Genomic DNA, 63,508 nt, shown 5'->3' on the forward strand with positions numbered 1-63,508 from the left:
ACGACACACTTAGTTTATTTTCAACAGAAGCTTTACATTCAAATTGTGTCGAGCATCACTCTCATTAATTAACTGGGGTGACAATTGTTTTGAATTGGAGCCATTCAGAGTGTGTAAGAGTTGTCATATTAAATAGTATCATGCAATAGACGTGTCTTGTATGCCATCAAATAATGTATACTATGTATGTTAGATATGGAAAAAGATTGTGACACTAATATATACTATATATTTAACGAGAAAACAGCATTATCACATTATAACTTTGTTTGTTCTTATACATGTGAACATAAACCACGAAAAGAGTATTATAAAGCCTTAAGAAGAGGTAGGCTCTTGGGCTGCTTCATGTCATCAGACAAATCCCCTGATTAAATGTGAAATTAATACATACAAAAGCCCCTTCTCTGGAACAAATAACTCAGTCAGTGAACATATTTCAGATTTTATGTCATACACACGTTATTTTACTAATGGGATTAGAATCTTTAAAATAAACATCAGTTTCCTCTATGTTTCTATCTTTAAATAATGAAAGATAACCAAAGCATGCCTGTCTAAAAGGTTCCTGTCCTTGGTGTAAACATTTGTTTAATTAGGTGTAAGATTTATTTATCTTTAAATAGAAAGAAGGTAAATGAAATTCAATGCTCTCTTATTATATCAATTCCTGTCTTCAAAGGAGAAAATTGTTTTTGAGTCAACTGAAGAAAAGGTTATTCAAACTGGAAAAAGGTAACACCAAGCATCACCATGTGAAAGTTCAATGTCCTTGGTGTAACCTTTTTTATAAAGAAAACTATTTCATTTACAAAACATCCTTACATGCATTATAGAAGAGTTGCACTTGTAATGACTGTTGCCGGCTACTGTACAGGGAGCAGTCAGTTGTATTTTTATTTCATATTGAATGCAAATATGTCTTGGGTATAACTGTCCTTGGTGTAACCTTAATCATGACAAAATGTCCTTGGTGTAATTTAATATGTCCTTGGTGTTACCACAAGTCAGCAATTATCAACTTAGAATTGGCAATGGTTAGACATGTCTTGTGACATTGAAATTACAACTCTTTAATCATATTAACACTTAAATTGGTATTATTATAAAAAAAAAATTCTAACTTAGGGTTAGATGAAGCTAAATGTTTTTGGTGTTACTTATTATGTCCTTGGCGTTATCACAAGTCAGCAAGTGATAACTGTGAAGATAGGGTTAATGGGTAAAACATGTCTTGTGCCATTGTAATTACAACTCTAACTCACATAAACACTTACATTTATGAAAACACCCGAACTTAGGTCCCTTGAAATCACTTAATGTTTAAAACGTGGTGATATTAAACTGAGATTCTTTTTCTTTTCTAAGCAGAAGTGAATATTAGTTTTACAATAATACACCGAAAGAAATATTGTATCTATTTTTTATCTCTGGAAAAGATCGGTAACTATAATGGTTACACCAAGGATTCTCCAGTATATTTGAAATATTTCAAAATTATGTTTGTTTGTGTTGGCATAATTTTACCAAGTGTTTGTTAAGTTTAGATGTTTCTTGTTAAAGCAAGTTTTATTTATGTTTTTTCAACAGGACCCAAAGGGGTACAAATTTTCATGATAAGGTATATGTGTACCCTACGCAAACACAAAAGAGGCAAAGGTCAGCCGAAATTGCTAAGGCATTAGCTATATAGGCGACCTCTTAAGCACGTATAGCAACAACAACAACAACAAATGTTATGCGCAAGGTTCGTGGTCGTGATAAGATCATTTGAGGTGTTGGCTGAGGCTGGACATGCAGTATTCAGCATTTCCAGTGTATGTGGACGACGTGTCTTCGTTTCACTCGGTACTTAAAAACCTGGATATACGGGACTACGGCCACCACGATTGTTGGGAATGAACAAGACAATCCAAGGTGCATTTGCCATTTTAATGAAGTTCCCAGTATATTTATACCATTCTCAATGATTACTTGTTAACTGGTTTTGATGGATACTCGTAAAATCTTCAGTTGAGTTCACTCACAAACTGCTGTGAGCGTTTTAGGCAGAAACTGTTAGTCCCCTCCTTCAGTGTGTTTGCAAGGTGAGGACAAACATCTGTGAATAAAAATTGTTGTTTGACTGTCTGTGTCTTAGACGAGGATGCTTTGTTAGAATCAGCGTTTATCTGTGACAACTTATCGCTGAATTGACAAGTGATTATGAATTTTAATATTCCTGTAATTATTAGTTTGTCAAATTGTAAATATAACTGTATTATAAATTAAATATATATTCAGTGTGGGGAAATATCAGTGTGAGGTATTGTCCGAGCTGGGAATTGTCCTACTCTCTCGCCAAATATATACTGTCTGTGAGTAAGTTTAAATGTATATGTTCTAATAATACATGTGTTTGAATGCCTCAGTAGTTCATTAGCAACTAGAATTTTTATTGTGTAAACAAATCAGTTAAGCTTACAACACGAGATGCATATGCTGATAAATTTGGACCGCAGTATAATGAATGTCACCGATTAACAACTAAATACAACTACATACAGTGAGTATATGACCAAAGTCATGTTTTTGTTGAGACGACTGATCATGACAGAACGTTGGAGTAAATGGCAGTAACTAATTTAAACATTCCCCAGTAATATTATCAAGGGGCACGGGTGGCCCAGTCTTCTAAGGCGCAGCGATTCGCTGTGCAGAGTTGCGTCCCTTGGGCACGCCAGAAACCTATGATTGTGGGTTCGAATCCCGGTTCGCCCCGATTATGTTTCTAGGTTTGTCAGCACCATACCCGTGTTCGTGGGTTTCACCGAAGTGGTAAACGTCTGAGACCTGCATCACTTCGGGCTTTCCTCCCACATCAAGCTGACACACCGTGATATAACTCGAATACTGTTAAAAGCGGCGTTAAATTCAACTCACTCACTCACTCACAAATATTTTCAAATACATCATCACCCATAACCGTCCGAGAGATAGCTCTCATTTTTATCTTGTAGGGCCAATCGCTTCTAACATGTCTAAGAATAAACTCACCTGAAGGCACTTAGTAAGTCAAAACTGGCCGCCCTGATTATGTTTTTGGGTTTGACAGCACCAAACCTATGCTCGTGGAAATTTAGCAATAGATATGATTTCTTACCTAGATATCATCATAATAAGCCAAATGTCTTCAAATTCTAGTTTGTTAGATTGTACAAAAACAAGTGTGTTAAAAATCTATCTACGTTTTTTTAACACAATATATGCACTGTATTGCTGTAAAGTTTTGTAAATAGTCTACTCTGTTGCCATGTAACTTAAATATACTTATCTATGATCTTCACAAGCAACTAGTCATGTGTTATGACCCCAATAATGCCTGCGGACGCTATCATAATGTTCAATTTCAATCTGCCACACCAAGGGTGAATAAGCGTTATACATGTGTTGATAAACGCATTTAAGTAAATACATAGAATTTATCACGCGAGTGTGTTTGGGGATGGTAAATATCCTCAAACACACAAGCGTGATAACCTCTTTATCATATAATGTCATTCTTTAATCGCTCTCCCTCTCTCACAAACATTACCTTAACATTGCGAGTTTTCCTGGAATGCGCGTATTAATATTTACTACGTCACAGGGTAAGTGATGTGTCAGTCGGACAGTGACAGTAGCCAATATAATTCCAACTGAAATCTGTTTCTTATACAGTGGCGAAGCAACATATACGCAAAACAACAATTGTTTTTACTTGCATTTCGCGGCAATCCATCGGTCTGTCCGCTAGAGTAACTGCCCTTTGTCAAAGGGAAGCTACTCTCACCCTAGTCTATGAGACGTCATGACCACGTTCAGACGTTGTTGACTGTCGGCCTGTCCTATCAAAACGTTAAGAAGTGCAATCAGATGTACACACAGCGACAAAACGAAACAAGGTAACAATTCAAACATATTTCGGCCAAATCCAACTATTTTAATTTGTGGAAAAGGTTTCAAGCCGCAGAGGTCTACAAGCACAGATATGGCTACTGATCCCGCTTGGCTAGGCCTACAGCCCTCGCAAATGTTTTTCGAAATTTACATCTCCAAAGTTGCCCAAAATTATAAAATGCCTTAGCGACGTCACAGTTAGACACTGATTTTAAGTATATTAGACTGTTCTTTTGATAATGATGGCAATTATCTCTGTAGTTTATCCAGATTCCCGATGGTTAATTCTGACTCGATTGCCGAATGACAAGGGCGACGCCATGTTTGTTTATAAACATTGGAAGTAGTCCCTACTTGGCCTTTGATATTTGCATCTCTATCCGCATATGACCCCAACGGATATCGTTTTTATCCGTTGGCTTTATCCTGCCGAGAAACCTACCCATTATATGATATATATTTGTTATGGGTAAAAACCTTATTGTTTGATTTGCAAATACCTAGCCTGTATATATATTTTTTGTAGATGTGAAACATTCTAATTAATAGTGGATACACTGGGTACACTTACATAAAAAAACCGCATCATGACAGATGAATTGGTGTCTTGATATGAATCCTCTTTACTTCCAGGCCATCCTGATCATCGTTTACTTCTACTACATGTATGGTTGGAGGCAAGATCAAAGACGCCGCCCAGCATTTATTAGGCAAAAGACAGTGTTGTCCGTTTCGCTTTAAACCACAACCCCACCCTGTCGGTAGGAGTTATCTAATCTTTGCACATAACTGTTTCCAGTCTACCGCGGTGTCAGTTTGACTGATTTTGTGACAGATGGGGAAAAAGTCATTGGATATAATATATTTTTGTTATTAATAGTCATCTTATTTGCTGATGTTACTGTCAGTAAGTCAGGTAACTGGACTATGAACTTACTGCTACATATAGGCTAAACGGTCCTGTTTGGGAAATATGTACTTGTAACATGTATAAGACATGTTTGTGTATGAGATGGTGGTAGGGCTCTGAAATGTTATAATGCTAGATCACGAGGGCGAAACATTAAAGTGTTTTATGATACACGAGGGTTGGGGACACTGGATGAGTTACACCAAAACAAGCGGTTTGAAATCAGTCACTGACATGAGAAATGAGGTTAAGTAAACAACATAATAATGTATAAATAACTGTATAGAAGGTAATGGAGAAACAAATTGAATTAGCTTTTAATCGGGGCTGGTTGTACTCAACAGCCTTGCTGTGCGACTCTACATAGTTGTTTGACTTATTTCAGTTGTGGACTGACGAGTAACATGTGTTCTGCATCCTTTGGGTATGCTTCCATATACGTACAACAAGTTTAAATATATACTACCTGTGTTAAACATTATGAGTGAGTGAGTGAGTGAGTTAATAGTTAACGTCACATCGGCAATAATTCAGCCATATCGTGACGAGGTTAAACATTATGAACCTGATAACTGAGGAGACAAGTATTACTTGCATCCACACGTGGAAGCAAACTGCAGTAGACTTAATAATGAATGAGATTTGAAACGTTACATACTTTCTGCGTAGCTCCCGTGTAATTTGTGTGGAATATTTTCGCTTGGTAGTGTAATTAACAAAAGAAAAAGTGCCCGCATGGTATGTATAATGTTTTAAATAACTTCAACATATGTATATCAACAATAAGCTGATTATTAAGTCCATAAATAATGCTTTGGTGCACGTTCATTGTTTTATTCGCATTTTTACATTATATACTTTAACAGCGTAGGAGATTTTTTGAAATCGGATTCCGACAAGTTCGAAAATAGCAACTGTTCTTTATTCTACAGAGAGGTTTTTATGAAAAAACATTGACCACTAATTTCTTCTCTCACTTTCCAATTTAATTCAGTTGCTATTTTTTCAGTTCTTCGAAACTGTTAAGTATAACTTTAACATGATCACAAGGTTATGATCCTGTGAGATCTGTCACATTTAGTTATGAGAAAAAGCAAAACAATTGGATTCTATCTTAATCCCATCCCCCATGCACGCAAAATGTATAACATATACTTTTTGAGATAATGTTCATACATAAATATATTGATATGAAATTGACCCTCTATTCGTAGGGAATTGTAGGGAAATGTCTGTATAGGGTGGTGGCCGACGATTCCCCTGCTACTATTCAAAGTGAGTGAGTGAGTGAGTTGGGTTTAACGCCGCTTTTAACAGTATTCCAGTCATATCACGGCGTGTCAGCTTAATGTGGGAGGAAAGCCCGAAGTGATGCAGGTCTTAGACGTTTACCACTTCGGTGAAACCCACGAGCACGGGTATGGTGCTGACAAACCTAGAAACATAATCGGGGCGAACCGGGATTCGAACCCACAATCATAGGTTTCTGGCGTGCCCAAGGGACGCAACTCTGCACAGCGAATCGCTGCGCCTTAGACGACTGGGCCACCCGTGCCCCCTACTATTCAAAAAGCTGTGTGCTGACATCTCATATGGAACATTGATAAGCGACTAAAGTGAAACACTTTTGTATCATTTAATTCTATCAATAAGCACCCAGTCTTTTGCCATTTGCCACATCTCCAGCTATGCCGTATATTGCTTTCTCAAGTGCAAATGGATTCAGCTTTAAAGGGTTGCCATCCAAAGCAGAATCAGTAACAGGAGAGGTCAGTGGACTATCATCTACAGGATGGAACCAGTCATTCTTCTCCGCCTTGATTTTTACTGAAGGAGGGTGCTATTTTGTTTCTCTGAAAAGTTGGAAGTTTTTTAAAATGAAATGAGAGGGACTTAATCGGCACATGTTTTAACCAATCGCTTGTCACATCCTGAGACTTAGTCACGTTTCGTAATGCAGATAACCCAAGCAATTTGTTCATTTTGTTTTTAAAAGAGCTAAAATGTTTAGGGAAATGTATATTTCATTTCTCTAAAGTTAACCGGTCTATATTTTGTAAGAATAAACTTTAGCTTTTGGCGTAATATAGAGCTTTATCACGCACTGACCTTGCAATGTTGTACCTCAGATCTTATTCAAGCTGTATCACTGAGAGTGAGTGATTATCTCCCCTACCCGAACAGCGCTGTTGCGCACTACCTTTGCAATGTAAAGTATTGTATTCAGGCAGCCATCGAGAAAGGTTCCAGGGAGGAATTTAGGTCAAGCCCGTCTATGTCCCTTCACACTGCTATTGCAACTTATTGTTGAACACGATTAAATATCAGGCTTCTATAAGGTATGACTTCGTTCAATAAACAACAAATGTAAAACAACGGGTTTGATATGAGAAATTTGTAAAAAATTATTAGTTGTCTTTATAATCACATGTATGGCGCTTGCTGTACATGTGCATAGTTGAGCACGGTATTATTTCAAGTAGTTCACTGTATGTAATGTATGATTCATACCGTTTCATGCGGCGGTTTACAGTTATGCATGGTTTATTGCTTTAAAAGTTGTTTTTAACTCCCGGCAGAGATTATACATCCGTATATGTTCTTTGCTTCTGGATACATAGGAAATCAACAGGTTGGTCTGTAGTTTGCAGTTATTTTCCTAAAATATAACACGATTGCATGATATATTCACGGTATTTGGTTTGAACATAGTAACATTATTCTAAACATACTTCAAATCTAAACCGGAAGTTATCACAACACAAACCCAGTTATCCAATCGGAACCGTACACAAGAGTGAGTGAGGGAGTTGGATTTAACGCCGTTTTGAATAGTATTCTACTTATATCACGGCGAGTCAGCTTGATGTGGGAGGAAAGCTCGAAGTGATGCAGGTCTTAGATGTTCACTACGAGCACGGGGTTTGTGCTGACAACAAAATCGGGACGAACCGGGGTTCAAACACACTGTCATAGGTTTCTGTTGTGCCCAAAGGACAAAACTCTGCATAGCGAATTGCAGCGTACACAACTGTAAGACACTATCATACAACAAAGATGTTTGAGATGAAATATGTTTTCCACGAAGAAACAGTTGCAATATTGCACTATCACTACAAAAAATATGCACAATAAGTGATAATTAAAACACTCCGGTACATTAAACAAGGAGGTACAAGTGTATTATATTGATGTGGAATCAATATGAGAATTAAAATTTGTTTGGGTATTGTTGTACATAAAAGGATTTTGTAATTGTTTATATGATAACAGATCTTGGAAGTTGTTTCTGGATAATGTGTTGGTGTTGAGTGTACTTTATCATGCTTGAGGATTTTTTGTGATTCTCTTTCTTGGTTGTATTTTATATAAGTCAGAATATAATGTTGCTCATCTTCTGAGACATCATCACATGTTTCACAGAGATGTTGTTCCAGTGGGGTTGGTGTTTTGGTATATCTGCCAGTTTCAATGTTTAGTTTGTGATTACTTAAACGAAGTTTTGAGGAATGTGACCTATCAGCTTTGTTTTTACAACATGTAAGATAATTCTCAATAGTTATAGTGAGTGAGTTAATATTTAAAGTCACATCAGCAATATTTCAGCCATATCGTGACTTGAACAAGTTATAGCATATATAAAAAAACTGTCGTCAAAGGACAGTACAACAACTAGCAGTATATCACAGATAATAACGTTAAAACTAGTTTTAGAACAATAAAATGATTGGATTATGACAGACGACACATCATAAAAACAGGCTATTGATTACCAACAATAATTACCAAGTTAGGCCACCATACCAGGGACCATGGGGACTTACAGTACCTTTGCTACCTGCATGGACCCCGGCAGGATTTACACCATCCCTTCAGTTATTGGTGATTATTGAGAAATTTAGCCAAAATTAAAACAAACAATCATTCTACGATTAAAAATCTGGTAGAAAGGAATTACTTTGAATGAAGTGGGCTTACGCACCATCGCTGGGGGGACAATGATTTTACGCTACTTCAACCTCCATCAAGGGTACAACCACTAACAATCTCAGTTCATAATTATATAGTACCAATTAATAAAATATATAACCTTCTACATCAAAAAATATTAATCAATTCAATTTCTTTAAAAAAAACAATAATTAAATGAGAGTTGATGTTAAAAAGATCCTTGAGTGATGAAACTTTGAAATAATTATCCCTTGTGATGGAAAAATCAATACAGTCACAATATTTATAGATGACTTGTCAAACCTGTATGTTCTTAACTTGCTGTTAGATAAATGGGAATCCCTTAATGAATGCGTGAACATATTTTTACATTTGGACTGAAACTTTTGACCAGAAACCTTAATATTGTTGCCAAAAAATGACATTTGTTGTGTTTGATATAGGACTTGTAATCAATTATTTTTTTTATATTATTTGTACTAATAGTTGGTCTATATCAAGTTCTGACTGACAGGCCCAGTTATATGTTTTCTTGCTTTGGTTTTCCTTGTGCTGACCAATTAACGACACTGTTTCTTTTATTGTGCTTTTCAAAGATAACTACATTAATAACAACCAATTTACTGTACTTTACACCAATTCTCTCCTCCCATAGCTTACTTCCTACCTTTGCACAATGCATTATATGGCGGGGAACAATTGATGCACTGCAGATATCTCCCCTTGTGAGATTCATAGGAAGGTTTCTTCAAAGGGTGTTCCATGTTGGTATTGATTGTGTTTCATCCTCTTGGGTCCCCACCCACCAAGGAGTGTCAATCAACAAGGATGATGCCATATGCGTATGGGCCTCAGCCGGGCGACGCCAAGGATAATAAGAGGGTATACTCAAGAAAAATAGAACATGTTCTACCAGATTCCCTCATGAGCCACGGCTTTCTGGGCATTAAAGCTCTAGGCAAATATGACGACGTCCTATTAATTATTAACTTTTCCATAGTTTCAAAAGTCTACATACATGGGAGGAAAACATGACATTGTTCTGTGTGTCAAGTGACATCTGAATTTAAAAAAGTCAAAACCATGATATGTAGCCCAACAGTGTGCAAATGAAACTAAATTCACAGGCTTTTGCATGAGCAGCCGATTGATAAAACCTGGCCCACACTACCACCCGTCTAGGCAAAGTAAGGATCGATGTGGTGTATTGGGCAAAGGCACGCTATATAGTGTACAAGTTTATTGCATTGTGTTGGGTGTACAACTAGTTCAGAGCGGTCAACACTTTATTTCTCTCAGGCCGAGTGCATCGGCATATGAGGTACAAACAGTATTTTACATTGCGGTGGACCAAGGTTAACCGGAAGTTTTTAAAGTTTTCATGATGAAGTTAACAAATTAACAAAGTTTCTTTTGGACAGATATCTTATGTCAGATAAATAATTGCTGGAGTTTTATTAATCGGGTTTTGGATGTTCATGTCCCTTTGTTCACTGAAATATTTACATTAAAAAATATAGTGGAATTCATCTCCGACGTCAAATCTATTACAGAACTTGCATTAACGTTCATTCAACGGAGTTTTATTCCATCTTCCGATTTCTATTGACAGGCAGTGACAAGATGTCCGAGATAATAGCAATTTAAAGGATAAGTGTTGCAATCACATTACATAGCCATGTTGACATGACCCTATTGTCGTCCTAAGTCCCACTTTTCATATCATAAAGATGATGAATGGTCGTAATTTGTATTTCAAACGTCAAAATATGACAGTAATTATGCCATTATTAGTAATGTTTCCATTCCAAAATAGCTAATATATCATCATTTGTGTACGTACTAGGCCTTACATTCGAATGAACACATAAATGCATGCTCCTCCAACGAACCCTTTCCATTTCAGCTGACGCCAACTGAAGAATGTTAACGGTCCTTCGAATTCCTCCATGTTTTTAAGAAAAACATGTTAGCGTGGTCTCTTGTTCTATAAAAGAGAAGCAATATTCACAATTTGACAAAACAAAGTCTTGCCCTGAAACCGGTAAGTAATTAATGTTCTATTCATCACCATCATCACCTGAATCATCTAAATTAACATTTTATTCTATATTCTTTGATATCAATAATTGATCTACTGATTTCACAAATTCGCATTTCGATATCCCTAAATAATCACTATCAATCACAAATTCGAAATTTATTTATTGAGTTCTAAAATTCCTCCTGTACGTTGGTGAAAATAATAATGTCTCCCTTAATATCATACTGCATCAAAAAAACATTTCAGCATTTTGTCTGTCACATCTATGAAATTAAGTAAAGCGTCTTCCTGGTGATCCCCGACCGCGTTATAACGAAAGACGTTAAAAGATGGTACTTGTTGTTACCCCACAGAGCTCTCCGTATTAAGGGGATTAAATAAGTGCTAGTCGTTTCGGAGCCAGTATTCGGTATCTAAGTAGGGCATTTGTGTTAAAAGTGTGCCTTAGTATCTCAACCAGCACTGCAAAACTGGCACGCACACACGCACACAATCCGCACCCTCCCCTTTTTATTTCGATTTTTTTAATATTTTTATTTCTGTATAAATTACCACCAAGACAATAAATAGATCTTCATTGTGTACCCCCCCCCCCCCTTTTAAAAAAAGCTGTATCCGCCCATGTATTTGTACAGAGAAGACAGCAAATATTGCGATAAGGAGAATTAGTTATCTCACTAATTCGATTGATTCCAACATCAAGAGGGGCGGTGGGATAGCCAAAGGCCCTGGTTCGTTCACATCGGTACAATGTGTGAAGCCCATTACCTGTATCCCCCGCTATGATATTTGTGGAATGTTGCTAAAAGCGAAATGAACCCGCTCTCACTCACTCACTCACTCACTCCAACATAAGTAAATATCGTCCTGATATCAGTGATTTGTGATTTAGAAATATATCAATCATTCGTACAGACTTCTTTGAATAAGCCATCCGGGACTTTTATACAATTGAAGATCCATTCAGCGTTATCTGAAAATTTAAAACTATTATTAACAGAGAGGGTTCTGTTGTTTTATTGTGAATGTGAAATATACACATGTTGTTTATGTAACACTGAATGTTTGGTGACTATGGATCCCTTTCTCGGATCCTCCTCTCTCCAGCCAATTACCAACAAACTGCTTAACCACTGCATATGTGCCTTAACCAAGAAAGGTATACTGAACATTATCTTCTTGCTGAGAATAAGGCGGGCGTCTGATTGGTACCTCGTTCCTCACAAACAAAACAAATCTTTTCCTCGAAGTTTGTTTGTTTGTTGTTTAACGCCGCACTCAGCAATATTCCAGCTATATGACGGCGGTTTGTAATTAATCGAGTCTCGATCAGACAATCCAGTGATTGAAATGATCAATCTTGATACCACATATGTATACACATGCACACAGGAGAATGACGTTAAGTCAAACAAGCTAAACTGAGTGAGTTAATACGGGTTTGTGCCGCTTTTAGCAATATTCCAGCAATATCACTGCGGGGGACACCAGAAATGGGCTTCACACATTGTACCCATTTCGGGAATCGAACCCGGGTCTTCGGCGCGACGAGCGAACGCTTTAACCACTAGGCTACCCAATCGTCCCAGTATACACTGAACATTTGTAACTGGAGACTATGTTGTTTTTGAATACTTGTATGTTAGTTTGCTAAATGTTCTTACCACTTGTGTAACAACTGATCACGAGTATATACTTCTTTGTTACAGACTGTACTTCGTTTCCCCCAGGGAACACCAGAATGAGGAACCTGTTGGCTGTTGTGTTGATCGCTCTGGCGTTGACTGTTGCCCAGGCCAGATACCCCAACCGTTATCATTACCCAACCTACGGACAACGACACAATGATGATAATGAACACCGATATGGGTATGATTACCCGCTCCCAAAAAAGCACTACCCACGCTATCCTCGAAGGAACCATTACTACAGTACTACATACTAGGTATGTGTTCTATTATATGTCATTGATGTAAAAAACGATACTTTATGAGAGGAAGGAGCATGCACTGAATATTTTCGAATTTGTATCTGTCCAAATATTTGTAAACCCTATTTCACACGTGATCCGGTTTAGAACTGATCTTCAGTGACCTGTTGTTGTCGAAATACACGACTAACGGGATCGGGTAGTCAGGCTCGCTGACTCGGTTGATGGATGTCATTGTATCCCAATTGATGTCACTTGATTGTCTGGTTCTCGATTATTTCCAGAGCGCCGTCATATAGCTGTAAGATTGGTTCGGCAAACAGCAAATACACAAACAAAGAAATCTTTACCCGATCTCAAAAGACAAATTGAAATGACATCCAATGCTGTATTATATTCTATTGCAGTTCATTGGGGACAGACTGTTGGGGGAGCGAGTTGGGTAATCCCCGCTAACATTATTTCAGTTAGATCTGTATTAACTGTCGGAAGAAGGCCAAAGTGATGCCGGCCTCAGAAGTAAATCCATTTTTGCGAAACCCGCAAGCTGGTGCCGAGACACCAAGGATCATAACCAGTGCGATTCTTGGATCTGACGATGACCATGGGGCCCTACACAACGCAATCGTGCCCCGACTAGACATATCTGTTGGATTATAAAGAGTGAATTCGAATTTGTCCATTCTTGTCATTTCACATATCAAAGCATTCAAAACGAGAACACCAGAGACAAATGTCGCGAATATGTGTCGTAACATATTCCATAGGGTGTAAAAGGCAAAATAGTGGTTAACATTACGTATGGATCACTGAAAATGTGTGACGACGTGTTAAGGTATTGTTGATAAGCATTTAGCAGAAACATCCACGCTACATCACGACGAACCCGACTATATCGGTGCTTCCTGCCGATAATAGAGTTTGTCATAGGCAAACCAGTTTTTCGTTGCATACGTGATAACCCACACCGTCGGTGTACGATGGCATGTGATAAGAAAGGTCAAACATTGATCGTCATTGGTCGTATTTTTACAAGTTACACGGCAGTAACCTCGTCAGTGTTACTCTGTACATTAGCAGTACACGGGTCAGAATGGAGGGAAACCACAATCGTTTCAGCTGACCTACCATACAAAATACGTATTGTATACATAAGTGATTGATTGTAAAGGATTGTAAAGTGTTCATATTGTGAGTGAGTGATACCTGCATGCAGAAATCATACCAGCCGTTCAAGTAAAACGACAACGCCACAGGAAAATCTGACTGGGTTATTTGCTGAAGCAGTCCACTGGGCATAAAAAGCAAAATGGTGATAGAAATTATAGAAATAAATAATAGATAATTAAATCAGTGATGGCAAGAGGTGTTCGCGGATAGAGTAAGAATGTCCTGCTTTACCTGTAGCATAAAAAGGTAAATGTGTACATGTTGCCAAACGCCACACCCAGCAATACATCTTGGTCAATACTCCCACAATAACCCATGCATCGTCATGTTAGGTTTGTCTGTTTGTTAGTTGTTTAACGCCGCACTCAGCAATATCCCAGCTATATGACGGCGGTCTATAAATAATCGAGTCTCGACCAGGAAATCCAGTGATTGACATCATGAGCATCGATCAACGCAAATGGGATACGATGACATGCATCAACTAAGTCAGAAAGCCTCATCACCCGATCCCGTTAGTCGCCTCTTTCGACAAGCATAGTCGCCGTTTACGACATCATTTTAGGTAAAAGTATGATGAAAAACTGTTGCTTTGTATCAGCAGACTTTTCGAGACAACACATGACAGAAGCGCACAAATGGCATGTAACAGTTTGTTGGTGAAATTAATCCGACCAGTTACTATCGAGCTCTGCAAATCAATACATGTGAATTCAGGGTAACGGAATTTGCATAGGAAAACTGATGATATGAACATGAGGCGTAAGAGCACAAACGGGAAAGACCATCAGACACGACTCGTGGGTCTAATGAATTGATTCTTTTCTATTGGTTGAAAGCTGCGGGATTAAGCAGTTGACGCCCGGGGATTAGTAAAGTATATATCAAGGTGACTGCACTTCTACACCGGATCTGTACGTGTCCTGAGAATATGCGTCAATATTTTAACACGGCACCATCTACATACAGACTGATGTTTATGTAGTATCTAACAGGAAACGGGAATATACTTCATTATATTGTGTGTAAAAAATGCTTTTGTCCATATTCAGCCACTTTAAACGCCAGAACACTTTATATCTTCAATGGAAGCAACTGATGAAGTATCATGGGGTATCACGCAAGAAGCAGATGTACTGCAAGTGATCCCTAACTTGGTGGTAGGGTTCTGGTTGCTAGTGGTCCATAACTCGTTTTTCATAATAATCTATATGTGGCTGTAACAATGCTGATGAGGCGTAACAAAATAACTCACATCACTCACTCAATGGAATAGGATGAGCAGTGTTAAATTACGATACATATTTAGATGATCAAAGATACTTTGCTTTTGAGTAAAAAAAGGTTTATTCAATATGAATTTCAAGGTTTCTGTCTTTGTTTTCAGTGCACGCCCCGACACAGATCCTGGAATCTCATGGAATCCTTGAGAGATAATGTATGTTGAAGATTGTCAGTGAAATAATAAACAACCATAGAATGTGCAGGTGTTTAATTGTATACGATGTAAAGTGAAGCAGTTTTACTGAGAACATTGAGGGTGACAGATGCGTTATTTTACGTTTGCGTTACGTTTTTAATCTTGTTTCATGGTATCACGTTAAACTCTTTGATCTGTCAGCACACAAGAGTTGAAAAGGTGTGATCGAATTTCAACTTAATGTTGTACTGACACGTCATCTTTCAGCACCATATCCGTGCTCGTGGTATCATTGAAGTGGCAAGCGTCTACGATCTGCGTCCATGATTTTAAAAAAAACCAACATAACTCACATAATGATTAAAGCGGATTAATCCCAGCTCACTTACCCACTCATACACACCACATTTGGGGACATGGTATAATACAGGTCTCAAGCAATCAGGAATGGTGGGATCGGAAGGGGCATTAGGATGGTTAAAGCGTTCGCTCGTCACGCCGAAGACCCGGGTTCGTTTCGCCACAAGGGTACAATGTGTGAAGCCCATATTCTGGTGTCCCCAGCCGTGATATTGCTGGAATATTGCTAAAAGCGGCGTAAAACTATACTCACACACCCACTGGAGATCGGATATCGAAAGGTGATAATACAACATTAGTGTATAGACTATTGTGTGAAGAGACATCATGATGTTCTGGCAGTTCTTTATAAATGTCCATGACATGACGTGATAATGTTTCTGAATTCAAACCCACGCGTTTATTACATTGTAGCACCTTTATGTTTTATTAATTATGTATTAATTTATTACTTTTGTGATGCATATATACATATAAATGTTTGATTTAATTCCTTCATTTCATAAGGCTTTTACATACCTATTCACACCCCTTCCCGTGTAGGAGATATCTGCTTTACACTGCAAAGTACTTGAAGAACATACTCTCGTCGAAACCTGCAATGTTACAAGGCCATTGATTATGGAAGTAGGAAAATGTTAGCTGTGGCTGGAACTTTGCTGGTGGCGGCATAAAAACAAACATATAATCGAAACGTACATTGCGTCATCAAGCAGATATTATATTCATAAACGTAACATCTACAGTTGGAACATTCAAATGCTATGCTAGTATTCGGATGCGCAGTTCATCATCTTAGAAGATGAGAGCTTACAAAAGAACACTGGCATTGTGTCAAACATATCTGTCAAATGTGCTACTTTGTGCTTTTGTTTGTTGTCGGCACCAACGTCGGACGTTAGGACGTCGTCTATTTCACATGATTCTGTATATTTAGAAGGAATTATTTTCATCTTTTCGGATCACTCCGAGAGTGTTGCTGCCGACAAGCTTTTATCGCATATTACCTCACGTCTGCCCAAGCAACACTTACTATCTTACGCTGGCTTGCATTATATGTGCACTCTCTTGCATTACCCTGTATTGTTTTGCATAATCGTGCACTCTCTTTCTGGCTCGCCTTTTTACCGTCTACAACACGGAACTAAAAAGCTGATATGACCTCAGAGATTGACAGAGACACCATGATATTAATAAGAAGTTATAATGTGACTATTTAATCGTCTACTACGACAAGCATATGTAACAACAGGTACTCTTACACGTGTTAACTAGGAATATTTAAATATTATAGACCCGTGAAGATCCGGGGTAGAAAAGGTCTTCAGCAACCCATGCTTGCTTTAAAGGGCGACTATGATTGTCGTAGGAGGCGACTAATGGGATCGGGTGGTCAGGCTCGCTGACTTGGTTGATGCATGTCATCGTATCCCAATTGCGAGGACCGATGTTCATGATGTCAATAACTGGATTGTCTGGTCCAGACTTGATTATTTACAGACCGCCGTCAAATAGCTGAAATATTGCGGAGTGCAGCGTTAAACAACAAACAAACAAACAAACAAACAAATATACTTTTAATCTGGATAATGTCATTAACATTTGTAATCATACTAACTTTTATATTTAGATATATCAATTGGATTTCAAAATTTTAAAACCACTTAAATGTCAGCAATTGCAAAAGATAATTCCAGGCACAAATATTAAGCGGTTCCAGTAGATAGCCGTGAGAGAGCCGTAGTGAACTACAATTGAAAAACAGAAAGAAATCAACTTATATTTCACGTCATTTCTAGAATTTTTCGCTCAGGATTGCAACGCTTAGGTGTGCCAAGTGTGTCATCCGAATCCCAGATAATGATTATGGTTCTTGGTTCATCAGCAGGCATTAACTGACACGCCATGATTATATTGTAATAATGTTCGGAACGGAGTTAAACCAACTCAGTTACTTATTCAGTGAGTGAGTTACAATTTAACGTCACATCGGCAATATTTCAGCCACATCGTGACGAGACAAAACCATACACTAATAATAGATACATTTAGACGAAATAAACACCTGTCATCGATGGACAGTACAATAACTAGAATATCATAAATTCAATTTGAAACTGGTTCAGAACATTTACAAGAATACATTATCAGGTAGATCACTTCTGCTACCTGCATGGTTCCACAGCAGGATTAACACCATCCCCCCCAACCTTCCCCGATTGTGGTCAATTTTAGCCATCAATAAAAATTAACAAATACAATGTATACTACGGTTAAAACTGGGGTAGGCCTAATTAAATTAATTACTTTGAATGATGTGGAACTTAGAGGGGACACTATTTTTTCAGTACTTTAACCCCTTCGAGGATACAGTCACTAACAATCTCAGTGGCTGATTTAATCCACCAACTTTCAGATATTTATATTTTACAAGACATATCAATCAAAACATTTCCAAACAACTCATTTCCTGATGATTAAACGACAATTAATACCACTAAAAATGTCCTTAATAGATGATTTGAAATATTTATTCCTTGTGATGAGGGTACAACCACTAACTAATTACTAATTAGCACTGCCAAAATATAAAATCACACTATGAACAAGAACATTTTATGAATTAATTCTATTTCCTTTAAAAAGCACAATATTAAATGGGAATTTACTTGAATAAAAAGGCCCTTGACTGTTTTTACACGGAAATATGTATCCCGTGTGATGGAAAAAAATCTATACGACCAAGCAGGACATGCTTGACGGTGATTCTTTCATCACAAGGGATACAAAATAGAGGATCCTCACTTTTAAATAAATATTCATGTGTAAATCATGTGGCCAATACGAAATCGTCGCATAATGACCTCTTCAAATCCGGACTGACAACACAAGTAGGCGTAACCAATAATTGCATGTAATTTGTTAATACCTTCTTGGGTATCCAACTTCCTTTGCATTCTGATGTAACATCTAATTACAGGTTTATTATCACTGTATTGAATTGAAAGTGGTGTCACAGATTTGTTGAGTTCTGCTTTAGCAGGAACATCAGCCATTGTGTTACTAATGATTCCCACATGCTCGGTAACCAACAAAAGACGATGTTGTATTGGACAGTAGCAAGATCGGTATGCAATTCTATAATTTCGCGTAAACGTGGATGTGCATATGATATATTCTGAATGGCCTGCTGAGAGCTGTTAATATTGTCTGTGATTCTACTGTAAAAAATGAAAGAGCATTTATGGATTTTATTTAGACATAATTATAGCTGCCTTTCGACAGTATTCATACTTTACCATGACAAGAAATATTAAAATCATCTACAAAAATTGATCCATCAATTGAATCATCTTTTGTCCTCTGCAATTCCGCTGAATAATGTCATTAGAGCCGTTCATTGAGGCTCAACTGGTGATCTTAAGCGACAGCGATGTCCACTCCTGAGAACCTGCAGTAAGGGACTAACCTCTTTCGTTAGAGGCTCAAATGGATTATGAACTCTACCGTGGTGGCATCAAGAAGAAAAGGCAATTCCAAGTACTGGAGTGCTCTCATCCTTTTTTAACTTCTTTTTTTAGTCAGAGAGGCTTCGCCCTGAATGGTTTTGGTGTTATTTACACTGTCTGGTTCTGATGATTCAGGTATCTGTTGACACTGCAGGATCTGAGGTGGTGACGATGTCAGATTTTCTGCCTGGGAAGCAAATGTAGATTTCGTATTGTACACATTCAAGCCTCTTGGAAGATATGGTTCCTTAAAATATTTCCTGCAGTCAGATATTTGGGATTTGTGGATAACATTTAATTATAAATAAATGAAGTTAATGGACGTCACTACACATTTGGTTTTGTTTACAATTTTTCACAATGTTTCAGGGCACATTTCAAAGCCATACATCATCCAATGTGTCTTCTGGAATATGACATTTATGTGAAATAAATTGTCTTAGCATATGTGATCCAACACACAACAATCAGTCACGCCTTCTTCGACTGTCGATCAGTCAAGACTTGATGGGGGCATTTTAAGACAATGTCATGTTGACTTATAGCAGTTAACTTTGATTATATGCTAAAGCATATGATTATATGCAAAAGCCTGACGTTATCAAAATCTATATTCCTTGAACACGTTCTTGTTATAGCAATGAAATACCAAGAAAATTAGAGCAAAAACACATTCTTATGCATTCATTGAATCATTGACTTATATTGTTAATGAACAGATATGCATACTTATAATGCAAGAATTATGATGCAAGAAGTATTGGTTCACCAAACTTGGTCCAGATGAAAAACATGTTAACATTACAATATTAACATGCAAGCCCAAAGAAAAAAGGCAAAATTGGTCTGGGAGGGAAGGGACAAATAATATGTTGCCTATGAGATATGCATTTGGCTGCTTCCTGGAATACACGGAAAGAGGCTTGATGCAGTCACGTGCGTCACGTGATCGGTTACACTGGTGTAAGGGAGGTAGATCCACTGAACTGTGGTAGGGTGCCTAACCTCCCACTTTAACAAATGTGTTTCATACTGGCTTTAACAAATTAGAATATGTATCTATTATATAAAAACAATCAATATGTATTCCAAATCAATGATTCACACAGCCATAATAAAGTTTATGTTTTTGACCTGTTGTGTTCGTTTACTGTAGCATGTTACATAATTTGTAGCTGATATCAATCGCTGATAATAGACAAATGTTTGATACAGAATCCTACGGCACTGTGCGTTGGTAATTTATAGTCTTAGTATATGAATCAAATATCAGTTTTTAAATATCAATACATGTTACGGAGTGAATGCAGTAAGTATAAGCGGACAGCATTTTGCGGCATTTACTCACAGCCCAATTCTCTAAATGCGATTGTTGCTGGTGTCTCTGCTAATAGTTTTCAACTTACTGGTGGCATATGCTCCAATTTCAAAATGGAGTTCTGTGTCCTGCCGTCTGAATTTTCATCTTGTCTATCAAACAAACAGACACAGCAGCCGTAACATCAAACTTATTTTGTAATAATACGGGACTTAGGATGTTTCCACCAGGACAAAATATTCCCTAATTTCAAAATGGGCTTACTTTCTACTGTCATCTACATTTTGAACAAACAGATAAGCGGCTGTAAAATCACATGCATTTTGTAATAGCACGGGATTTCTGTCGTTTCCTTCAGGACAAAATATGCTCCAATGTCAAAACGGGGTTCTGAATTGTGATCTTGTAAATCAAATAAACAATTGAGAAAGAAATATTCAGTGTCTTATCTTGATCTGTACAAAGAAATTCAACATGATGTATCAAGCTTTATAAGAGTGATTATATGGTTTTTCCCAACCCTGATTTTCTCCTTCATGTCGACCACCATACCACCATATGCCGTTTTGTTTTCTCGTCTGTTAAGGTACTTAAGAACATTTGAAATTTGAAAAAAGTTGAAATTTCACGAAAAGACGCATTTATTCTACAACTTAGCGTTTCAATAAAGGTTTCACAACGACAGCCGATTTAGTAATTCCAGACATATAATGTGAGATATTTATATAATACGACACATCGCTCGTCAACATGATTCGCAATGATATATATGCTCTGCTATGACACTTTAATGGAGTTTTGACATCTTTCATAATAAGAAAGTGCGAAGCTAGACATGCATATCCTTTTCGCTTTGTTTCATTCATACTGTTTACATTTTGTTAAACATTGTATGCCATTGTTGCATCCTAGTTGCTTGGTTTTCAGGTTAACTGAATTCAAATGAGGACTTTCAGTTTAACCTCACAAGTGTTGTTATTGCTGGGGCGTCATTGCATACAGTTTTGGTTTAACGAGGCTAAAATTGCATGATACATTGTTAAAGACTTGATACCAATAACACACTGAAATCAAGAGTGGCACATATGGCCTAATCAGTAAAACAAGGATAGATCAATGACAAACATGGCAAAATCAACAAAAAAACAGTAATAAACCAGTGGCAAGAACGGTTAGGATAAAGGATATATCAGTAAAAAAGAATAAATCGCTGGCAGACATAGCTTAATCAGTAAAAGGAAGGATACACCACTGAAAAACATGGTAAATGAGTAACAACAAGGATAAGTCATGGCAAACATAGCTCAATAAATTATTGGTAAAAGCAAGAATACGTCAGTTGCAAAAACGGCTAAGCCGGTAAAAATAAGATGATGTCAGTGGGAAACGTGGATAAATCAGTAAAAACAAAAACAAAACAGTATAAACGGGTGACGGGTGCAGTGAAGGTGTGAACTAATTTGATGTACATGAGGAAGCTTCCCCTTCCACTCAGCAGTATCAGATCCTTTCTCTGTGGTGTCATGTAATAGTGTTTTAATATCATATTGCAATTAATGTATACGTTTAAGCTGTTAATGGAATTGACAATTCTCAACATCAAAATTAACAGTTCACGAGGATTTTCCAGCGAAGGTTTAGCATGATTTTTTATGTAGCTGTATTAAACATCTGTTTTAGTATCATGATTTAAATGTACATTTATCAATGTCATCCATTTTTCATTTCGTAACATTTTTCGCTCCTTCATTGTCCTTAAAATATTTTGAGTGGTTTGCACGAAACATTTTGTGATGATTGATGAATTTTAGATTTGTGTCAAAGTGTTTAGGTTTTTCGCCTCCAGTTCTGTCTGGTAAAATCATCGTATTGGATAATGGTTTTTTTTCGCAATCTTCCTGACATTTTCACTCAATTGTCGAACCTATTTACATCTGTAAAAATTCGTTCCCAGATTGGCTACGTCAGGAACTCAATACACGATAGTCTATTCCTTTGTTGTCAGTTCCACAAGGGATAAACCCCATCACCAAAAACAATAAACATCATGTAAAGAATAACAACAACACATTTCAACCAACCGTGTATACCTCCTTTCCCATCAGAACCATGTAGCATAAATCATTTTGACTCTACCACATGAGGTAAAGTTGACCCCACACAATCACGTTATTGGCTGGCGTAAACAATTCACTTACCCAGGCCTTTAGCGGAAATGATGCTTGCGGTAAAAGGCGACTATGTTTTTCGTGAGAAACGACTAACGGGATCGGGTGGTCAGGCTCGCTGACTTGGTTGATGCATGTCATCGTATACCATTTGCGTGGATCGATGCTCATGACGTCAATCACAGGTTTTTCTGGTTTAGACTCGATCATTTACAAACTGCCGTCTGGAATATTGCTAAGTGTTGCGTTAAACAACAACCAAACAAAACGGTACTGAACAGTAACTACATATGTGCTCGCATTATATGCAAAAACAGAAAAAGCCCAATCCCCACTTTTACCTGAATACCTCTAAAACATTCCAATCAGAGGCATGTCATGAACCATTTTTAATTTGCCCAATGCGAAAAAAACCATTGAAACTTGATGTAATTTTAGATCCGAGATCTCAAGGGATTTTTGGGTGAGATTGAAGGTCAAGGCTATCAAATCGGAAGTGTTCATAACTTCTGTTTGTGCATGTGCATGTAACCCGAACAACTTTGTAAGTACGTGTGGTGTTCATTTCCATTCACGTGGAGTGCACGTGGAACATATGAGATCAGGGAATCCCCACAAGGCCTTTAACACCACACCCATACACAGAATTCCCTGAACATAGAATTCCCGGAACATGTACATAACTGCTTACCGAGTCTTTGACACTCGTATAGAAGTAGGAAGAACATGACGACATGACGTTTGTATGTTGTTTTGGATAATAACTTCTATATTCTTTGTATTCAGGGTTATTTCTTGCCCCTTTATCAGGTGAATAGTAAGTCAAAGTTTTGAGATAATATACATCTCCCAAAAAACCAGCTTGGTTCAGTGAGATGCACATACATACATACATACATACATACATACATACATACATACATACATACATACATACGCACAAACACACACACACACACACACACACACACACACACACACACACACACACACGTTCCGCACGCTATGATTCCTTTGTAGAACGGGGCCCTGCTAATTCTAATATGTGTCTGAGACCTGGGCAAATAAAAGGGCAATTGAATTAGAGGGTTACGTATTGACTTGTCTGGGACTTGTATCGTCAGTAAGAGGTTTCAAATCACAGTATTTTGGATCAAGACGCAGATTAAATAAATGATGACGCATAGTTTCCAGATGAATATTGACATAGCTGAAACGTAATATATAAATGAACGCAACTATGTACACCTCATTACACATTTTAAACATTGTCCTTTTGTTACGTTTCAGAAGGTATTTCTTTGAGGAGCTTCAGTCGAGAATTTTAGGATGTCCACATGAACTGATATCTTATTCACCAACAACTGGTAATATAAAAGGTTCTGTTTTTAGATTACTTAGAAATATGTATGAAAATGTGAAATCATGCGTGTCTCTGAATTCTGGATTTACTTAATTCTTTGACCGTTCATTTGGAGTTAGACAGGGTTGCCGGTTGTCACCATTATTATTTTCATTCTTTTTCGATGACATTGCATAATTTTTGCAACAAGATAAGCAATGGTGTATTAGTATAGGTGCTCTACAGTTATTTATGCTGCTTTTTGCAGATGACATTGTAGTAATAGATAGTACAGTTATTGGTCTTCAAAAGAGATTAAATAAACTTTCCCAATATTGTGATCAATGGCAGCTGCAAATAAATAATGTAAAGAGCAAGGTAATTGTCTTTCGCAAAGGCGGTCGATTAAAGAAATATGAATTATTTTCTCTAAATACATGTCCGCTTGAAATTGTTTCAGTGTATAACTATTTAGGTGTACATCTTTCAAGCTCTGGTTCATGGTTTAATACAGAGAAAACTCTAACACTCCAGGCCAATAAAGTTGTGCAGTCACTAAAAACAAACATTATCGATTTTCATAAGTTACCTTTACATGTTTTGACTCATTTATTTGATGTCAAGCTTCTACCAATCTTCTTGTATGGTAGTGAAGTTTGGGGGTTTCATCCTTCACCTGACATTAATACATTCCATGACAATTTCTGTAAACAGCTTTAACATTTAAGATGGAGTACACCTAATATTGTTGCAAGGGGGGAGATAGGTCGTTATTCACTTAAAGTAAACCAATATATGAAAATTATTAAATATTGGACTAGATTGTTATTTCAAACTGATAATCCTATTTTGAAAAATGTCGATGATTAGCAAGTGTCCTTGGCGGATAAAGGTATTGAATGTTGGGCTTTTCATGTAAAACAATTATTACCATCATATGGTTTTGGTTCTGTCTGGTGTAATCAAGATGTTCCAAATGTAAATAAGTTTATTGTTTGTTTTAAGCAAAGATGTATGGATAAAGATCAGCAAACTTGGTTAAGTAAATTAAAAACACATTCCAAACTTACAATGTATTCAGGAATTAAACCATGCATTGTATTAGAAAGATATTTAACATCAATACCTGTTAGAGTATATCAATTTGCTCTTAGTTCTTTCCGTTGTTCTAGCCATAACCTAATGCTTGAAGAAGGTCGAAAAATTGGTCTTTCTAGAGATGAACGCTTATGTCCATTTTGTGTAGTCCGTGTAATTGAAACTGAGTATCATTTCTGCATTGAATGTCAATTTTACTCAGATCTGAGAAATAGTTTTATACCTAAGTACTACCATTCACAACCTTCATTTGATAAATTTTGCATTCTTATGTCTTGCCAAAATGAACATGTTATTAATAAATTAGCTAAATATATTTTTCTTGCTTTTAAGAAACGACAACAGTTTTTTAAATGTATGCAATAATTCAATTGTTTCACTATGTATATTACTTATATTATCTGGCGCCTGCTACTGTTATAATCCACTGAATCCGTATTGTATAATGGGCCGGTGGCCTCTTTACTGAAATAAACTCACTCACTAACCAACAACAGTACTCTTGAACACAAATAGGAACATGTAAGGTGATCTGTTCACATATAAATACATAGTTAATTCTATACTAGCAGTATTGACAAACAAATACCGAATTGCATTTGTGATAAAGTAAATTGTGAATTTATCTAGAAACCACCACATTTAACACGACCCCAGAAGACAATTTAACATTAACTTGCAAGTGACTTGAGGGACATAGGTTTCAACTAAGATTATTGGCACGATCTATTGGCATTGGCATATCTCAGTCATGATCAAAGGGTAAAACAAATCGTCGTTGGTAAAATAAAGGGCATTACATGCCGTAATATTAACTATTCGTGTTTCATAAATAATATACAAGATCGAAAGTGTCCTGTAATCGTATTTTGTTTGAATGTATATGTTTAAATATCTAATGAACTCCATGTCTGAATGTCAATCTACCTACTATTTGCATTTAAATGTATGTTGTTTCATGCATAAGTAAAACTTGTGACTTCACATGTGATTTGTAAAATGAAATATATATTATCTAGTGTTATGTCCTATAAGTATGTAGTTTCTGGAGCAATAAAAAAATATTTCTTTTTACTAAGTAACAGTCATAATGTCAACGGGTAATTGTGTTGATTAAAGCTTTGAACTTGTGACATATTTAAGTCTTTGGATGGCATTTAGAAGTGATACACATAAGGAAGTGAAGTAGATGGTGGTGGATCTGGTTGGATCTGGGTGGATTTGTATAGGGCAAGTAATGGGGGGAACGCATGTGCATTTCAATTTGCACGGAACTCTCGTGCATCGGGTCACCACGGCAGTGCGTTTGGGCGATAGGTTTTATTGTCATCTGCTGTGTTTTGTTTTATCATCAAATTTCATTTTTCCAGACAAGGTAATGTTAAATTTTAGAAACTTTAAAAAAAAACCTAGCCAGATATTTAAATGACAACTTTTCATGCAATGTTACTTAGGGTGACGATTCTCTTGCGGTTCAATATAAATATAAAGCCTACAGTTTGGAATTACTTAGCTTGTCGAAAATGACAATCATCTTTATACACATATTGTCAATAGCATATCATGTTGGCACATTGATACATCTTTTGTCTTAACTACAGCAGTTACGTCATGATCACTTAAAACGAGGATTTGTTTTATCTTTCAGTCATCGCTAAAACAACACTTTGACAAGCCCTTGGACGATTGCAAGCTGGACAAACCACCCGGCAAGTAGCCAATGCATTTCAAGTCCACGTAAGGACCATATACAGATCCAGCGACGGTACCAGACCACCAACACTACAGATGACCGACCACGTAGTGGAAGACCAAAGGTCACCAGCCGACGTCAGGACCGTCAGATTGTGCGACAGCATCTTAAAGATTGCTCTGTTACTGCTGCGGAAACTGCTCGACAGACCAAGGGAACGCACCAGCAAAACATTAGTGCGGACACCGTGCGTCGACGATTGACGAGCAGACACCTCCACTGTCACAGGCCACACCGAGGACCCATTCTGGCACCACGTCGTCACTGGGACCGTCTTCAGTGGGCAACACAGCAAAAGCGTTGGCACCAGCAGCAGTGGAGAAGAGTCCTTTTCTAAGACGAAAGCCGTTACTGCATCTCAACAGCAGATGGCAGAGAGAGAGAGAGAGAGAGAGAGTATGGCGACGCCGTGGGGAACGTTATTCGGATGCTTGTGTTGTTGAGAGAGACTCGAACACACGTAATACTGACTTGTGATGCCATTTTCTCAGAGACCAGTGTTGTGTTTCACTTTAAGACCCCTCTGACACTTTAATTTTAACCTTGATGACCAGTTTTGACACGTTTCAACGTTTTAATATGTCTCAAAGTATGTTTACAGTGTTTGGACAAATAAGGTGTTTCATATATCTATCCATGGTGACGTTTCGTTTGCGGTTATATATACTGAACCAAATTAAAAACTTCACGATCCTAAAATTTTAACATTTTGACCAGTTATCATTGTGGGCCCTTATTGTGCCCTTCAGATAACACCCGTATTTGTGCACATGCAGAGGATCGTCAGATTGTCTTACGTCACCTCCGTAACCGGTTTTTGACGGCTACTTAACCAGAAATGAACTGTTTAGGGGTAGACTGAGTGCGCAAACTGTTCGAAACCGTCTGAGAACTGCTCACCTTCAAGCACGACGGCCATACTGCGGGCTGATTCTGACTCAATTACACAGACGTCAACGTCAATTGTGGGCACAGCGACACTTACGGATTCAGTTTATTTTCTCAAAGAAACCACCACCGGTGGTACATGAGCGTTTACAGCTATATATATATACATATGAAAATACAAAAAGATATCAACATGACAAGTGACAGGGTCATAGACATACAATATATCTGGACAAATTTCTTATATCTTTTAGCCTTTTGGGTGAAACAGTTTTACAGAGTTTAAAAATATTTGGCCACAAGTAGTTTTTTTGGGGAATATACCGAATTCTTTGTTGGAGTAGAGCTTCGCATCTGAAAAGATAGTGAAACTCATCGCCAACCGAGAGTGAATCACAAAGTTGACAAAGTCTATCTTCTCTTGGTATATTGGTATACGATGGACTCAGAGGAATTGGAATCAAGTCGTCTTCAGTGATGAATCCCGATTTAATCTTCGATTTGCTGATGGTAGGCCTTTTATGGCAGCACATCGACCCGGTTTGATCTTCCAACACGACAATGCCAGACCCCACATAGCAATTTTGACAAGGAATTTCCTTCAGAAGGCGGGAGTCAACGTCATGGACTGGCCGTCAAGGTCTCCCGACCTCAATCCCATCGAACACGTCTGGGATGCTCTTGGCAGAAGTCTGCGCACTCTCCAGAACAAACCACATATTTTGCAAGATCTTGGCACCATTTTGCAGCAACAATGGCGTCGTCTTCCAAATCATGTGTTCACAAGCATCACAAGGTCCATGCGGAGGCGTTGCGTGGCAGTTGTCAACGCACATGGTGGCCATACACGCTACTGAACTTGTGTGCCATCAGATTCTCGTGCTTGGGACTTATGATTTAAACTGTTGATGTTATTACCGAATACCGTAGGTGCTTGGAACAAATAATGGTTACCACCGTTAATTAAAATTCTTCTTTGGACATTAATGATTAAAAATTACCTTCTCTGATACATTTGTCCGTTGTATGTCATATATGGGATTACTTTTAAAAATCTGAAGTTTTTAATTTATCTCAGCATAGTCATAAATATATATATGAAACAAACAAGAAATTGTTATTTGATGCTGATGGGCCTCAGTGCTTTGGGCCTTAGTTTTGCAGTGCCTCGGCAACAGTTTTCAACCTTCTAACGTGTTTATAACGTTTGTGATTTTTGGTCAAATCTTATTTCCTTGCGTAACATTTCTTTTGTTCGGCCTTGTAAGTACCCATGGTCTGTTGTATGGTGGCCTTACCTATTGTTGCTGGCGATATATAGCCCCGTATTTACAGTTGTACAGCTGGCTTAGAGTCAGATATTTGTAATGTTAATCTACATCTTATTTTAAGTCAATCTGTGATATATTGCTAGCTATTATTCTGTTCTTGAGTGTCAATATTTTTACAAACATACAGTATTAAAAAATATCTATTGCTCAAATTGTTCAAGATAATATGGTTGAAATATCGCCGAGGTGACTTAAATTTAAACACTTTTGCCCGGCGGTACATATTATATGGCATGTCAGTGTGTGATGATTAGTACGCCTTTAATGTACAACGTACCATAACCTCGTCAATCATCAACTGTGAGATATATGAAGGTGCAATCTGATCTCTTGCATGTACAACTATATCAGTGAAAAAAAGGTTAAGGTTGATGTGGGCTATAAAAGTAGAGACATATTTATCATCAGTCACCGGGGAACAGTAGCTGAAAGCTGGTAAGTGATCTGTCGTATACTTACTGGTAGTCTGACATGACGCATGTTATATGCAAGTTATAAGAGCACAAGACTCGCACTTATTAGCAGTTTTGGCTAATTTTAGCTAAAATAACTTTACATAATGTGTTTGTCTGCAAACTCACGTGTTATGATGTATATCAATATCACTCAGAATGTGTCAATTTTAAAGCATACTGATGTTTAATGGTGCTTGTGAAAGAATATTCAAAATAAGGAATTCGAATTTTGTTTTTCAGAGGCAATCGCCAAAAGATTGGATTATTAATATGTTCCAGTAGATACGTATAGCAGATTTTAAAGAGATAGACAAATTGAATTGGGACTTGAGCCCAATGTACATAAATGACATCAAGTTACCTTAGCCCTGTTATGAACACCTTTATTGGTCGATTAATAAAATTATATAGTGATGTAGAGTTATCATACATGTCCAGATATCAAGCTTGTTCATGATCACAATTACCTTTTTCTGGTAGTATTTATGTAGCCAAAGTATTGACCATTTGAAAAGATAAAGGATTTTAATATACTTTTATGTACAGTTCTCAGTAACATACAAGGAGACCTAGCCATATATCCCAACCGTAACATGAATATTGCAATTTGTTGCAATTTTACCAGTGAATATCCTGAATATTATGCTTGTGAGAATAAGGAGTGTAAGGACTTGTACTTATAGCAGATTCTACAATAAGATTACAGAGAACATTAGATTGTTTGCACCGATGCTGTATTAAGCGGGGAATAGAAATCAATGATGATAGAGCACAGAAAATGGTATTTTGGAAATATGAGAAGTGGTCATATAACGGAAAGGAAATTAAAGTTACTCTTTCATAACTGGGCAGCAAAGCTCTTACACCGATTAAAACGTTAATTAAAACTTAAACACAACGTAACTGCAAGAAATGCTTTCGAAATGTTTGATAAGGACATTGTACCGATTTTGACTTATGAAGTGAGATATGGGGTTTTACGCAAACAGCAAATATCGCATTTGTCCACAGAAAGTTCTGTTAGATTGTATAAGTACTAGTTTCCAGTTATCAAATCTTGTCACCGATGGTGATTGTGGGAGAGTCCCATTATACATTACCCTTCATATGAATTGCATCCGATGTTGTCTTCGTCTTATTTCAATGCCACGTGACGGGTATCTTTTTCAATGCTATCATTTTTTCGAACAAGCCTGCTTCACACAATTTTCTTTTCCTATGTGGTTTTGGCTAAGTATAGATCGCTTAACATGTTGGAAACATATCTCTATTTCTTTACCCCGCCGTTATATTGCTGGAATATTGCTAAAAGCGGCGGAAAACCATACTCACTCACTCACTCTATTTCTTTACGTCTTAAAGTGAGTGAATTGGGTTTAACGCCGCTTTTAACATTATTCAAGTTATGTCACGGTGTTAAAGCTTAATGAGGGATGCACGTTTACCACGAAACTCACGAGCACGAGTAAGGTGCTGACAAAACAAGAAACATCATCGGGGCGAACCGGAATTCATACCCACAATCACAAGTTTCTGGCGTGTCCAAGGGACGCAACTCTGCACAGCGAATCGCGGCGCCTCGGACGACTGGGCCACCCGTGCCCCCTTGACGTCTTTAAGAAAAATCATTGATTGATTGTTATAAACAAGACTGGCATTACAAACTAAATAGCCCAACGTTAACATTCTATTCTACTCTAAAAAGAGACGGCTATATATGTGACATGAGGTAATTATTTACAAGAAGGCACAGCTTAAATTTCGAAGTGTGTATAATGCATTAGGCATTGAGAAACTAGGAAAGGTTGAAGTTCTGTATAGAAGAAGGACATTAAATATTGAATTAAATGCTCTTACAAGATGAAGAAAATGTACTATTGCAGTGTCCCTGGTCTAATGATAAACGATATTTGTTTTATATCAAATATTATCAATCGTCATGACATGAGATCCATTTATTCAAATGATGAGAAATCAATATCAACGCTTGCTAAATTTTGGATTCATGTTCCAGATTCATGAAGACATTGACCAATAAGTTATACCAGCGCACATGTGTTCAATGAAATATATACGTAAATGGGCCTGTTGGTTTTAAGAGCAATAACAGATTGTCATTGTCTTTGTCACAACTCAAACTGTATGAACCAAATGTGTGTATCTTTGTCTCACATGCCTGCTGGCAAATGTTACAACGGGGTAGGTGAGAAGATCGAAAGTAGAGTTGGGTCCCCAGAACTTGTTGTAGTGAGTGAGTGAGTGAGTCAGTGAGTCAGTGAGTGAGTTAAAATTTAAAAAGTTCCATATTCAAAATAGATATTTTTAGACTCTATAAAAACCTGTCGTCGACGGACAGTAAATAACTAGATTTATCACAGCTGTTATTTAAAACCAGTTGATAAACATAAAAATATAACACCATACGTAACAATACAAGATAAAAATGAACCATAGATCGCCAGCTACTGAAGGTAGATCACCATACTGGAGTCCATGATTGCTTGTTGTGACAGGCAGCTGAAAAAGATCGGGTGGTCAGTCTTGTTGATTGCACCTTAAACCAACTACTCGTGTATCAGACCCATAGTTGATTATATACAGACTGCCTTGGTAGAGTTTCCCATCAAAGACCATAGTTACAGTATGGGATACGTACCTAAATACTGAAATTATGTAAGCCCGAATATTGCACTTTGTTTTGATCATCCTGTTATAAATAGAATAACGTCCTCAAAATTTGTCAGAATGTTGTTAAAGGGCAAGTTCACACGGAAATGAACCAATTTTTCTTGTACTTTTTCCACATTAAAAGTGTTAACATAGAAGTGTCATAGACAAAAATATAAAAACATCATATTTAATTAACATATTTTTTGCATTAAAACGATTTATATTTTTCACATTTACCAAGTGTTCTATTTCCATAACAAAAACACCATGGCTTATGCCCCTTGCAATATGACGTCATTGGTGCCAATTGATAAACATTATGACGTCATCATGCTTTGTTAGAGCCGCTTCACGTGGTGTAGGTACAGTTTTGTGATTCTAGCGTCTCAGATGCCAGCCAGAATTGTGTTATGCTGAGTCACTACTGCGCCGGAGTGTGTCGTAGACCATGTTGTTTGACCGCAAACTGGTCCTTGATATCTTTTGCGTTGAGAATAGACAGGGACCCAGTTGAATTGGCACCAATTACGTCATAATCTAAGGGGGATAACTCAGGCCTATTTCGCTCGTCAAACGAAGGCCTCATAACGGCATATCATTTTAACACTATTGTGAGCTTCCTACTTTCACTGTGAAAAAAAATGAGTGTATATTTTCAAACACAGATACTAATTAATTCTAAAATTGCGTTTTGTTTAGAAAAAGAAAGAAAGTGATTTTTGCGTGTACACTTCCCCTTTAATGACAACAATTTCACTCGGAAAGATGATGTACGGATAAACGTAATTTAAGTAGACATTCAACTGAAAGACGCCCATAAGTTATCAAGTTGTATCTTTGTTTCAGAAAACGTCAGGATGAGGAACATTCTCATTATTGCGTTGGCTGTTGTGGTATTGGGCGTTGCACAGGCCACATACCCACCCCGATACGAGCCCCGCAACTACTACCCCAACCCTTACCCCAATCCTTACCCAAACCCTTACCCAAACCCTTACCCAAACCCTTACCCCCATCGCTACCCTCCTTACCCTTACCCTTACCCCCGTGGTCGCCTCCCTCCCGTTAAAGTTATAGTGAATACCGACCAACACATGGTAAACAACAACCAAGGAGGGAACGGGGCACCAGGTTCTGGCAGACAAACTTCTTTTGGTTACAGTGATGCCGACGTGTCTTTTGTTGGTGGCCATGGACCATTTACTTTGAGTCACCCCAAATCAGTCAAGAAGACAACTGGCTTTTACACCAGTGCGGCCCTTTAGGTATGTCATTTACTGTAGATCGTCCTGGGAAATTTGCTGAGCATTTTATCAGCTATAGCTTAATGTTAGCGCACAGTACCTTATATACCTTTTATCCATAACTGATGACGTCATAGCTGTTTTGATCTGACAACGTTAGAACAATGGCATGATTGTGCCCGTATCTATTTCTTAAAGCTAAACCCGGATTTTATGTATTTTCATTGATGAAAATGGTAAATATGACCTCAGTGTTACGGAACATCTCTACCTGGGAAACCATGCTCGGCATAAATAACGTTAAATCACTTGAGACAGATTAACCATAATTCCTCGTTGGGCGAGGATATCAGCAAACGAACTGAATTATTAACAACTCCGGTAGAATATATGAATAAATTTATTTTAACAAAAGAAAGAAGAGTGTAACTATATTTGCATACAAACTTGCTACCTTTTGTTTCCGTCGTCAACCAATTCTCTAAAGGTAAACAATGTTATAACTATGTTGAATAATAATTGTTCTGAAAAGACATAAACGAGTTTTGAAAACATAGTCTTCCATGTATCTTTGCTTTATTGATTGACAGTGCATGAGAAAAAAGTTACTCTTCTAAGGGTCAATATGACACACATAATCTCCAGATAGTGATTTCTTAATTACATATATGAAAAGCTATAAATTTAACACGGGCCACAATGAGCAAGGGTATGGTGTTGAGAATCCAACAAACACTATCGGCGCGAACGGGGATTCGAACCCATGATCATAAGTTTTTAGCGTGCCCAAAGGACGCAACTCTGCACAGCAAATGGCGGCGCCTTGGACGACTGGGCCACCCGTTCCATCTCTTTTGTCAGAAGGTGTATAGTGACCACTAAACATAGCTGAAAGTGTATGAAATTTTATTTATCAATTCTCAAAGTATCTGAAGCTATGAACTTGAGATTTCAAACGAGTGAAAAACATTTCTACAGGGACTACTATCAATCTACCTCAATAACATTATGAATTGCAGAATAAAATCATGAAGATCAGTACAAAAATACATAGCATACAGAGTGTTTGTCTTTTCATATCTCATCTCATCTTGTGACATGAAGAATTCACTCGTATCTACATAACTCATGCAAATATCAATTCGACATGTCAGATCGATGATATCATTGTCATTTGATAATATACAAATATCCACTATTTAATTTCGTCATTTTTTACTTTTCAGACCAAGTGGAGACCGACGGTGTCACAAAACCTCGAGTATGTGAGTACACCGTGACACAATAAATCATGGTGACATTAAATCAGCTTACTGCGTTTGATTTCAAGACTACTATTTACAATATGAATCTTCACCTTCACTGATAGTAATTTCCAACAGGGTTTGTTGGTTTGTTGTTTAACGCCACACTCAGCAATATCCTAGCTATATGACGCCGGTCTGTAAATAATCAAGCCTGGACCACACAATCCAGTGATTAATATCATAAGCATCGATCCACGCAATTGGGATCGATGACATGCATCAACAAAGTCAGCGAGCCTGACCACCCGATCCCGTTAGTCGCCTCTTACGACAAGCATAGTCACTTCCAACAGGGCATCTGACCAAAGCAGTCAACTCATACAGAGACAACAAAAATCACTCGTTGGAGCAAAAAGTAGCAATTTTAATGGAAACCTTTATTTGAAAGAGCAAATGAACTCCATTAGGAACTGAGTCAGTGGTTTCAAATCATATTAACATACTTGAACATTAACAAACCAGCAAATTGGATAGCTACATCACCATGGATCTGCTTTGATCCTGTTTGGTCTATTTTTGAATAATGCTTTGGAAAACACAGACACAAATCACCAAAACACTCGCATAAACGCACCTCACTTCAAACCTTACCAGCATGGCAAATGATTAGTTCTTCACTAATGGCTCAAGAATACAGAGTAATGATTTATTTTTGGTTGGACCCCACATTCAGCAATATTCCAGCTAAATGACGGCGGTGTGGAGATAATTGAGTCAGTGCCAGACAATCCAGCGATTGACATGAGGAGCATTGATGATATGCGCAAATGAGATACAATGACATGCATCAAGTCAGCGAGTCCGATCACCCGATGCTCTTACGACAAAAATAAGTTGCCGGAATCCTCACGGGAATCATGTCACTAATAGCAATATCTTGGCCTGTAAATAATTATAATTATACTAATTACATAGACAATATGGCTCGGTTTCACGCATGGTACTTATTACAACGCGTAGGCTTGGATTCGAATTGGGCTCCATACCTTGGCGTATTGGGACACTTCAGAGGAGATTTTAAAAACTGACTTGCGGCATTAATAACCACTGAGTTTGTATCAAAGCGACGTGTAATTATCCCCCGCCCTAACGAAGTTGGCGGGGGATATAGAAATGGGTCTCGTCCGTGTGTGTGTGTGTGTGTGTGTGTGTGTGTGTGTGTGCGTGTGTGCGTCCCGATATCGTTTCCGGAGCATAACTCAGAAACCGTTAAATATTTCTCTACGAAACTTTGCATGTCTATCAGACTCATGCTGAACTGGTGCCTTTTGCTATTTAGGAATTTTATAAATTTATATTTTTTACGTTTCCATGGCAACAAGTTGGACTTAGGTTCTATAAGGGTGGTGTTCGTTTCCAGAGCATAACTCAAAAACTGTTAAATCCTTTCTTACAAAACTTTGCATGTCTACTAGGCACATACTGAACTGGTGCCTTTTACTATTTAGGAATTTCATAAATTTTTATTTTTTACGTAACCATTGCAACAAGTTGGACTTAGGTTCTATAGGGTAGAGTTTCTTTCCGGAGCATAACTCAAAACCCATTCAATACTTTCCAACAAAAACTGTGCATGTTTACCAGACACATACTTGACTGGTGCCTCTTGCTATTTAGGAATTTTAGAAATTTTTATTTTTCACATTTCCATGGCAATAAGTTGGACTTAGGTTCTACAGGGGTGGTGTTCGTTTCCAGAGTGTAACTCAAAAACCGTTAAATACTTTCTTACAAAACTTTGCATGTCTACCAGGCTCGTACTGAACTTGTGCCTTTTGATATATAGCACTTTTAGAATTTTTTATTGTTTATGTTTCCATGACAACAAGTTGGATTTAAGTTTTAATATAGGATTGGTTTACTTAAGTAGTATAACAAATAAACTGTTAAATATTTCCTTGCCAAACATTGCATGTCTATAAATAAAGCGCATACTGAACTAGTGCCATTTGATATTAAGGAGTTTTAGAAATGTTTATTTTAGAATTTCCATTGCAGCTATTTTGACATGGGCTAAGAGAAATGTTGGGTCAGTTACCTGGTTTGGGACCATAACGTGTTAAAATGGGCGGGGGATATAGATCACTTTGTCAACTATACGCTTGTTCTGTATTGATTGTAGCCAGATGATTACAACTCTCATATCGATCCCACATTGCAGCTCCAGCCTTTGGTGTTTACATTTCACAACTTTTGAGATACAATTGAGCATGCTCTTGTTTGTTTGGTTGGTTTTTTTCGTCGCCGCACTCGTCAGTGTTACTCTGTCTGTACATTAGCAGTACACGGGTCAGAATGTAGGGAAACCACCATCGTTTCAGCTGACCTACCAAACCAAATTCGTATTGTATACATAAGTGATTGATTGTAAAGGATTGTAAAGTGTTCATATTGTGAGTCAGGGATACCTGCATGCAGAAATAATACCAGCCGTTCAAATAAAACGACAACGCCACAGGAAAGTCAGACTGGGTTATTTGCTGAAGCAGTCCACTGGGCATAATAAGCAAAATGTGATGGATATTATGTAAAAAAATAATAGATAACTAAATCAGTGATGACACAGGTGTTCGCGGATAGAGTCAGAATGTCCTGCTTTACCTGTAGCATAAAAAGGTAAATGTGTACATGTTGCCAAACGGCACCCCCAGCAATACATCTTAGTCAATACTCCCACAATGTTTTGTTGTTTAACGCCGCACTCAGCAATATCCCAGCTATATGACGGCGGTATGTAAATAATCGAGTCTGGACCAGAAAATCCAATGATTGACATCATGCGCATCGATCCACGCAATTGGGATACAATAACATGCATCAGCCAAGCCAACGAGCCTGACCATCCGATCCCGTTAGTAGCTTTTAGCAGCAAGCATGGGTTGCTTAAGACCTATTCCAACCCGGATCTTCTAACTGAATTTGTCAAAGTGCATCATACGACTATTGCTCAGAAGTTGTTTGATCAAGGTTACAATAGTTATGGCCTCGATAAAGCTGTCAAAGGGTTTTGTGGTAGGCAGTTGGAGGCCATTTCAACCTCTGACGCATCGGTGACAGATATGAAAGCCAATAAATCCCCTGTTTTAGCTTGTGCCGTGCGTTCCCGAAGTTTTTTGTTGACTTGCCGTTGAATCTGTTTGTTGCGGGGTACCACCGGTGGGCAGGATACGCTCACCTTTTCGCGTACACCTGGTATGATAACTGTTTGATAGTGATTTATAGTTATAAGCTCATGATATAGTCGGTATCGTGCAGTCGACTCTGCTTTTGGCAGAGATTTCTCATGCATATAGAAAGGGATTTGTCGCATTTATTCACAACCAGACATGTCAAACATTGTAACTGGACCCGTGGAGATTCCATTAAGTTATCCAGGAAAAGTATTTTGTCCATCGATATAAATCCAGCCAGGGCCCATGCAGGAAGTAAAGGCACTGTAAGTCCCCATGGTCCCTGGTATGGTGATCTCCCTTTAGTTACTGACGATCTCTAGCCCATTTTTATATTGTGTTGTTAATTCTTTCTGCTTTTATATGTTCCTCAAATAGTTTTAATACACTCTGTGATATTCTGGTTATTGTACTGTCCTTTGAATACAGGTTTTTATAAAGTATATATACTTATATGTTATTAATGTATTAATTCCCGTCACGATATGGCTGAAATATTGCCGATGTGACGTTAAATATTAACTCACTCACTCACTCACTCACTCACTATTTCGTCCATCCTACACTAGATAAATACTTTAATGTGTGACTATGATCAAACTACAATTAGAAATATTGCACTGTATTTGTGTTATGCCTTTACTTATCGTGAATCTGTATTTGATGCTGTATACCATTAAATCTACCATGGGCCGTTGGCCAACACGTGTACGATTAATAAAGACATAAAGATAAGTTATGCTTGTTGTAAGAAGCGACTAAAATGGACCTGGTGGTCAGGTCATGTGACCGTGTGAATCAATACTCAGTTTATTCATATATATTTCCATAAAGCATATTACCTTACGAAACTCGAACAAGCTACCGTGATATCGCCTGGGGTATAGTTATCCCATACTTAATTAATACAATGCATTATGGTCCGCCTCACTCACTCACCAACAGATTTACCACACGCAACAAATGTTATTTGTGGGCAGAATTAATAGCCAGTTTTGCTAGTTAATTACATTCAATGTACTGCATCGCTAAGACCTAAACCAAACGTACCTTGTCCTTCCAAGATAAGAATGCAAATTATTGATATTCACAAAAGTATACGTTGTTGAGTCGACACTGATAGCAAGCCAGTTTTCTCAGTTCCAGAGTCAAATAACTATCACAAAACTAACCATAACTTATATGGATGTAATTTAACATGGTAAACGAAAATCAAAATTGTGTAGATATGTCTGTATAAATAAAGATCAAGTTTGATGGTCACCGAAGCTGTTCATTATCACGTTCGTATATTATGGGATGGAAAGAGGCACGTATTGAAATGGGACAATATACCTTTCTTCTTTAAATAATTCCTTCCTGTGTTTCAAAATATATAGAGAATGTCACCCTCGTGTCTTTTGATATGAATATATCAACACGATTTGATAAAAGTGGGAAAACTCCGAGGCTTGCCGAGTTTTTTTTTCCACTTTTATCAACGAGTGTTGATATATTTTATATCAAAAGACACGAGGGTGATATTTTATTTATCATCAAACATCATTCTTCAAACCTTTTTTGTTTGTAGAAAGTAATAAGCAGTGTCTTAAGTGTAAAAAGTACTGCTTACAGGTTCAGTAGCAGAACCATTAGTGATGTCATTTGATTGTGACGTCATGGTAACCAATGACGTCACAATGGTCTGCAAAGCATTGTGATGCAATTTCATTGCAGCAATATCTACAGTGTAGATATCGCTTCATCTCACCCAAGCGATATCTCCTGTGGAAGCCGGTTTTGGATGAAAAAGTGAAATACCATCATTCCGGATGTAACTGATGGTGGTAAAGTCTTCCATATTAAGATAAACCAGATTTAAAAATCACTAGTCCAAGATAAATTGTTTGTAATGCTGGGTATGTGGAGGACGAGTATCATTTTTGTTAGTTTGCTCCGGTTATAACAAGCAACCATTGCTTGACACCGGTATACGGATCTATCACGAAACGTCGCCATTACACACAAAATAAAGAAGTTGTTATCCACAAAATGTGTCTACTTTGTGGTCCAAGATACTAACACGTCATAAATACACCAGTGTTTCCTAAGGGTTTGCACTGTACATTTATCCTGACGGTATTTTGCATGAATCAAAAGGAATAAAAATCCTTTAATGAGTAGAAAAGCGCAATAATTCATACCTACTGGTGATTTATCAAGTCGTCACGAACCAACGTCACATTTAACATGAACTGGTTAAAAAAAGTAAAGGAAACATCAACGGGCGTCTCCTTTAATTTTTGTCACTTATGATTTGTGAGGTTTTAAAAAGACTCGCTGTTGCTATATAACAGAACGGCATGGTTCAATATATGTCACTAATATACTTGTCTGGAAGCAGGTAAGTGGTTTATGTCTGTCGTGGAGATTCATAGGTGAGGTGGGGTGAAATGGGGTTTAACGTCGCGTCCAAGATTATTGCACTTATATAGCGACGTGCATGTACGTGTGTGTGTGTGGCTGCTTGTACTAGTCCGGACTGATGCCGATTTATGGTGATAGCTCATTGAGATACCATGCCGCAGTTTAACATGAATACCCCACTCAGACACAGTATACTGACTTCGAGCCGACCAGTCCTTGTTTTAGCCCCTTAAGGCCGAACGCCAGACAGGGTAACAACAAGTACCATCTTTTAGCGTCTTTTGGTATGACGCGGTCGGGGATCGAACCCCGGACCTTCCGCTCTACCACAAGACCACGGAGGCGGTCCGTGGAGATTCATAGCAGCGTTGAGTAGAATAAGACTTAGTACCACAATTATGGATGGGTGTATTCCCATTTACTGCATATGTAGTGAGTGAGTTAAAATGTAACCTCACATCGTCAAGATTTTATTTAAAACTAGAAGGGAACCATGAAAAATATCACATCATACGTAGCAATACAAGATAAAAATGAGCTATAGATCGCCAGCCACTGAAAAGGTAGATGGGGACCATGGGGACCGGCATGGACCCCAGCAGGATTTACACCATCCCTTTACTGCATATGTAGGTGGACTGTACGCAACCTGCTGCTTAAAACGTCCACACTAGAGCTTGATATTATATATTTTAGATATTTTTAAACAGCGTAACTGTCTACTGCTAGATTGATTATATTAAAAATTAAATGTCAATGCCAGAGAATAACCATCCGACGGAACAGATGACACGTCGTTAACAGTACTGTACCACTGTATCTAGTATAACTTTCACACGAGCCTAGTACTCAACAGTACTGTAACACTATCGAGTATGTCGACACGAGCCTAGTACTCAGTTAATGGTACTGTACTACTGTATCTTGTATAATGTTGCCAAGAGCCTAGTACTCAGTTAAAAGTACTGTAACACTGTATCTTGTATAATGTTGCCAAGAGCCTAGTACTCAGTTAATAGTACTGTAACACTGTATCTTGTATACTGTTGACAAGAGCCTGGTACTCGGTTAATATTTCTGTACCACTGTATCCAGTTCATTGTTGACACGAGTCTTGTACTCTGTTAACTGTACTGTACCACTATATCCAGTTCATTGTTGACAAGAGCCTTGTACTCTGTTAACTGTACTGTACCACTGTATCCAGTTCATTGTTGACACGAGCCTTGTACTCTGTTAACTGTACTGTACCACTATATCCAGTTCATTGTTGACACGAGCCTTGTACTCTGTTAACTGTACTGTACCACTGTATTTAGTTCATTGTTGACACGAGCCTTGTTCTCTGTTAACTGTACTGTACCACTATATCCAGTTCATTGTTGACACGAGCCTTGTACTCTGTTAACTGTACTGTACCACTGTATCCAGTTCATTGTTGACACGAGCCTTGTACTCTGTTAACTGTACTGTACCACTGTATCCAGTTCATTGTTGACACGAGCCTTGTACTCTGTTAACTGTACTGTACCACTATATCCAGTTCATTGTTGACACGAGCCTTGTACTCTGTTAACTGTACTGTACCAATATATCCTGTTCATTGTTGACACGAGCCTTGTACTCTGTTAACTGTACTGTACCACTATATCCAGTTCATTGTTGACACGAGCCTTGTACTCTTTTAACTGTACTGTACCACTGTATCTAGTTCAATGGTGACCATGGTGGCCACTGTAAACGAAACATTCGTACATTTACGTTTACGGTAGTCGACCGCAGTGGAATCGCTCCTCATCAACCTATGCTCGTTGTAAGATTATACCAAATGGATCGGTAGGATAGACTCAGTGACTTATTGATTGTCTGTCACCGTACCCAGACGAGGGGGGACATTGCCCAATGAAAGTTCAGAACAGGATACATACCGATTCCACAGAATATGAAATATCCAGCCTATGTGTTAAACAGGCAAGATGTTCATCGGTGCAGTTCCCATTCGCAGACTACGCCTTGCCATTGTTATCACTGACATGACTCCCGTGGAATAAGTCCCAAGGAACCTATGCTTGTCGTACGAGGCGACTTATGGGATCGTGTGGTCAGGCTCATCGACTTGGCTGACTGCGTTTCATGGTACCCTGACGGCGTGGATCGTTGATCATATCAATCATGTGTCCTGGATTGTCTGGTTCAGACTTACGGCGTGAGGCAACAAAAGGAACATCACAGTGTGTGAAAGCTGAGCTATGTATCCCTGTATTTGAGGTAATCTCTACTCTTCTGATTGATATGGATAATATAATTACGCTTGGTATACAAACAAAAGTGGTGACAATCAATCAAACTTGCCAGGACGTCTTTATGCCTTCATTTCAGAGACCGTCAAGATGAGGCACGTCGTATCTGTTGTTCTGATTGCTGCCGTACTGGTTATGGCCCAAGCCACCTATCCTGCACCCCTCCCAAACAGACCAGCTCCTCGCAGACACGTTATCAGAGGAGGAGGAGGCCGCCATCCGTTCCTTCCCGACATCCATGTTATAGTCAATGCAAACCAGCGTATGCATAACAATAATAATGCTGGAGGGGGTCGTTATCCCCGTCTGCCGTATCCGAATGGCGACTTTGGTACTGGAGGTAATGTGGCTTTTGTTGGCACTGGTCAGGGTGGAGCTGTACCATCAAGACCAGACTTCTCACAGCCAAAACTGTTTGGGTAACATGAGGTATGTACTGCCGTTACTGATAATGAAATATTCAAGATGTCCTATGCAATTCCCTATTTTGACTTCCTACATAGGTTCCCATGTTTGCACAGTTGAACACTTGACTTGCCTTTGCATGTTTTTCTGACGGGTGGCCCCGGTAGGGAAGGATACATTTACCTTTTCGCGAAAATTTGGTATCATCATTAATTGACATTGATTCATATGATTAGCCACAATCGTTCATCCACAATGGACCTTTTTTGACATTTGGTCATTTCTTATGATTCCCGAAATGATTTAGTATTTTTATTAATTAAAATGTTACGAATAAAGTCGGGTAAGTGTTTATTGCGTAACACCGCATCAGTCGTGCGGCTGTAAACGGTAGGAATCATGTGATTATTTCCTGTAAATGCCACAAAAGAAATGGTAGACTGGCGTCCTTTAGCACAGAAGGACGTTTTCTCTCGCTAAATATCATCTCACATTGGTTGATACTGAAACAAAAGGGATAGTTTTGGTTTGTACTAAAACAAAAGGGATAGTTTAGATATGCAACTTCTTTACAGCAATAGAATTCATAGAGTTATCTCCCCTGTTCATCATACAAACATCTATATGCCACTTAAAGAAGTTGGTTTGTACGTATTAGGAAATGACACCATGTTATAAACCACATGTGTTAAACCCTTGTAAGGAGACCGACAGCGATCATTCCTCCTGTTATGGACACATAAAGCTCGTTATTTTGTACGTGCTTTTGTATTAACTGCTGTGAGAAAATATGCCAGGCTAGTGTTAGGTAATTTAACAAACATCCTAGATTTGACCGATCATCACTCTTATTTTCCTATTGTATCTAAGAAGAGTTAGAAAGTTAAGTGAATAAGTGACTGAGTTTATGCCGATTTGAATATTATTCACTTACTGGGTATGATTTTTCTGTGTTAACTTACATACTTTTCAGTGTGAAAACATTTGTTGTGTATATACATATAGATTGTACTTGAATGAAAAAGTCATTACCATGTGTCATTGTTCAATGCAAAACTAATGTTGGCCGAGGGGTATTTGTGTAATCAAATATCTCTCTCTATGACCACGAAGCTATCGTAGGGTTAAGATGACCGTAACTACCATATTTATGATTACGTCTGTCGTGGCGTTGTGATCCCTCTTGGAAGCGGGACACTCAACAGTTTACTATAACTCCTCTATATTGTTTTAAATCAAACACTATTAAAGCATTATCAATTTTTTTCAGAGTTTAGAAGTCTTGATCTTTGACCTACAACAGCATCACGTACTACTGAAACAGTGCCGCAGTGAAGTATTTTGACAGATATGATGCATTTAATGCATTTTACTTCAAGATAAAAAAATATCAACAAAATACATTGTTGGCTTTATTATCTCACACACTGGAATCCCAAAAGGCTCTCGGTATGTACACCATGTGTTCGTGCATTTCCAACGCTTATCGATGGTCCAGTTGCCCTAGTTGTCCGTGCAGGGTTGCATCTCTGTATCAAATATTGACAGTAGCGGGTGACCTCGCCAAACTGACTGTCGTTCATTTCACGATGAACGTCAGTATGCCACGTGATTACGTTGTCAATCGAGCGGAGACATACAGAACTACTATAGGGGAATTCCTCAATGTTTAAAAATAACATTAAAAATATTACCGTAAATTGAGAGGGACATCGATTCAGGCTATGAATGACGCAGGCTTTGAAGCCAGACAGATCATGTATATGTCGGGTCACCGAAATGAAACGTCTATTCGAAGCTACAACAGAGAATGCTCGACTTACCAAAAGAAATCCCTGAGCTCCACACTGTCGTGTATTGCTTCGGTAAATCCAACCGCGCCGCCTCTAGCGGTAATCCCCGTCATCAGCAGCCATAGTATGACTCAAACACACACTCAAAGTTCACAGAACATCAATCCATTTTCAGCATCATCCTGGTCTGTATTTCTTTCCAACGCTAACTTTGCTGGGTGCAATTTTATATCAAGCGAATGACATTGCCGTAGCCGCCATTTTCTGCCGTTAGTAAAACCAAGGGATGTCACTCCAAATGGTATGTTTGGGATGGATGACGGCACGACTCTCCGCTTTGATAAAGTTCGCCTTAGATAATTACATTTTGATGTATAATGTATTGTTTTGTTATGATTTACGTATCTGTCAAAATAAGGATTGAAGTTGTATTTGTTGACGTTCATGATCATCAGCTGATGAAGACAGTGCCTCACGTAAGCAAATCTACCTTGAAGCGCCTCGCGCATCATGGAATTTGCTCACGCGAGGCACTGTCTTCATCAGCTGATGAACATCAACAAATACAACTTCAATCCTTAAATGAACATATATTCGAGTACCAGGTTCGTCCAGCTTAGGATTCTGGGTTTGTCAGCACAATACCCGCTCTCGTAGTTCTGCATCAGGCTTTCCTCCTACATTGAGCTGACGCCGTGCAATAACTAAATAGTGCCCAAAGCCGTGCTAAGCCAAACTAACTAACTCATACTTTTGATAATATAACTCCTGCCAGCTTCAAGAAATAAAACCTAAATTACTATTGTAGTGTGAGTTTATATTGTAGCCGGTGGTTGGTAGTGTGTGTACACGTCCAAGTGGGTGAGTGAGTGAGTTAAGATGAATAATCACTTACACGTCCAAGGATGTGACCAGGTATATTACCCAACGTTGTAAGTTATTCATAAGAACAAGATCATCAAGTCACAATATTTCTCAACGAACAAAAGGAGTACGAGCCAAGTACTACACAGATGAGTTTAATATTGTCATACAAATGGATGTGTGCGTGTGTGTGGTGTTGATATTGATTACTGGCTACTGTAGATCATATAGATTCTTAGAACCCTCTTAGAAGACAATTTTGTTGAACATTAACTCATCGCAGTCTCAATTGTTTACAAAAAACAGCTGAAAATTAAGCATGTAAACAAATCGAGAAGTTCATGAGGAAAACTGATAAACAGAAGGGGATGCACGTCCATTTATTTAAAAAAAAAAGTTTTTTGAGTGGGGTTATTGTTCACGCCGCATCACATTTAGATTCAGATGCGTTTATTACTCAATAAGCCAACAATGGTGGCACAAGAGCATGATATGTGACAGATAACAGGCGTGTGTGAGTGGGTGGGGGAGGGGAGTCGTAGTAGGCGCCGTAATTCTGTGCAGAGTTGCGTCCCATGGGATCGCCAGAAACGTATGACTGTGGGTTGGAATCTCGGTTTGTCCCGATTATGTTTCCAGGTTATAAGCATCCGTGATGGTGATGGTGGGTTTAACCTGAGTGATAAACATCCGAGACTTGCATCACTTCGGGCTTTCCTCAAACATTAAGCTGACGCGCCCTGATATAACTGGAATACTGTTCAAAGCGGCGTTCAACCGAAGCCATTCACTTTCAAGGTTACTGGAAGAGATGAACATGACAGCTAACGTGAAACGTGTTTGGTCAGTGTATTCCTGCGGTATATATTTTGTTGGTTGGGCACTCAGCAGCATTCCATCTCTATGACGGTGTCTAATAATCAAGTCTGGACCAGACAATCCAGTGATTGGTATTACGAGCTAAGTTTCGCGCCGTCAATTATAGTTGGAAAACGTTGGATAACAAGCTTTCCAATGACACCGAATACATCTTGTTATTCACCCGGTAGACACATCTAAGGGGGTGGGGGCTTTACATGAATCCTCAGGTCGAACAGTCGTAGACCCGAGATTCATAATGAACGTTCCCTAGATTTACCTCACAAAATTCCTGATGGTGTCTTCGAACATTTTGAGTTTTCTCCCGAAGCCGACCTCTTCTGTCAAAGATCTTTCTGATGATCCCTTGTATTTCGTGTATGCCATTCTATTACCAAATCTGTGTTTTACAGATTGGTTGGTTGGCTTGTTGTTTAACGCCGCACTCAGTAATATTCCAGCTATATGACGGCGGTCTGTAAATTATCGAGTCTGGACCAGACAATCCAGTGATTGATATCATGAGCATCAATCCACGCAATTGGGATCGATGACACGCATCAACCAAGTTTCCGATTGAGAAACCGGGGACAATTAAAAAATTTAACCATTCATTTCCACAGAATCAACATAATAAATGAAATGAAATTATTTCTGTAACTCTTAATGCGGACTGTTCTTTGCATGACATAAACTGTTGCGTGTATGCTGCTGCTTGAACACTGGAGCAGCCCCATACGTTTTCCAAAAAACAAAAAAAACACAAACGGGTAATAACCAAAATCATCAAAAGAAAATAAATGAAACAAGGAAAGCTATATCCTGGATAGAACTTTGCTTGACATTACTTTTCTCATTAAGTATATTAGGCCCTCTATATTTTCCTTTTTCATCAATGAACTTGTTGCAATATCGAGTAATGACTGCTCCCTATCATATTACAATAACCCAGTACAATAGCTGATCCTTGTACATCCGGGCTTTTTAAGATCATGGCCTCCGAGAGTAAATGTGTCAAGTCAGACCTTCTTCTTGTTTATCTGTAATTAGTGTTTGGATAACACGGGATATTGAAACAGAACTGTCGAATGATGTTTGATCACATGGAAAACACGGCGTACAATTATTTCCAGACTTGTTTGAAATATAATTATTATTATTTGCCGATGATGCTATTCTTGTCTCTGACGCGGTAACTGGTTTACATAACCAACTTTATATTTTTGTAAGTTTGCAGATTCACACGGATTAACGCTAAATTTAGATAAAACGAGTGTTGTATTTAGACGAGGAGAGCAGTTATTTGTTAATCAGAAATGGTTCTATAAAGGCAAACTTGCTTCAACCGCCAACTCCTATAGATATCTTGGGTCTGTATTCTCATATGTATCAAAGATGAACCAGTTTGTTTCAGATCTAGCATCAAGAGGTAAACGAGCTTTAATTGAAATATTTCGCAATCTACGAAAGATTGGTTTTGATGACACCATCGTTTTCTTTAAACTATTCGATACTCAGATTCAACCTATTCTTTTATATGGTGCGGAAATATGGGGTGTAGACAGATTTGAAAAAATAGAACCAGTGCATATTATGGCTTGTAAGAAGTTTCTTAAACACCAAATCCTATTGTGTATGGGGAATGCGGTCGATGCCCAATATATTTAAATGCTATGTCTCGTTCTGTAAAGTATTGGCTAAAAGTGATTGAAATGGGCAAAGATAGGATACCAAGAAAATCTTATAATATGCTTGTATATAACCATAAGTTTGGCCATCATAACTGTGCTTCTTCTATTCGTTCCATATTATTAGTGGAGTAGTTTGGCTCAATCAAGCTGTTGGCGACAAATCATTATTCATTTATAGTTTTAAAAACTTTTTGATAAAAATGTTCTACCAATCATGGAATAGTTCTAGCAAGGCTAGTTCTATGTACATCCTGTATAAAGAATTTTAAAGTCTCATGGAACCAGCGAAATACCTTTCCATTATTGCTGAAATAAAGTATCGAAATGTTGTGATAAGGCTACGAAGGAAGGTAGAAGAGCTGATATTGATGTACGTTTACGGCTCTGCCCCATATGTGAAACAAGTATAGAGAATGAATATCATTTTACTTTAGAATGTGAATATTACAACGATATTAGACAACTGTATTTACCAACAACTTTTTACCATAATCCAAATATGCATAAATTTAAAATACTGTCATCCTCATGAAAACAATTTCTTGGAAAACTATCTTAATACCTGTATTACAGTTATGAAAGAAGACGTAATTATGAAAAGCCTATAAATCTGTAAATTTGCACCTGACATTACCTTTTTTGCATGTTCCACAATATTCCAAATGTATGTATATTATATGTTCCCGTGACCGTAGTACAAATTAAGACTTCTTCAGGTCAATCAATGTTAAGACGCTAAAAGACAACCTGGAGAATTTAAAAGCAAAATACAAGACAACAAAAGAAAACATTCTAAATCAAATTTTTGATTCATTGAAGGCAAAGTTAAAGGTTTGGACAGAAAGAAAGTTGGATAAGAAAAATAATTACATAAAACAAAATAGACTGTTGAAATCTTATCAAAAACAGTTTTACAGGCAAGTGTTACTAAAGTGTTCAATGAATTCCTGGTCAAATCAACTTGAGAGATGTATTCTCAGGGGCAGGTACCGGTGGTGACTTCGGAACCCATTTCTTTTAGAAGAGGAACATTTTAGGGAGATTCTTTTCGTCCTCCGCTTTTCTGTTTGTAATTAAATCATTTTTGCTCAGTATCCTGGACCTCCCCAGCACACATCCCCAACACCCCTTACAAGGATGACCTTGGACTTATTGCCAGGATCCACATTAAAAAAAAGATAAACAAACATGGGAACTGAACCGAAAAGGAAAACCCAACGAATACAAAGGAAATCCACATGAAGAATTTCAATATATCATGATCATAAATTTCGTGTAGCCAGTTATCTAATCGTACAACTTAATAATTGCGTACCCGTGGGGATAGAACGTGAATAGACCCTGCTCGTCAAGAGATTTGTACAGTTTTCAGGTAGTCAGCCTTAGTGAGTTTAAATTGCCCTTACAGCTAGCTATAGGGACGTTGCAGATATAGATCGCTGGTTTGTCTTTTCCAACATTTGAATTATGCTAATGAGCCGATTCTTCAGAGAATCAGCCTCATTGGGCTCGTTGTTAGAGCTTCTGCCCGGAGAGGGGAAGGTCGGTGGTTCTATGCCTGGCAAAGAGAAGAAAGATAGTACGTGTAACCATGTCTGTCCCTCGGGATTAAGAAGATAAAAGGACCTGGTCGGCACAGTGTCAGTATGTTGTGTGCGAGTAAAGAGCGAGTTGTTTTTTTTAAGACACATCGGCAATATTTCAGCCTTTCGTGACTTGCCTGAGTGGTATCCATGTGGGGTAAACCGTCATACACCGGACTAGTCCAACCAGCCACACACACAGACACACATGCATGTACCGCACAAACATATGCAATAATCGTGAACGCGACGTTAAAACACATGCCACCTCTCCAACTCGTGTTCTTTATTTTAACTCAAAACAAACGCGGCAGACTTTGGACCCTCTTTTCTCCAGAATCCCTTCGGGGCTTAAAAAACGTCATGATGAAACTTAATGTTTTGAACAAATTTGCCATGTTAAAGTATTGTCGCCTATGGCATTTCCGTCAGCAAATTCATTAGGTGTCACAGCATGATTAAGTGTCTTATGTAATTATGGATAAACATGCGTGAAGTATCCATGAAGGATCAACCTGTAACTACTGCACATAAAAGTGTTCGTAAAAGAGACTTTGACTTTGTTTAAGATTATGTAAACAATGTTCTTTAAATGTTGTCGAAGATGAATTTCATTTTCTACTTGTATGTTGTAAATATGATAATTTAAGGAAAAAATATATTGAACAGAAATACTATGTACATCCAAATAAATACAAGTTTATCTCTTTAATTTCACATGTGAGCAAAACGGCTATACAAAATCTCTCTCTATATATATATCATGCCATGTTATTAAGAAATGAATCCTTGTAACATTCCTAACCGCTTCCACATTGTCATGTATTCTGTACTATGGGCCTGTGGCCTTACAGTTATATATGAATAAACTGATTGACTTTGATGAAGTGCATAAATACTATCTCCAAGTGTCTACGTACTAAATGAACGGAGGTCCATTGAGACCATATTTTTTTAATTTGCTTGAAACAAGATAACATTTTGATGTTTCACAAATGGTAATATCCAATAAACTATATTATTTACACCATCAATGGCAGTATATTTTAGGCAGAACACTTAACGAACAAACACCTTGAGAGCATATTGTAAGCTTCAACATGAGAACATGTGACTTCATATTGAAACTGAACAACGAATACAATTAAAATGTCAATATACAGTAAGTTCAGCACAATTAACTCGTTCCAACAACTAAGAACATGCAGTCCCAGCCAAACCTAATCATTATTATGAGCTGATATCGAGACTGCCCTTCTGGAACGACGATTCACTGGATGTATTGCCAACCTTTGGTACTTATGTTCGATTTTGTTCGTTTGTTTGTAGCTTAACGCCGAACTCAGCAATAATGTAGGCGGTCTGTAAATAATCGAGTCTGGACAATCCAGTGATCATGATCATCGATCTATGCCATTGGGATACGATGACATGTAACAACCAAGTCAGCGAACCTGACCACCCGATGCCGTTAGTCGCCTCTTTCGACGAGCAGAGTCGCCTCTTACAGCAAGCATGGGTTGCTGAAGTCCTATTCTCTACCCGGATCTTCACGGGTCCACATATGTTTGACTGTTACTTTCGTCCATGTTCGTCAACCAAGAGTAGATTCCCTCATAGTGAATCCAGCACTGGCCCATGTACGTTTCCACGAGCCTTATATATCTGTATTTAAGCGCTCATATTATGACTCTAATTTGGTTCCTAGACAATGTGTAGGCGAGGGGCGGTCGGGTAGCCTCGTGGTTAAAGCGTTCGCTCGTCACGACGAAAACCCGGGTTCGATGCCCGATGGGTACAATGTGTGAATGTGTTACCTATGTACTACTAGTGTACAGAGTAACACTGACGAGTGCGGCGTTAAACAACAACAACAAAAAACAAACAAGAAAGAGCATGCTCAATTGTATCTCAAAAGTTGTGAAATGTAAACACCGAAATCTGGAGCTGCAATCTTGGATCGATATGAGAGTTGTAACCATCTGGTTACAATCATCACCCAATTACTTACACGTCGCTTTTGGGGCGGTCGGGTAGCCTCGTCGTTAAAGCGTTCGCTCGTCAAGACAAACCGGGTTCGATTCCCGACATGGGTACAATGTGTGAAGCCGCCGTGAAATTGCTGGACTATTGCTAAAAGTGGCGTAAAACGTCACTCACTCACTAATGTGTGGGCGTCTTTATAATGTCTTCTTTGCTTTGAAACTTGCCACCTTTATAGAAATGGCCATGAGTAAGGGTAGACAAGTTAAACATGAAGTAGTATAAAAAAGACCTATTCAAGTCAGTTTGCAAATTGGTCCATGAAATATAGCGCATCTTTTCAGTTTCACCATATTGTATCCGGTATTCATCCCACATGCTCAGCACGACATTACGTTTTGTAATAGATCTATTAGATTTTGTTCCCTACTGCCGATAAACACAATATTCAAGGTATGTTTGACAATTTATTAGGTCAAAGGAAAGGCTGATGTCAGATATATATATATAAGCACACAAATCACTCACAGTGGAACATATTCAATATATATCAAACTAGACAAAATGAACCATATGTAGACAACAATATGAACCACAATAAACATGTTAAAAGCTTGCTATTCAAACACATATTCACAATTTATGAAACCAACTAACTTGTGTCAGATAGTTTTAACTCTGCTGTCCGCTTACATCGGTGTACAGTGTAACTTTAATAATGTAACTTTGACACTGATTATTTTCTTGCGGGTATGTCTTGTGCAATAGAGCTTAAGATCGTTATGTCAAACGTGCCCTTTGTATTCCACATATTGATAGCTTGGCCAACACAATGACTGAGTATCCATATCCATCATAAGATTTTTTTTCTTGATAATGTAGGACCATGTAACAATAGCGATGTGTATAAATTTCTTGGCAGCAGCAGTAGACGTCACCCTGTACATCATCGCAGACTCGTGAGTATACGATTTAATTTGTAAACAGATAAGGGAAGCATATAAGAGTGAAACGTTGAATCTTGGGAATATTGATGAGTGCGCTTATATTAAACAATATAAAAACACATACCTTTATTAACAATGGGAACCAGACACATAAATGTATTTTTCATATTATCAATTTCAATTTCTTTATTAACTCAAACCACCGGCCGGTAGTATATGAGCAACATAATAACATACATATATACAAAAATACAATGTGATCAAATGGCAACAGTGGTTTACTTTAGTGCAGAAAGTAATATTTTTACAAATTTAGACAGTTTTTTAAGATTGTAAGTTCTCATATTTGACATCAAATGCGTAAGGAAATAATGTTTGACAAGTTTAGATATCTATTATCAATTAATGTTTTTCTTTGCTGGTCAAAATATTCACATCTAAAGAGGTAGTGGAACTCGTCGACTATGGCTGGGGAGGTACAAAGCTTACATGTGCGATATTCGCGTGGGATGCCCTCCCAGCGGCCAGTCTCAATCGGTAAATTATTATTTAGGGTTCTGAATTTTAAAATTGGAGTAAAGAAAATTTTATAACAGGTCGATTATTACTTATATGGTTGTGCCAAAACGAGATTGTTCTCTTATATATTAGTATACTTATTGGAAATCTCTCAAATATAACATATACAACATATAATCTGGTGTTGAGTTTCTAAGATTGAAGGCAAGTTTAATGAATTTCAAATGTACTCTTTCCATTACTGAATGGTTTTCGTATCCCAAAGTTTCACAACCATAGGTTAGCATAGGCAATATCAATGTTTTGATCAACTTACTGAAAATGTCAGTAACCCGTCCGTCAATCAACAAACATGCAGTATTGAGGTCCCGCCGGTGGAATGCTACTTTCTTTCTTTCTTTGGTTTGGTGACAGAATCCACACTGTACTAGGCGTGCTGTGTGGACAAGGACATAAGATAGATCATTACAATGTTGACGGAGGAAAACTGCACTGTGAATGTGACGATAGATTGATTTCATTACATTCTTTTGACAGAAACACCAATCATGAAGTCCTTGGCTGTTGCACTCTGTTTGGTCCTGTTGGTGGCGATGGCCTCCGCCACATACGGAGGATACGGAGGATACGGTGGATACGGAGGATACGGAGGATACGGAGGATACGGAGGAAACAACATTGATAACAACCAATACCCCAAGCAGGTAGCCAATATCAATCAACAACAGTCCAACAAGCAACGTGGTGATCAAGATATCTTTAATCGCCGTTTCTATGGCTATGGCGGCTATGGCGGCTATGGCGGCAAGGGCTATGGGTATTAGGTTGGTTCATGTACATTGCCAGTAATGCCGGACTATAAGCATTGCGTATGTGTTTTGTTTGACGTTAATTAATAAAACATTGATCTGCACCTTTACGAAGTATTTATTATACATAGACAAACACATGTTCTATCGGATTGTTTTCCAACGAAATGTACCAGTACGTAGCGTAACTAGTGACTTCAACTTTGCATTTAGAGATTCTCAACATCATTTGCTTACGCCTGCTATAGGCTTTGTTAAACTTTCAACATGGAATAATCTCGGGCAATTTGGCAGTCATATAATTATATACTCACAACTAGTAAATATCAACGAACAGTAGTTATACAGTGTGTGTGTGTGTGTGTGTGTGTGTGTGTGTGTGTGTGTGTGTGCTTGCGTGCGTGCGTTTATAATGAGATCGTAAATTTGAAGGCACTTTTAGAATTATGAATACTGGGATTATCGGTGATAGGTTTCAGCACATTGCGCCTGATTCACCACTGATCTCAGTACAGACTGTATATATTACAGTCAATATGTAAAATCAGTCAATTTGTAACATGACTGAACGTTTCAGAATATTTGACACATTGACCAAAACTTACAATTGAAAGAAAAAGTCATTAATTAATCTCTATAAATATCTTTATTTACATGACATGTGATATTAATTGACACTGTACTTCTTTGATGCAACAACATGCATTTGTAAAAGGGATCACTGAGAACACATGAACTAGTTCCTGCTTGGACAGGTAATGTTGAGATAACATCTGCTGTTACATTTTAGTCCATCTTTGAAGCATTTACAGTTGTTTGTCCTGCACTGTTTACAACTTTTACAACAGTAAGATTTGGCATGACCTTGTCCGAAACACTTTGACTCTTCTTGAACACCTTGTCTGAGTCCAACTTCGTTGTTTTCACCAATATCATTGATGCTGTACAGTTTATGAGTACATATCGGAGGTAAACATTCTTTATGCAGGTGTTATTAGGTATTTGATGTCGGGAAAATTTATCTTTAACGGACAGCCTGACGCTTGGGTTTCAAATGTTAAAATTGACAAACACCACGGTGAGTCATAAGTAAATCGACCCGGGAAGATCCGGGGAAGTTTAGGTCTTCCGCAACCCATGCTCGGGTGGCCAGGCTTGCTGACTTGTTTGATGCGTGTCATCGTATCCCAATCGATGCTCATGATGTCAATCACTGAATTGTCTAATCCAGACTCAATTATTTACAGACCTCCGTCAAATAGCTGAAATATTGTTGAGCGCGGCGTTAAACAACAAACAAACATGAGTAAATTACATATTCCCCCGGTTCGAGCATCTTATTCTAAGCGCAACACGAAACAGCCGCTCCGTTTACTTCAGTCTTTTCAATATTTCCTTTCAAACCTGAGTAAGCAAGCAAATCATGTCAACATATTAAAAACTGCATATAGGCATGAACACACGATGCCATATAGAAAGTGGTCAAATGTAACAAATGTTATATTTGGATTTTGACTCACAAAAGTACAAGAGTCTGTACTGAGGAAGTGTTTCCCCAATATAACATTTGTTACGTTTGACCACTTTCTAAATGGTATTGTGTTTATAGCTTTCGGCGATGGGAGCACTGAACATTTTACATTTGTCAGAGGGGTACACAAAGTGAGTGAGTGAGTTATTTTTTAACGTCACATTGGCAATATTTCAGCCATATAGTGACGAGACAAAGTTTGACTTTAATAATATATATGTAAACTGTATAATATCCCGTCGACGAAGGACAGTAAAACAACCAGATTATCATAGATATAGGTATAAAAACTAGTGTATAAACATAAAATATAACTATTCATAACAAGACAATATAAACAATTGGGCTATATATCACCATCAACTAAAGTGATCCACCATACATATGGGGACTTACAGTACCTTTGCTACCTGCATGGACCCCAGCAGGATTTGCACCTTCCCTTTAGTCCCTGGTGATACTTGACAGGGTTTAGACGGAGATTTAAATCAAACAAATATTCTACGATTTAGACACTGGTAGAAAAAACACTTTTAGGCTTACATACCCTCTTAGGGGAACAATAATTTTACGCTACTTCAACCCCCTTCGAGGATAAAACCACTAACAATCTCAGTTAATAATCATATACTACCAATTGATAAAATATACAACTTTCTTCATCAAAATTTATCAATTTATTCTTTTTCATTAAAAAAACGATGATTAAATGAGCAGGTATTTGATAAAAAAAGATCCTTTATAGATGACACTTACTTTGAAATATTTATCCCTTGTGATGGCAAAATCAATACAGTCAATCAGGACACGCTTGAAATTGATTCTCTCATCACAAGGGATACAAAATGGAGGATCCTCACCTTTCAATATGTATTCTGGAGTATACCTGCTATGGCCAATACGACATCGTCACATGATGACTTCTTTAAATCTGGACTGACAACCCATGTAGTTGGGTTTATTTCATGTAACTTATCTATACCAACCTGGATGTCCCACTTCTTTTGCATTAGATCTCGGATGTAACATCTAATAACTTGCTTATAATCACTGTATGGGATCAGAAGTTGTGTCACATGTTTTTTTAGTGCTGCTTTTGCAGCAGCATCGGCCATTGCGTTACCAATGATTTCAACATGGCTTGGTAATAAACAAAATACGATGTCGACTTGACCAGTGGCAAGATCATTATGTACAACAATTTGGAGTATAAGTGGATGCTTTCATGATATATTTTCAATATCCTGAAGGCACGAAAGAGAATCTGAAAAAAACATGAACTGTTGATATTTAGATTGGTTATTGATATATTGAGAGCTGTTAAATTGGCATTCACTTCCATCAGGTAATCTGGAAGATATTGTTCTGGAGCTTATGATGGTGGCACTAGCAACTGCGCCAACATCCTTTGATCCATCTGTAAAACTAGATTTGTAAGTATCATATGTTGGTAAAGAAGTTGTGACAGATTTCTGGCGTTTAGTTAAAGTTAGGTCTACCTCTGGATTTACTGACTGCCAAGGAGGAGAAGCAAGAAGCTGGGTTGGGGCTACAGTGTCAAGATTTATTTCTGAAGCAAGAGATATAAATGGGTTAATTCTTCTTCCCAGAGGTGGAACAAGCGATGATTTCTTTTCGTAGAGGTCCCCATAAAGGAGGTTAAATATTTAATGCAGTCAAATCCTGGGATAGATTGTCGGAACATAATTTAGTCAGATATTGTAAGCATAATTTCATACGACGTTGTTTAAATGATGGCTCATCGGCCTCCACATATTAACTATCAGTAGGCGATGTTCAGACAGACAGACATACAGACAGACAGGTTTATTCAGTATTGTGGAAATATGGCCTAAAGTAAACCAGATACTAACTCATATGATGTCGCATGCATATACAAAAATTACATCTTCTTCAATCTGATAGTAAAAACATGCTTTTTATAAGTAGCCACTGAAAAGATAACGTGTTTATTTTGTGAGTTGATAACATTTATCATTAACATTTCAGATTTATAGTCATTCCTCAAGAAAGGAAGACATGTAGATCTCAACTTGGAATACTTGTTACACTTGTAAGACATGTAAATCATCTACAATTTCACCTCTATAATAATATGCACAAACACTGTTAACAACATCAATATATTTCAATTTACGGCACATATTTACATTGAAATTATGAAATGAGATTCTAAATTTACAAAACGATGTTATTAATCACTTGTCTGGTAAGAGAGATAAATACATGTCCTGTTGAAGTTGCGACTTTAGTTTACTATAATTGCTAAGATAATGCGAAGATGAAACAGTTTTGTACCAGTTTTGTGCAAATATATCTTTCACTCGCTGCTTAAATATTCCCTTAAACACTTGAATGTTACCAATTTCCTGTGCAATCCACACAAAAGAAAAAACAAAACATGTAAATAACAGATTTCTTACTTCAGATACACAGTCATGTTTACCTTTATCATTCAGCTTCTTTAACAATATATAACATTGAAGAGGATATTCAATGCACAAACATATTGCAGCGTTTCACCAATAATTGCTTTATTTGAGGCATATTTACCAATACTCAAAAACGCTTGAAGTGTAAGGTATGTACTTTTTCGATGGCAGCATAATATTTTGTTGCCCATATTTCCGAACCATATAGTAATATAGGTGCAGTTTTACAATCAAAACTATTGCATGCTGTTGAAAATCATATATATATAAACAATTTATACACAGATCCACATGCTTTTGAAGCTTGAAAAGCAAGTTGTTTAGATGCTACTGACCACATTAATTTAGAAGAAAACATGATACCCAAATATTTATAGTAAGTTTCAATCTTCACCGAAGCATTTCCATAAGTCCATTAGTCCATTTTTTCCTTTGAAAAACTAGACCGCCATTTCTAAAGACAAGTATGTTTGTTTACTAAAATTTACCTCCAGTCCCCATTTCAAGCAAAACGATTGTAATACATTTAATTGTTTTAGTAAACCTCTTACTGCAAATGAAAACATTACAATATAATCAGCAAACAATAGCTTCATAATATCAACAATATCTTGATGCAAAAATAGACCATCATTACGTTGTTTATGAATTTCAATAACAAGTTCATTGATATAGAAAATGAACCAAACAGTACTGAAAATACACCCCTGTCTTACACCTCTGGATCTTGCAAAACAGTTTGTATTTCCCTTGTCAGTCATTAAACATGCTTTTACTAATGAAAACCTACCAGCAGAACATTAAACATGTTCCCATGACAACCCTTGATAACAAGTAAATACAATAACTTTTGCCTATTCACAAAATCGAAGGCTTTCTTTAAATAAAATCAACGAAAGCACAGTAAAACGGCCCTTCGATTTGCATATATATTTCGACCACACTGACTGTAAAATGTACATATTATATATGGTTAGTTAGAGCGAAAACCAAATTGAGATTCCGATATATAATCATTAATTTCCATCCATATTCTCAACCTTTTTTCTAACACAAAAATAAATAACTTGCCAGTAACATATAAAAGAGAAATACCTGTCATTATTTGGGTTCCGCCTTTTTTCCAGATTTGTATAACGGGAAAATCATACCAAAGTTCGACGAAGAATGGAAAATACACTGTACTTGTACCTTATACATTGTCATAGTACTTTAAAAAGGGAATGAGAAAAGGTCCCGCACACTAAACAACTCTTGAGTAAATCCGTCCTCTCCAGGTGCTTTGCCGAGTTTTAGATTGGAAATGGCATCTTCCATCTCGTATGAAGTGATTTCGTCCTATAAATCATCAAGATACAATTTTCACAAGAATGGTTTTCAAGGAATTGGGAAACCAATGATCAAATTCAGAACAATCTTCTGTTGTTACAGGCCTTGGGTTCAAAACGTTTTTTTTTTAATAGGATGCCCAAACGTCAGGTGATAATGTATTTCTAGAGGTCTTGATTTATTGGGCACGTATAAGCGTATCCCAGAATCTCTTACTGTCATTGTCCTTTGCTGCTGCATTTATCTCATCACTCATTTTCATATTATAGATGTTTCTTCATCCTTTCACAGCACATTTTTAAAATCTGCCCTTGCTTCAAAATTTTTTAGCAAATATAAAACTTGTTCAGTAGTCTATATTTCTCTGATTGAATAGGACACATTCATCATCAAATCAAGGAGTTTGTGATCTTCCTGTTTGCTTAGATGATGTATCATAAGCTCCTCCATTTAGAGCAGTATTAATCATAATTTAAGATAATTTGTCAACGGCTTTGTTAATGTTTTCATCTTATATCACCGAGAATTTTTCATACATAATCTGACTTGTAGTATTCCGAAGTCATTGTAAGTATGACCCAAAGTTTTCAACTCGTAGAATACATCTAGGAACAGTCTCCACTATACCATCTGTGCTTTCTGTTGATTCCATTACTTGGTTGGATATCACATTTTTATTGTACACTAGACGGGCATCTGATCTGAATCTGTGGTCTGGGATATCCAATGGGGCCCTGCCATTTACAATATGTATGCCAATTAATTTACACAAGTCCAGTGAAGCTCTACCTCAGTGGCTCTTCATAATCGTGTTTGAATATATCTATAACATTGTCCTCACAATTATTGTAGAACGTGATGACTTCGGGTGAATATAGACAAAAGCAATAAAAACGTATATTGGACTTTCAGCATTCACACTCCTGAAAAAGCTAACATAATTTGAGTAAACTCTCTCGAAAGATCCTACCAAACAGTGTTTTATGCAAACTGCAATTCCACAAGATAACCTTCAGAGAGACGTTTTGCATCACAAACATAAGTATCATAGTTTCTGAATAGTTTCGTTAATGCATCACTGGCATCTGTACACATTGTTTCAACACAACAGACAATATATAGATCTGGCAGAATATAATAAGGTCACCGAATTCAATTTTGGAGTTTAGTCCTTGGATGATCCAGGAACATATATTCAATGCTTAAGTGTAGAATCAGTGTGATTTTCATGAGGGTCATTGACGTCTCGACCACCATCCTATTTGCCATTACTATACGCTGATGTAGGCGTTGTTGATGCTGACCCAGCAGCAGGTGCAGACGTCGATGATGTCTCAGTCAGATTGGGTGATGATCTTGTCTGCGATTTCATAACTCATGTCCAGTTTCTACGCTGTCCCACTAGTCTGATTTGCGTGTTGATGTCAACTCCCAGAACAAAAACTGAACCATCAACTACCACCTTATCGTAGCTCAAATAGGCAACTTTGCTCTCTAGTCTGGCTCTGATCATTAAGGAAAACAACTTTGACCGAGACCCCCCCCCCCCCCCCTTACTCTCGGAAACCATGTTCTCTTCCCCATCAGAAACTTTCTGGCAGTTTCCCTCATAGCTGCTTTGTCCTTGTAGATTGTGTGTGCCGCCGATGTCTCTTTCTATGCTGATGGATTGATCTTGGATGTTAAGGATAACGTTCATAAAATCTTTGACACATGCCTCACACTCTTCCCCATGTTTCACCCCTCTCTTCTTGCAAACCAGGAAAGATTAAACTTTTATCTTCGAGCCTGTGCTTCAGTAGTAACATTTCGGGATTACAGAGCATCAAGTTTCTGTTTCAAACTTGTGTTTTCTTCTTGAATGTCACGAATTTTGTCATCATAGTCCTTTGTGAATCGGTCCATCTTGTCATCAATCTGTGTTTATATTGCTTTGAGTGTTATAGCGAGATCATCTTGTGTTGATTGGTTGTGTGAAGTGTAAGGAGTCAACCATTGACCAGAAACATTTTGTGCAGATAATCTATTCTGTACTCTTTCTGAAGAAGGGGGTACTTTGGGTGGTCCTGGATTGGATTCAACTTCTCCAGCTGTCAATAACAGAGCGAGTCTCAGAACCAACTTGGTAGCTGTATACCGGGGTGCCTTCCATGTGAATGTTTTCTCCTCGGACAAAACACCCTTTTCTGCTCTTCCAAACGACAATATCCACACAATGATGACAAAGTATAGGTATTGAGGCTCTTACTAGTACACAACTTTTTCTTGCACCACTTCTTAATATCTTGCATAACATTTTTAATCTCCGGTGAATATGCTGTGTCAATATCATTCCAATGTCACGTGACCCGCTTAGGAGATGTTCGAAAGACTTCAAGGCAACGCCTCAGGCCTTAGTGGTGAATACAATCGAATTTTTTTTCAAATTACTCTTACAGGCCCCACCATAGACGATCGAGCCATAATCCAGTTTAGAGCGGATGAGCACTCTGTACAGCCTTCAGGGTCAAGTGATGATAAAAAATAATACTAAGGAACCTGTCCTCTTTTACAACTTCAATAGGAGCTCCATCCAAAACTAAATCAGGGTCCTTATGAACTTTATATTTTCTACAAAATCGAATGCAGTTGGTCTTGGCTTTTCAAAACTTAAATCCATTTTCGAAGGACCATTTATGATTTTTTTTAAAACATAAGGTTTTAATGTCGTGAGGAAATGGTCACTTCCACAGAGGTCATCGTGGACCAACCATTCAAATTCGTAAAGATTAGATTTAATCTAGACTCATCTGAAAGCATTACACGAGACCATCAGTGATTCCCCCAGTCTCTACACTCTCAATGGCTTTGGAGTCTGGATAGACTGTGTTTATTTCTTAACAGTGGTACAACACGTGGCAGCGAAAAACTTTCTAACCGTCTGGCCAGTAACTTGAACTCTGATGGTCAGGTGCTGTTTGAGCTCGATTTCGCAAAGCCTTCTTTCTGACCAATGGAAACTGGGATAAAGAAATTGATGATGGGCGCCCTATGCTGCCCGATCATGAACATTTTGTCAATGCAGAAACCAGTCCCAAAGTATACAAATCAAAGACTGCACAAGCTCTATCTTGTAGGGGTTCTGTTTTTGACGACTTCTAGTGAATCGACCCCGCCAAGATGGAAACGTTTGGCGCGAAAATTCTAAAAATAATCTATTTAAACTGTGTCAGACTACTATTTCAGAGAAGGCAGTACTCGGACAGTCGACAAATGAAATTGGAAATTACATTTTAATTAATAAAGTTAATACAAATAATTGAGTGAGTAAGAAAATACAAAATTAATAATTAGGTGTTTTCGATCGTTTATGACATATTTTAGGCTGGTTGGTTTGTTGTTTACCACCGCAATCAGCAATATTCCAGCTATATATGACGGCGATATGTAAATAATCGAGTCTGGAACAGACAATCCAGTTATTAATATCATGCGCATCGATCCGCGCAATTGGGATTAATGACACGCATCATCCAAGTCAGCGAGCCTGACCACCCGATCCCGTTAGTCGCCTTTTACGACAAGCATAGTCGCCCTTTACTGCAAGCATGGGTTGCTGAAGACCTATTCTACCCCGTATCTACACGGCTCTACAATCAAAGAGGGTTTTGATTAGGGGCGGGGTGGGGTGGTTCAAGTGATTTTTTCTTTGGAGGTGGTTATTCTGGGGGTTAGTATAGTATGTTTATTTGGTTTAAATATTCAGTAACTGTAAATCAGTAAAGATGTTATCTCAGTGTCGTTTATCAATCATATGAAAACGGCGTTTTCGATAAGAAATAACATTTCACATTTTACTCTTGCAATGAGACTGAAGGTTTTAACGTTTACAGTCAGCAGTGACACCCCTCAGGACCCTCATCCATTCTAGTCTTAAACTAAACAATATTAGGTACCAGTAACTTTCCCGTTATTCTTCATTATATGGATATGCGCACTTCGTTCTCATGTGAATCGGCACGTGACTGATTGGTAGAATTGATAAATTAATAAATTAAACAATTACAAAATAATAACAATGGATGTGTGTGCTTATATTGCA

The 63,508-nt window shown here is 37.8% G+C and overlaps 1 protein-coding gene and 3 long non-coding RNA genes across 5 annotated transcripts; all 4 read left to right on the forward strand.

The window, feature by feature from the left end:
* The first annotated feature begins 10,683 nt into the window (after positions 1–10,683).
* On the forward strand, positions 10,684–15,405 carry LOC124142848. Of its 2 annotated transcripts, none has more exons than XR_006862213.2 (3): positions 10,684–10,823; positions 12,533–12,768; positions 15,311–15,405. It is a non-coding gene; the product is annotated as an uncharacterized LOC124142848 (long non-coding RNA). The 2 variants fall into 2 exon arrangements; XR_006862212.2 differs by lacking the exon at positions 15,311–15,405 and adding an exon at positions 13,161–13,429.
* Positions 15,406–29,481: 14,076 nt separating this feature from the next.
* Positions 29,482–34,784, forward strand: LOC124142847. Its single transcript, XR_006862211.2, has 3 exons — positions 29,482–29,545; positions 33,082–33,500; positions 34,706–34,784. It is a non-coding gene; the product is annotated as an uncharacterized LOC124142847 (long non-coding RNA).
* Positions 34,785–40,265: 5,481 nt separating this feature from the next.
* On the forward strand, positions 40,266–44,466 carry LOC124142846. Its single transcript, XR_006862210.2, has 3 exons — positions 40,266–40,339; positions 42,742–43,091; positions 44,338–44,466. It is a non-coding gene; the product is annotated as an uncharacterized LOC124142846 (long non-coding RNA).
* An 8,282-nt stretch (positions 44,467–52,748) lies between these two features.
* On the forward strand, positions 52,749–54,218 carry LOC124142845 (neuropeptide-like protein 29). The gene is made up of 2 exons (XM_048385485.1): positions 52,749–52,798; positions 53,843–54,218. The coding sequence occupies exon 2, from the start codon at positions 53,854–53,856 to the stop codon at positions 54,127–54,129; it is 276 nt and encodes a 91-aa protein (XP_048241442.1). The 5' UTR covers positions 52,749–52,798; positions 53,843–53,853; the 3' UTR covers positions 54,130–54,218.
* Positions 54,219–63,508: the final 9,290 nt, after the last annotated feature.

Source organism: Haliotis rufescens, unplaced genomic scaffold (genome assembly GCF_023055435.1).
Source record: "Haliotis rufescens isolate VD_foot unplaced genomic scaffold, xgHalRufe1.0.p SCAF_59, whole genome shotgun sequence".
Lineage (NCBI taxonomy): Eukaryota > Metazoa > Mollusca > Gastropoda > Lepetellida > Haliotidae > Haliotis > Haliotis rufescens.

Excerpts from the sequence above, each read along its gene's own strand:
- LOC124142845 (XM_048385485.1), top strand. The coding sequence starts at position 53,854 with ATGAAGTCCTTGGCTGTTGCACTCTGTTTGGTCCTGTTGGTGGCGATG.